The following is a 72,089-nucleotide window of genomic DNA, read 5'->3' as shown; positions in this document are numbered from 1 at the left end:
GACATGAAGGTCAGTAAATACGGAAAAAGTCAAGAACATTGAAAGTTTCTTCAAATGCAGTCGCAAAAACCATCAAGTGCTATAATGAAACTGTCTCTCATTAGGACTGCCACAGAAATGGAAGACCCAGAGTTACCTCTGCTGAAGAGGATAAGTTCATTAGAGTTACCAGCCTCAAAAATTGCAGCCCAAATAAATGCTTCACAGAGTTCAAGTAACAGACACATCTCAACATCAACTGTTCAGAGGAGACTGTGTGAATCAGGTCTTCATGGTCGAATTGCTGCAAAGATACCACTACTAAAGGACACCAATAAGAAGAGACTTGCTTGGGCTAAGAAACACGAGCAATGGACATTAGACCGGTGGAAATCCAAATTGGAGATGTTTGGTTCCCACCACTGTGTCTTTGTGGGACGAGGTGTGGGTGAATGGATGATCTCTGCACGTGTGGCTCCCACTGTAAAGCATGGAGGAGGAGGTGTTATGGTTCACACTTCACCAGCATGCCTACCTCAGCATTCTGCAGCAATACGCCATCCCATCTGGTTTGGGCTTAGTGGGACTATCATTTGTTTTTCAACAGGACAATGACCCAACACACCTCCAGGCTGTTTAAGGGCTATTTTACTAAACAGGAGAGTGATGGAGTGCTGCATCAGATGATCTGGCCTCCACAATCCCCCGACCTCAACCAAAGATGGTGCTCAGCATATGTGGGAACTCCTTCAAGACTGTTGGAAAAGCATTCAAGGTGAAGCTGGTTGAGAGAATGAAAAGCGTGTGCAAAGCCCTCATCAAGGTAAAGGGTGGCTGTTTGAAGAATCTTAAACATAAAATATATTTTGATTTGTTTACCACTTTTTTGGTTACTACATGATTCCATATGTGTTATTTAATAGTTTTGATGTCTTCACTATTATTCTACAATGTGGAAAATAGTGAAAATAAAGTTAACCCTTGAATGAGTAGGTGTTCTAAAATTTTTGACCGGTGGTGTACGTACATTTGCCTATTTCAGAAATGCTAGCCGAGTCTACACTCTCAGAAACAAAGGCTTAGATTTGTTCCTAAAGGGCTACAACTGCTTGTCACTGGGGTGGTACCCTGTAAGTTCCTCCTTTGTACTTAGTTAGAGGTACTGTACATAATTGTACCCCAGATAGTACATTTTCCCACAGGTACAAAAGCATGCTTTTTTGCCTTTATATTGTACCATGACAGTGACAAAGACATTTGTTAATTATAAGAGGCAAAAATGTACCTCTACCATAGACCACTTAAACTGGTACAACACATCCACTCACAAGTGGCCAAAAAATAACTAACTAACTATCTTAAAGCCATGCCTCCAATAAGCCATGTCTCCAATATAATTTCCCAGTGTACCTTGCCTTTTCGAGTTAATTGTAGAGTTACCACCTATGACTATATTTATTAGTGGAAGATACTGCACATGGTTGTTGAATTCATTCATTTTCAGTCTTGTGGCCTTCACCAAGTGAGTTTCTAGGCTTATATTATCATTATCATTCAAATTGAACTCTTTCTGACATTACGTATCTCATAAGGCCTTATTTTGTGGCCTAGTTTTTCCCTAATACATTGGCCTGAAACAGGCCACTTTAGACTTGAAAAATTCCGGTAACTAAACCAAAATTCCAGAATTTCAAAAAATCCTGGTTGAAGGGCAATTTCGTTGCAGATTTGAATTAGGGCCTATAGCAGGTTATCTGTGTTGTTGGGTGGTTCTTGGCTGTTCACAGGTCTTGGTGTGCCTCCCCACTGACTTCCTGGTGCCCCCTACTGACTTGGTGATGGAATGGGGGATGCTGGGAGGGGTGAAAGTGGTTCGAAGGGTCTGGGTGGGTCTGGGCTGAGGCTGACTGGTTTTCTGCTGTGAGGGATCAGGGGCAGGAAGGGCTAAGGGTCGTGGATCTGGATCGATATAGAGCAGGGGGGAGGACCCCCATAGCAAAGGGCCTCAATACTTATGTAAATAAGGTATTTTTTGAAAAAACAAAATACAAACATTTTTTATTTAATCAAATTTTGAATAAGACTGTAACATAACAAAATGTGGAAAAAGGGAAGGGGTTTGAATACTTTCCGAATGCACTGTATATACATACATTTATAAATATGTATCTAATTAGTCAAACCATTAATCAACCATTAACAAATGCCTCATAAATAGTCTTATAAGTTGACAATAAATTATTTTACAACTGGTTTATAAGTACATTAGTCGTACATTATTAATAATTTACAAATTGTGAACATACTATGATCAAACACCTTATTAATGATCTTAAATCATTCATAAATAATTGTAAATAATGTTTATAAATGAGTGAAGGACTATTTAGAGTTTGCTTATTAACATTCACAAATGTTTAAAGATTTATATTCACGAGCACAAGTACAAAGAAATGCCTTTCATGCAAGTTATTTCCCGACAGTGCCGTAATCAATATCCATAGTACTATAAAACAAAGTAAAGTCGAACAAAAACACGTAAGAAATAGAAATAAGAAGAACATGAGAAAGTAAGTAAGCTATACACAGGGTTAGTTCCACAGTCTTAGAAAAAAAGGTGCAAAGGTTTCTTCAGTTTTGGCGACGAGTATGAAGCGAGGGCCAACCAACGAGAGCGTACAGGTCGCAATGGTGGGTAGTGTATGGGGCTTTGGTGACAAAACGGATGGCACTGTGATAGACTGCATCCAGTTTGTTGAGTAGAGTGTTGGAGGCTATTTTATAGATGACATCACTGAAGTCGAGGATCGGTAGGATGGTCAGTTTTACAAGGGTATGTTTGTTGCGAAATAGGAAGCCGATTCTAGATGTAATTTTGGATTGGAGATGCTTATTGTGAGTCTGGAAGGAGAGTTTACAGTCTAGCCAGATACCTAGGTATTTGTAGTTGTTCACATATTCTAAGTCAGAACCGTCCAGAGTAGTGATGCTGGACAGGCGGGCAGGTGTGGGCAGTGATCGGTTGAATAGCATGCATTTAGTTTTACTTGCATTTAAAAGCAGTTGGAGGCCACAGAAGGAGAGTTGTATGGCATTGAAGCTCATCTGGAGGTTAGTTAACACAGTGTCCAAAGAGGGGCCAGAAGTATACAGAATGGTGTCGTCTGCGTAGAGGTGGATCAGAGAATCACCAGCAGCAAGAGCAACATCATTGATGTATACAGAGAAGAGAGTCGGCCCGAGAATTGAACCTTGTGGGACACCCATAGAGACTACCAGAGGTCCGGACAACAGGCCCTCCGATTTGACACACTGAAGTAGTTGGTAAACCAGGCGAGGCAATCATTTGAGAAACCAAGGCTGTCGAGTCTGCCAATAAGAATGTGGTGATTGACAGAGTCGAAAGCCTTGGCCAGGTCGATGAATACGGCTGCACAGTAATGTCTCTTATCGATGGCGGTTATGATGTCATTTAGGACCTTGAGCGTGGCTGAGGTGCACCCATGACCAGCTCTGAAACCAGATTGCATAGCAGAGAAGGTACGGTGGGATTCTAAATGGTCGGTAATCTGTTTGTTAACTTGGCTTTCGAAGACCTTAGAAAGACAGGGTAGGATAGATATACTGTAGGTCTGTAGCAGTTTGGGTCTAGAGTGTCACCCCCTTTGAAGAGGGGGATGACCGCGGCAGCTTTCCAATCTTTGGGGATCTCAGACGAATCTGGACCGATACAAATCAGCCGGGCTAGACAATCTGGACCCCCTCTTTCTAAAATTATCTGCCGAAATTGTTGCAACCCCTATTACTACGAAAGAGAGGTTGAACAGGCTAGTAATAGGGGTTGCAACAATTTCGGCAGATAATTTTAGAAAGAGGGGGTCCAGATTGTCTAGCCCGGCTGATTTGTATCGGTCCAGATTTTGCAGCTCTTTCAGAACATCAGCTATCTGGATTAGGGTAAAAGAGAAATGGTGGGGGCTTTGGTGGGTTGCTGTGGAGGGTGCCGGGCAGTTGACCGGGGTAGGGGTAGCCAGGTGGAAAGCAAGGCCAGCCGTAGAGAAATGCTTATTGAAATTCTAAATTATAGTGGATTTATCAGTGGTAACAGTGTTTCCTAGCCTCAGAGCAGTGGGCAGCTGGGAGGAGGTGCTCTTATTCTCCATGGACTTTACAGTGTCCCAGAACTTTTTTGAGTTAGTACTACAGGATGCAAATTTCTGTTTGAAAAAGATAGCCTTAGCTTTTCTAACTGCCTGTGTATATTTGTTCCTAACTTCCCTGAAAAGTTGCATATCACGGGGGCTATTCGATGCTAATGCAAAACGCCACAGGATGTTTTTGTGCTGGTCAAGGGCAGACAGGTCTGGAGTGAACCAAGGACTATATCTATTCCTAGTTCTAAATCTTTTGAGTGGGGAATGCTTATTTAAGATGGTGAGGAAGGCAGTTTTAAAGAATAGCCTGGCATCATCTACTGACAGGATGAGGTCAATGTCATTCCAGGATACCCTGGCCAGGTCGATTAGAAAGGCCTGCTCGCAGAAGTGTTTTAGGGAGCGTTTGACAGTGATGAGGGGTGGTCGTTTGGTCGCAGACACATTACGAATGCAGGCAATGAGGCAGTGATCGCTGAGATCTTGATTGAAAACAGCAGAGGTGTATTATGAGTTAGTTAGGATGACATCTATGAGGGTGCCCGTGTTTACGGATTTGGGGTTGTACCTGGTAGGTTCATTGATCATTTGTGTGAGATTGAGGACATCAAGCTTAGATTGTAGGATGGCTGGGGTGTTAAGCATGTCCCAGTTTAGGTCACCTAGTAGCATGAGCTCAGAAGATAGATGTGGGGCAATCAATTCACATATGGTATCGAGGGCACAGCTGGGGCAGAGGGAGGTCTATAGCAAGCGGCAACAGTGAGAGACTTGTTTCTGGAAAGGTGCATTTTTAGAAGTAGAAGCTTGAGTTGTTTGGGTACAGACTTGGATAGTAATACAGAACTCTGCAGGCTATCTTCGCAGTAGATTGCAACACCGCCCCCTTTGGCAGTTCTATCTTGGCGGAAAATGTTATAGTTAGCGATGGAGAATTCAGGATTTTTGGTGGTTTTCCTAAGCCAGGATTCAGACATGGCTAAGACATCCGGGTTGGCAGAGTGTGCTAAAGCAGTGAGTAAAACAAACTTAGGGAGTAGGCTTCTAATGTTAACGTGCATGAAACCAAGGCCTTTACGGTTACAGAAGTCAACAAAGAGCACCTGGGGAGTGGGAGTGGAGCTTGGCACGGCAGGACCTGGATTAACCTCCACATCACCCAGAGGAACAGAGGAGAAGTAGGATAAGGGTACGGCTAAAGGCTATACAAACTGGCCGTCTAGCACATTTTGAACAGAGAGTAAAAGGAGCAGGTTTCTGGGCACGATAGCATATATTCAAGGCATAGTGTACAGACAAAGGTAAGGTAGGATGTGAATACATTGGAGGTAAAACTAGGCATTGAGTAATGATGAGAGAGAGATATAGTCTCTAGAGACGTTTAAACCAGGTGATGTCATCGCATATGTAGAAGGTGGAACAACATGGTTGGTTAAGGCATATTGAGCAGGGCTAGAGGCCCTACAGTGAAATAAGACAGTAATCACTAACCAGGACAGTAATGGACGAGACATATTGATATTAGAGAGGCATGTGTAGCCAAGTGAACATATGGGTCCAGTGATTGGTTGGGCTGACTGGGGACACGGCGATTCAGACAGTTAGCAGGCCGATGCTAACAAGCTAACAGTTAGTAGGCCGGGGCTAAACAAGCTAGCAGTTAGCAGACCGGGTTAGCAAGCAAGCAGTTGGCAGACCGGGGCTAGCAGTTAGCAGACCGGGGCAGGCAAGCTAGCAGACCGGGGCTAGCAAGTTAGCCTTTGGGGGACGTCGCGATGGGGGTAAGTCTGTTTTTGCCTCTTCGTGCGGTGACGTCGATAGACCAGTCGTGGAATTAGTAGCTCTAGATAGCTAGCAGGCCGGTTAGCAGAATGGGCCTTCAGCGGACGTCGTGCCTGAGGGGCCTGTTGGAATTCTCGGGCAGATTATGTCGGTATTCCAGTCGTAGAGGGTCGGCGGGGTTCCGTGCCCCGTATCGGCAGTAGAAGGGGTCCAGGTATTGTAGCCCAGGAGTGGGCTTCGGTGGTAGCACAGGAGCCCTGGCCGAGCTAGCTTTAGGCTAATTGGTGCTTGCTCCGGGATGGAAACGCCAGCCAGTAGTCACCCGGGATTGCGGTTAGCTAGTTGCGAAGATCCAGATGAAATGTTCAGAGTTTGCGATAGGAATCCGGGGATATGGGGAAAAAAATATATAAAATATTAATAGGTCCGTTATGCTCTGGTTTGAGTCACGTTGTTTGAACTGGCGAGAGCTTTCCGAGCTAAAGGTTAGCTGATGACCGCTAGCAATGGTTTGCTGACTGATAGCTGGTAGGTAGTTAGCTGGCTAGCTTCAGTTGAGGGATTCCAGATCTGAAGTAAATAGAAATACTTTAGAAACCCCCCCCAAAAAAACAGATCCACGCCACATTGGGTGAGGCGGGTTGCATGAGAGTATTTAGAAGTTGAGGTTTAGAAAAATATTTTAAAAAGATATGCGAAGAAAAATATGTAAAAAGATATATACAAGGGACACGACAGGACAAAGACGTCTGACTGCTACGATGGCATAAAACTCTTAAAATAAACTTGTTGTATTGTGTTGAAGAATTTAATTTTAATGATAGTGTTTGGCTAGGATCCCACTTGAAATGAAAATTCATGAATGCAACAACCATGTCTCTGTCACTAACACATACAGTACAGTTTAGTTCAGTAGAGTACATTAGAGCCAAGTAGGGCACAATAAAGTTCGTTAACTGTATTATAACACATCATTGTTGAATACTCGTTTCTGATTGGCTAGAAGGGTAATCTAGAATGGTCATAAAACTCACTTAGATAATACCTTTGATGATACAATAGAAGCAATAAATGGTTATAACATCTATAGAAAAGACAGAAATGCCCATAGGGGTGGTGCTGCGGTTCAAATGGTGCTGCGGTTTAAAAACCTCTACGCAGACGACACCATTATGTATACTTCTGGCCCTTCTTTGGACACTGTGTTAACTAACCTCCAGACGAGCTTCAATGTCAGTAGATGATGCCAGGCTATTCTTTAAAACTGCCTTCCTCACCATCTTAAATAAGCATTCCCCACTCAAAAGATTTAGAACTAGAAATAGATATAGTCCTTGGTTCACTCCAGACCTGTCTGCCCTTGACCAGCACAAAAACATCCTGTGGCGTTTTGCATTAGCATCGAATAGCCCCCGTGATATGCAACTTTTCAGGGAAGTTAGGAACAAATATACACAGGCAGTTAGAAAAGCTAAGGCTATCTTTTTCAAACAGAAATTTGCATCCTGTAGTACTAACTCAAAAAAGTTCTGGGACACTGTAAAGTCCATGGAGAATAAGAGCACCTCCTCCCAGCTGCCCACTGCTCTGAGGCTAGGAAACACTGTCGCGGTCATCCCCCTCTTCAAAGGGGGTGACACTCTAGACCCAAACTGCTACAGACCTACAGTATATCTATCCTACCCTGTCTTTCTAAGGTCTTCGAAAGCCAAGTTAACAAACAGATTACCGACCATTTAGAATCCCACCGTACCTTCTCTGCTATGCAATCTGGTTTCAGAGCTGGTCATGGGTGCACCTCAGCCACGCTCAAGGTCCTAAATGACATCATAACCGCCATCGATAAGAGACATTACTGTGCAGCCGTATTCATCGACCTGGCCAAGGCTTTCGACTCTGTCAATCACCACATTCTTATTGGCAGACTCGACAGCCTTGGTTTCTCAAATGATTGCCTCGCCTGGTTTACCAACTACTTCAGTGTGTCAAATCGGAGGGCCTGTTGTCCGGACCTCTGGTAGTCTCTATGGGTGTCCCACAAGGTTCAATTCTCGGGCCGACTCTCTTCTCTGTATACATCAATGATGTTGCTCTTGCTGCTGGTGATTCTCTGATCCACCTCTACGCAGACGACACCATTCTGTATACTTCTGGCCCCTCTTTGGACACTGTGTTAACTAACCTCCAGATGAGCTTCAATGCCATACAACTCTCCTTCTGTGGCCTCCAACTGCTTTTAAATGCAAGTACAACTAAATGCATGCTATTCAACCGATCACTGCCCACACCTGCCCGCCTGTCCAGCATCACTACTCTGGATGGTTCTGACTTAGAATATGTGAACAACTACAAATACCTAGGTATCTGGCTAGACTGTAAACTCTCCTTCCAGACTCACAATAAGCATCTCCAATCCAAAATTACATCTAGAATCGGCTTCCTATTTCGCAACAAAGCATCCTTCACTCATGCTGCCAAACATACCCTTGTAAAACTGACCATCCTACCGATCCTCGACTTCAGTGATGTCATCTATAAAATAGCCTCCAACACTCTACTTAACAAATTGGATGCAGTTTATCACAGTGCCATCCGTTTTGTCACCAAAGCCCCATATATTACCCACCACTGCGACCTGTACGGTCTCGTTGGCTGGCCATCGCTTCATACTCGTCGCCAAACCCACTGGCTACAGGTCATCTACAAGTCTCTGCTAGGTAAAGCCCCGCCTTATTTCAGCTCACTGGTCACCATAGCAGCACCCACCTGTAGCATGCGCTCCAGCAGGTATATCTCACTGGTCACCCCCAAAGCCAATTCCTCTTTTGGCCGCCTTTCCTTCCAGTTCTCTGCTGCCAATGACTGGAACGAACTGCAAAAATCTCTGAAGCTGGAGACTCTTCTCTCCCTCACTAGCTTTAAGCACCAGCTGTCAGAGCAGCTCACAGATCACTGCACCTGTACATAGCCCATCTGTAAACAGCCCATCCAACTACCTCATCCCCATACTGTATTTATTTATTTATCTTGCTCCTTTGCACCCCAGTATCTCTACTTGCACATTCATCTTCTGCACATCTACCATTCCAGTGTTTAATTGCTATATTCTAATTACTTCGCCACCATGGCCTATTTATTGCCTTACCTCCCTTATCTTACCTCATTTCCACTCACTGTATATAGATTTTTCCTTTTTCTACTGTATTATTGACTGTATGTTTGTTTATTCCATGTGTAAACTCTGTGTTGTTGTATGTGTCGAACTGCTGTGCTTTATCTTGGCCAGGTTGCAGTTGTAAATAAGAACTTGTTCTCATCTAGCCTGCCTGGTTAAATAAAGGTGAAATAAAAAAATAATGAAACAATTCATTCAGAGTCATATTCCTGTAAAGCTTAGAGAGGATCTCATGTCAAATGCTGTTGAAGTAATATGGCTACAGGATCACTTGCCTCACTTAAAGCCCATTCTTATGGGAAGCTGCTATAGACAACCAAGTGCTAACAGTCAATAGCTGGATAATATGTGTGAAATTCTTGATAATGTATGTGATATCAACAGAGGTATATTTTCTGGGAGACCTAAATATTGACTGGCTTTCATCAAGCTGCCCACTTAAGAAAAAGCTTCAAACTGTAACCAGTGCCTGCAACCTGGTTCAGGTTATCAGTCAACCTACCAGGGTGTTAAAAAACAGCACAGGAAAGAAATCATCCACATGTATTGATCACATCTTTACTAATTCTGCAGAAATCTGCTCTGAAGAAGAATCCACATCCATCAGATGTAGTGATCATAATATAGTAGCCACATCTAGGAAAACCAAAGTTCCAAAGGCTGGGCCTAATATAGTGTATAAGAGATCAAACAATACGTTTTGTAGTGATTCCTATGTTGAAGATATAAAGAATATTTGCTGGTCTGTGGTCTGTAATGAGGAACAACCAGTCAAGGCACTTGACACATTTATGAAATTGCCTATTCCAGTTACTAATAAGCATGCACCCATTAAGACAATTACAGTAAAAATGGTTAAATCCCTATTGATTGATGAGGAATTGAAACATTTTATGTTTGAGAGGGATGAGGCAAAAGGAATGGCAAATAAATCTGGCAGCACAGCCGATTGACAAACATACTGTGAATTGAGATATCATGTGTCTAAATTTAACAAAAAGAATAAGAAAATGTACTATGAAATTAAGATAAATTATATAAAGATAGTAAAAAGCTTTGGTGCAACTTAAATTACATTTTGGGCAAAAAGGTGAACTCGGCTCCATCATTCATTGAATCAGGTGGCTCATTCATCACAAAACCTACTGATATTACCAACTACTTTAATTATTTTTTCATTGGCAAGATTAACAAATTTAGGTATTACATGTCAACAACAAATTCTGAACGTACACATCCATGCATAACTGACCAAATTATTAAAGGCAAGAATTGTCATTTTGAATTCCGTATAAGTGAGTGTGAAAGAGGTTAAATAATTATTGATATCTATCAATAATTACAAGACACCTAAGTCTGACAACTTGGATGGAAAATTTATGAGAATGATAGCGGACAATATTGCCACCTCCTCAATCTATGCTTACAGGAAATTGTGTGCCCTCAGGCCTGGAGGGAAACAAAAGTCATTCTGCAAAAAAATAATAGCAATGCACCCTTTACTGGCTCAAACAGTGTTCTTTATTGGAAGCCTTTCCAACATAATACAGGTAGAGTCAGGCATTCCCCAGGGCAGCTGTATAGGCACCTTACTTTTTTCAGTCTTTACTAATGACCTGCCACTGGCTTTGAGTAAATCCTGTGTGTCTATGTATGTTGATGACTCAACACTATACATGTCAGCTACCACAGCAAGTTAAATCACTGTGACACTTAAAACCTCTTACATCTAGACGTTCCGCTAGCGGAACACCTGCTCCAATATCCAATGATAGGCGTGGTGCGAAATACAAACTCCTCGAAAATCCGAAAACTTCCATTTTTCAAACATATGACTATTTTACACCATTTTAAAGACAAGACTCTCCTTTATCTAACCACACTGTCCGATTTCAAAAAGGCTTTACAACGAAAGCAAAACATTAGATTATGTCAGCAGAGTACCCAGCCAGAAATAATCAGACACCCATTTTTCAAGCTAGCATATAATGTCACAAAAAACAAAACCACAGCTAAATGCAGCACTAACCTTTGATGATCTTCATCAGATGACACTCCTAGGACATTATGTTATACAATACATGCATGTTTTGTTCAATCAAGTTCATATTTATATCAAAAAACAGCTTTTTAAATTAGCATGTGACGTTCAGAACTAGCATTCCCACCGAACACTTCCGATGAATTTACTAAATTATTCACGATAAACGTTCACAAAAAACATAACAATTATTTTAAGAATTATAGATACAGAACTCCTTTATGCAATCGCGGTGTCCGATTTTAAAATAGCTTTTCGGTGAAAGCACATTTTGCAATATTCTGAGTAGATAGCCCGGCCATCATGGCTAGCTATTTTCACACCCATCAAGTTTGGTACTCACCAAACTCAGATTTACTATAAGAAAAATTGGATTACCTTTGCCATTCTTCGTCAGAATGCACTCCCAGGACTTCTACTTCAATAACAAATGTTGGTTTGGTTCCAAATAATCCATAGTTATATCCAAATAGCGGCGTTTTGTTGTGCGTTCAAGACACTATCCGAAGGGTAAAGAAGGGTGACGCGCCCGGCGCATTTCGTGACAAAAAAATTCAAAATATTCCATTACCGTACTTCGAAGCATGTCAAACGCTGTTTAAAATCAATTTTTATGCAATTTTTCTCGTAAAAAAGCGATAATATTCCGACCGGGAGTCGTTGTTTTCGTTCAAAGACTGAAAATAAAAACATGGAGTCGTCTCGTCCACGCGCGCCAGGCTCATTGTTCTCAGATCGACCACTTACCAAATGCGCTACTGTTTTTCAGCCATGGCCTGCAAAGTCATCATTCAACGCTCTGGCGCCTTCTGAGAGCCTATGGGAGCGTTAGAAAATGTCACGTTACAGCAGAGATCCCCTGTTTTGGATAGAGATGATCAAGAAGGCCAAGAAATGGTCAGAGAGGGCGCTTCCTGTTTGGAATCTTCTCAGGTTTTGGCCTGCCAAATGAGTTCTGTTATACTCACAGACACCATTCAAACAGTTTTAGAAACTTTGGTGTGTTTTCTATCCAAAGCTAATAATTATATGCATATTCTAGTTTCTGGGCAGGAGTAATAATCAGATTAAATCGGGTACGTTTTTTATCCGGCCGTGAAAATACTGCCCCCTATCCATAACAAGCTAACAAAGTGCTGCAGTCAGTTTCAGAATGGGTGGCAAGAAATAAGTTATATTTCTTAAACTAACAACATTGTATTTGGGACAAATCATTCACTAAACCTTAAACCTCAACTAAATATTGTAATGAATAATGTGGAAATTGATCAAGTTGAGGAGACTAAACTGCTTGGTGTAACCCTTGTAAACTGTCATGGTCAAAACATATTGATGCAAAGGTAGCTAAGATGGGGATAGGTCTCTCCATAATAAAGCACTGCTCTGATTTCTTGATACCGCTATCAATGCAACAAGTCCTATAGGCACTAGTTTTGTTGCACCTGGACTACCATTCAGTCATATGGTCAAGTGACACTTTTTTTTGGTGTGCCAGGACCATTCCAACATTTTCAGACCACTAAACAACTATTGATTTAGAAGCACAGAGTTACTGCAAGTCGCAAAGAAAACAGGAGCTGCCTCCACTATTCCAGCACCATTTCATTTTCAGTATTTCAACATCATCAAATCACCTCTGCTTAGTCTAATACAGTGACAACTAAAAGATACCAAAAACACACATGGTCTCTTTTTAGTTTTCTTGAGTAAAGCAGCTCCAAAATACAGGTGTTTCAGCATAGCTCAGTGCTTTCTGTGGTGGTGGGGAGAGCCAGCAGAAAATAGGAGCATAGCGCCGTGATTTGCTCAGTGTTCTTTGGGTCCTGCCATAGAGTTATATTACAAGTGACCTTCCAAGAAGGCTCAAGGTCATTGGCCATTGATAAAATTACGTCAAATCACGTTATGTACAGTAGCTTTGATTGAACTGATCATGTCAACATCTTACTTTCAAAGTCTTAGCTAGCAGTCATCATCATGAATCAAGTTGTCAAATCTACTGGCAAATCCTTTTTTATCCTTGTCATATGAAGAGAAATAATGAAGAGAAATTATTGATAAAACGTATCTGTGCTCATCGGCCATTGGACATAAAGATTACACAACAAGTTGGAAATCGCAAATTCAACAATGAGTCATTTGGAAGGAATCAGTGGCTAACTGCAAGCATTGCAAAGCAACCACTAACGTTAGTCTGTTTGATGACAAAATTTGCCCACAAAGGACCGCAGCACCACCTTCACAAGGTGAGTCCAAAAATGCCTTGTATGCTGCTGCATAAAATATTAATATGCAAGGGAGATATGTATACTCTAGCTAAGAAAGCAATACTAAGTGTATGTTGTGTAGTAAGTAGCCTATGTGCCTCACCCTAATAATTTGGTCTATTTTCACCAATGCGGTATTGTAAACACATCGTTCGTGGCCCGGTGTGTGCTTGTTTGCAAACTTTTTTTGTACAGCTTTGACAGTGCTACTGATAGTAGTGGTGGCGCTTGGCTTGCACGTGCAAATTCAGCACACACAACATTCTGTAATAGAATTGTGTTATTTGACCTGTTAAATTAAAAGCTTATTTACCGCATCAAATAGTGTTATATGACGTATATCTTTTTTGACACGCAAAGACCCAAACAGCGTTCAATGTGCCTCACCCTAATAATTTGGTCTATTTTCACCTCTTAATTTCGCCTACTGTTCTAACTTGGTGGTGCACATGTAGCCTATAACCTGTTTTAGAGAAATTCAATCATTGAATATTGTAAGAGCTTTCATTGTCTGTTTATATGCCCCCTTTATTTATCCTACGGTTCTGACTTGTTGTACAGGGAGTACACTGTAAGAACTGCCCATGTTCTCAATTCAGTCGCTGTACATTTGAAAAGTGCTGAAAAAATAGTTATATTGACGACGTCCGTCGTCCTCGCTCTGTCTTAATCGAAATTACGGATTGCCTCTTATCCGCTTGTCGTTCCCTTATGCCATAGTTTGTACATCTCAATTGTCAGTAGAAACCACATTTGTTTAAGCAAGTCAACCATATCAGCTATGTTTTTTTTAAAGGCAGTAAATGAGGCTGAATGAACTGTGCCAGACAAGGCTGCGCTGAACGTTGTAGCAGTGGTAAGATGTTGGGACTCTGCTGTTGGGACAGCTTTATGTAGGCCCTAACAATTTGTGGGCACCGTTTGTCACCGTTAAAGTGCAATCACACATCTTTTGTTTGTTTGCCCCACCAACGTGTACATGCTAAAATCGCCACTGAGCTTTATCCAATTGGTAATCTATTTATTTACTCAAAGTAGTTTCCATGGAGATTGTCTTGAAGACCAATACCCCCTTCTGTCTAACTGGCTGCCAGAGAATATGGGAAACTTTCAGTAACAAGCAGCATGTAAAAAAAACTATAAAATATATTTGTTTAACACTTTTTTGGTTACTACATGATTCCATGTGTGTTATTTCATACTTTTGATGTCTTCACTATTATTTTACAGTGTAGAAAATAGTAAAAATAAAGAAAATCCCTTGAATGAGTAGGTGTATCCAAACTTTTGACTGGTACTCTATAATTAAGCGTTAAGGCCCAAAAGGGTGTGGTATTTTGCCAATATACCACAGCGAAGGTATATTGTTACAGTGAGAGGATTGGAAAAGGTGGTTGTTTGTCTATGACTGTAGAGTATTGGCTATATTGTTGGCTATACCTTCGCTGTGGTATATTGACAAATACCTTCGCTGTGGTATATTGGCAAAATACCACACCCTTTTGGGCCTTAACGCTTAATTATAGAGTACCAGTCAAAAGTTTGGATACACCTACTCATTCAAGGGATTTTCTTTATTTTTACTATTTTCTACACTGTAAAATAATAGTGAAGACATCAAAAGTATGAAATAACACACATGGAATCATGTAGTAACCAAAAATATTTTATAGTTTTTTTTACATGCTGCTTGTTACTGAAAGTTTCCCATATTCTCTGGCAGCCAGTTAGACAGAAGGGGGTATTGGTCTTCAAGACAATCTCCATGGAAACGGCTTTTTAACAGTGTTTAGATGTGTTTAGTTAATTCAACGGATAACAGATAATTCTGTACCTGGTTGGCCAGACGCCCGGACCTTGTTTGTTTTGTGCCTGTTCCTCTGGAAGTCGAGAGGCCGACACAAGAGTGTTCTGAAGTAGTGAAGGTGAGCCGCTTCAACAGCCGCTCGCACCCAGCCTCTCTCCACCCGTCCATCTGGCAAGAGACCCGGAAAGAAGACTTGACAAAACGACACTATAGGACGACACATTAATACTGTTAGCGTAAGGCGGTCGAAGTCGTCCAGGAGAGAATGGATAACAACTTCATTTTTTGTTTACCTTTTTGTGTAACTCGATAAGGTGTTTGACAGTGTAGAAAGACTTGGCTAAAACGGACTTGAGGGAAGTTCGGAAGATCGTGGTGAAAGGAATTGAATTGGTCAAAAACTTTCGGTTATAATTGGTCATAGTGGTCTTTCCCCGGGTAGTTGTTTGGTGGGGCTTTCCACTCCAGACTAAACCATGTCGTTACCAGCCATGGGTACGGACCGGGAGAGTCTCTGCTCGCTCTTTCACGCTTGTGATGTGGATAATTCTGGACGGATTGAAAAAGACGAGTTTGTCCAAATCTGCTCAGAGCTCCTTGTCCCGCCGACGGAGAGAGAGCACATATTCTCTAAACTGGACACCGACAGAGACGGGACAATCAATCTAGCGGAGTTCATTAGCGGCTTCCACCGGATCTCTGAGCAAGTTTACTGCGGGGACATGGAGAGCAAGAGCTGGGGAGTCTCCTCTCAGGCCTGGGAAGATTTCCAGACCCGACTAGGGGACCATGCCCGGTTCATACCCAGGTCAAGTATGGATCACATTACGAAACAATCGTACCGGCTAATTAATACACTTTTGATTTACATAATGTCCAAACGTCGTAGGAATGCATGCGTAAAACAGTTTCAATGTACATTTTAAGTGTAACCAATAGGCTACAGGTTCTCCCCTTATAATAGATTCACTATATATATATATATATATATATATATATATATATATATATATATATATTCAAACTGTTGGGCTATTCTGGGCTCAACATTTCTCCCACTTGTATTAGCCAGATGTGGTTTACACCTCTATGTGTATGTACGTGCATTCGTGTGTGTTACTCAGGTCAGTCTAGCTTTTGGATGAAATATACCAAATATCTCTAAGCGCACCAATAGAAACCCTTGCTGCAACCTAACCCTGAAAGAATGAGCGAGAGAAAGAGAAAGGAAAGAAGGAAAGGAACGTATCAGTATCCTGTGACAGGTTTTGAAATGAGGTTCCATTGAGTAGTTGTCCTGGCAGCCCTCTAGGGCTGGCATGGGACTGAGCTGCGCCCTGACACGCTACCATGGAGGGGACATTGATTAACACAGTGATTCCATGTTCCCCATCATGTCTTAAATAGAACTCATTATTTTGGTTTGATCACCAGCTTCACCAGCTGTAGAAAGTCACCCATTGGAACTAACATCTTAGCTTGTTTCTTTGAAAAAGGGCCACTCCTGGGGCACTCCATTAGTGATGGTTTTCCGGTGCTGTGGATCAAATGTTCTCATTATTGTGTGATACAACAGTCATGTCTGTACTCAGTAGGCCTACATCCACCCAGGGCTCAGATCCAGAGACCAAGGTCATCATACTATTTTCTATTCCCCTGCCCATAGAAGTGCCATGGGTGGAGTAGAGCAGGGATCAGTAATGCTACCACTCCTAAATAGTTCTAGTGTAAGAATATATTCGAAGCAGGTAACTAGATGTGTTATTACAGAACAGAGGAGTGAGGTTAGCTAAAGCAGAAACTCAGGCAACCAGGCTAGGGTAGAGCTGGAGGCCTGGGGATATAGCCAATACTCTACAGTCATAGACAAACAACCACCTTTTCCAATCCTCTCACTGTAACATATTATGTTTATTGGTTTTTGATAGTGTCATTATTAGTACTAACAAAAGTATTTTGCATTTCTTAACTTTAAACATTACATTGAAGAAGGTGTTCCCTCTGTAAATCCTGGATTTTAAGACCTGGGCGTGTACTAGTGACACTGCCTGTTTTGACAGTGCTGTTGACTGTAGGACAGTGAGTCTATATGCTCAGGGATTATAATCTGGTCACCTTGTTGAAGACACACACTTTAGATACCTCTACCCATCTGACCCAGTTGAATGAGCCATGAATGAGTTTCTTAATTAGGCATAGATTAACATGTAAAATAGCTCTACAAGAAACAACATTTAAATGTAAATCTAAGTACCTGAATAGATATCAGGTAAATACTGTAGCCTACATAGGTATACAGATTAGAGGTCGACCGATTAATCGGAATGGCCGATTAATCGGAATGGCCGATTAATTGGGGCCGATTTCACGTTTTCATAATAGTCGGTAATCGGCATTTTTGGCCACCGATCATGGCCGATTACATTGCACTCCACGAGGAGACTGCGTGGCTACCTGTTATGCGAGTGCAGCAAGGAACCAAGGTAAGGTGTTAGCTAGCATTAAACGTATTTTATAAAAAACAATCAATCTTCACATAATCACTAGTTAACTACACATGGTTGATGATATTACTAGTTTATCTAACGTGTCCTGCGTTGCATATAATCAATGCGGTGCCTGTTAATTTCTCATTGAATCACAGCCTACTTCGCCAAACGGGGGATTTAACAAGCGCATTCGTGAAAAAAGCACTGTCGTTACAGCACTGTCGTTACCATAAACATCAGCGCCTTTCTTAAAATCGATACACAAGTATATCTTTTTAAACCTGCATATTTAGTTAATATTGCCTGCTAACATGAATTTCTTTTAACTAGGGAAATTGTGTCACTTATCTTGCGTTCTGTGCAACAGAGTCAGGGTATATGCAGCAGTTTGGGCCGCCTGGCTCGTTGCGAACTGTGTGAAGACTATTTCTTCCTAACAAAGACAGCCGACTTCGCCAAACGGGGAATGATTTAACAAAAGCGCATTTGCGAAAAAACCACAATCGTTGCACGAATGTACCTAACCATAAACATCAATGCCTTTCTTAAAATCAATACACAGAAATATATTTTTTTAAACCTGCATATTTAGTTAAAAGAAATTCATGTTAGCAGGCAATATTAAACTAGGGAAATTGTGTCTCTTCTCTTGCGTTCATTGCACACAGAGTCAGGGTATATGCAACAGTTTGGGCCGCCTGGCTCGTTGCAAACTAATTTGCCAGAATTTTACGTAATTATGACATAACATTGAAGGTTGTGCAATGTAACAGCAATGTTTAGACTTATGGATGCCACCCGTTAGATAAAATACGGAACAGTTCCGTATTTCACTGAAATAATAAACGTTTTGTTTTCTTAATGATAGTTTCCGGATTTGACCATATTGTGTGTGTTATTATATTATAATTAAGTATATGATTTGATAGAGCAGTCTGACTGAGCGGTGGTAGGCAGCAGCAGCATCGTAAGCGTTCATTCAAATAGCACTTTACTGCGTTTGCCAGCAGCTCTTAGCAATGCTTCAAGCATTGCGCTGTTTTTGACTTCAAGCCTATCAACTCCCGAGATTAGGTTGGCAATACTAAAGTACCGATTAGAACATCCAATAGTCAAAGGTATATGAAATACAAATGGTATAGAGAGAAATAGTCCTATAATAACTACAACCTAAAACCTCTTACCTGGGAATATTGAAGACTCATGTTGAATGGAACCACCAGCTTTCATATGTTCTCATGTTCTGAGCAAGGAACTTAAACGTTAGCTTTTTTACATGGCTGTCACGGCTGTCTAGGACCAGTGGAGATGTGGAATCAGGAGCAGGAGACAGAGGGCCGGAGCAACTGTGTTTTAATAATAATAGTAACACGCAATAGCCGTAGGGCACCAGGCGCGTGGCGAAGTCTGCCAGGGGAAAACACCTTCCCAAAATAAGCGCACTGGGAAAAAAAGCGCACGGGGCGCAGCCCGGCAATATAATAGACAATAACAGTTCACAATCGCAACTGTCCTGAGTGGACAATAAACAATCCCGCACGAGAACCCCAACTGAAAATACACACTAAATAACCCCCCACTAATGACAAACACAAAACAGGTGCGAGATAGATAGACAAAACCAAAAGACACAGAAACAACGATCGGTGGCAGCTAATAGGCCGGCGACGACGACCGCCGAGCGCCGCCCGACCGAGGAGGGTCGCCACCTTCGTTAGATACTGTGACAATGGCACATATTGCACTTTTACTTTCTTCTCCAACAGTTTGTTTTTGCATTATTAAAACCAAATTGAACATGTTTCATTATTTATTTGAGACGAAATAGATTTTTTTGATGTATTATATTAAGTTAAATAAAAGTGTTTATTGTTCATTGTTCATTCAGTATTGTTGTAATTGTCATTATTACAAATATATATATATATATATATATATATAAAAATCGTCCGATTAATCGGTATCGGCTTTTTTTTGGTCTTCCATTAATCGGCATCGGCGTAGAAAAATCATAATCGGTTGACCTCTAATACAGATGAACAGGTGTCTTTCAACCCCCTAAGTGTAATACCTACCTTTTCTCCAGTTTAATAAATAGCCTAGATACCTGGACCCAGCCCATAATGAGTAAGCTACTATTTCAAAGTACAACACTTTCAACACTGTTGAAATGGAACGATATTGTTGCAGCAGCATAATGATAACGTCAGAACATTGCCAAAGTGTTGCATTGATGTTACTGTGCCATAAAAGTGTTGATAGTAAAAAAAGATGGCGATGCAATGGATCCTGACCAATTTTGCTATTTTGTGTGTTTTTTTACGCTGATTAAATTCCTTTAAACAGGTTAACATTCGCAAGGCTGCGGGGCCAAACGGAATACCAGGACCCGTACTGAGAGCATGCGCCGACCAACTGTCTTCACTGACGTTTTTAACCTATCCCTGACCTGGTAATATCAACTTGTGTCAAGCAGACCACTATCATCCCCGTGCCCTAGAACGCCTGCCTTCATAGCTATGAAATGCTTGGAAAGGCTGGCTCACATCAACACCATTCCAGACACCCTGGACCCACTCCAATTCGCATACCGCCCCATCAGATCCACAGATGATGCCATCTCTATTGCACTCCACACTGCCCGCACTCACCTGGACAAAAGGAATACCTATTTAAGAATGCCGTTCATTGACTACAGTTCAGCATTCAACACCATAGTCTGCTCCAAGCTAATCACCAAGCTCAGAGACCCTGGGACTGAATATCTCCCTCTGCAACTGGATCCTGGGCTTCCTGACGGGCCTCCCCAGGCAGTGAGGGTAGGCAACAACACACCCGCCACACTGACCATCAACACATGGGCCCTTCAAGGGTCTGTGCTTAGTCCTCTACTGCTGTACTCCCTGTAAATCCATGACTTCCTGGCCACGCACAACTCCAACACCATCATCAAGTTTTGCTGATGACACGATGGTGGTCGGACTGATCACAGACAATGATGAGGCTATAGGGAGGAGGTCAGAGACCTGGCAGTGTGGTGCCAGGACAACAACCTCTTCCTCAACGTCAGCAAGACAAAGAAGCTGTTCGTGGACTATAGGAAATGGAGGGCCAGCACGTCCCCATCCACATCGATGGGGCTGTAGTGGAGCAGGTCGAGAGCTTCAAGTTCCTCTGTGTCCACATCACTAAGGAATTAATGTGGTCTACACCCACACAGTTGTGAAGAAGGCACAACAGCATCTCTTCCCCCTCAGAAGGCTGAAAAGATTTGGCATGGACTCTCAGATCCTCCAAAAGCTCTAATGCTGCACCATTGAGAGCCTCTTGACTGGCTGCATCACCGCTTCGTACGGCAACTGCAAGGCATCTGACTGCAAGGCACTAGAGAGGGTGCTGAGTACGGCCCAGTACATCACTGGGGCTGAGCTCCCTGCCATCCAGGACCTCTATACCAGGCGGTGTCAGAGGAAAGCTAATAAAATGATCAAAGACTCCAGCCACCCAAGCCAGAGACTGTTCTCTCTGCTACAACACAGCAAGCAGTACCAGTGCACCAAGTCTGGGACCAACAGGACCCTGAACAGCTTCTACCCCCAAGCCATAAGACATCTAAACATGGCAGCTATATAGCTAATCAAATTAGCTACCCGGACTACCTGCATTGACCCTTTTTTTGCACTGACTCTATGCACACACACTTGATTCTACCCACACACTCACAAATACTTACACTGACACCCCAACAAACATATACACACACACATTACATACGCCCACAAACGCATAACATGTGCAGACATGCATACTGACGCCACACACATACTTTCACCACATATACTGCTGCTACTGTCTATTATTTATCCTGTTGCCTAGTCACTTTACCCCTAACAACAGAATATGTACAGTACCAGTCAAAAGTTTAGACACACCTAATTATTCTACATTGTAGAATTATAGTGAATACATCAAAACTATAAAATAACTCATATGAAATCATGTAGTAACAAAAAATGTGTTAAAGAAATCTAAATATATTTTATATTTGAGATTCTTCAATGTAGCCACCCTTTGCCTCTCAACCAACTTCATGAAGTAGTCACCTGGAATGCATTTCAATTAAGAGGTTTGCCTTGTTAAAAGTTAATTTGTGGAATTTCTTTCTTTCTTAATGTGTTTGAGCCAATCACTTGTGTTGTGACAATGTAAGGTAAAATACCAAGTCCATATTATGTCAAGAATAGCTCAAATAAGAAAAGAGAAAGGACAGTCCATCATTACTTTAAGACATGAAGGTCAGTCAATCAGAACATTTCAAGAACTTTTAAAGTTTCTTCAAGTGCAGTCGCAAAAACCATCAAGCACTATGGTGAAACTGGCTCTCATGAGGACCGGCACAGCAAAGGAAGACCCCGAGTTACCTCTGCTGCAAAGGATAAGTTCATTAGAGTTACCAACCTCAGAAATTACAGCCCAAATAAATGCTTCACAGGATTCAAGTAACAGACACATCTCAACATCAACTGTTCAGAGGAGACTGCGTGAATCAGGTCTTCATGGTCGAATTGCTGCAAAGAAACCACTACTAAAAGACACCAATAAGAAGAAGACTTGCTTGGGCCAAGAAACACAAGCAATGGACATTAGACCAGTGGAAATCTGTCCTTTGGTCTGATGAGTCCAAATTTGAGATTTTTGGTTCCGTCCACTGTGTCTTTGTGAGACTCAGAGTAGGTGAACGGATGATCTCCGCATGCGTGGTTCCCACCGTGAAGCATGGAGAAGGTGTGATGGTGTGGGGGTGCTTTGCTGGTGACATTGTCTGTGATTTATTTTGATTTCAAGGCACACTCAACCAGCATGGCTACCACAGCATTCTTAGTAGGACTATCATTTGTTTTTCAACAGGACAATGACCCAACACACCTCCAGGCTGTGTAAGGGCTATTTGATCAAGAATGAGAGTGATGGAGTGCTGCATCAGATGACCTGGCCTCCACAATCACCTGACTACAACCCAATTGAGATGGTTTGGGATGAGTTGGACCGCAGAGTGAAGAAAAAGCAGCCAACAAGTTCTCAGCATATGTGGGAACTCCTTCATGACTGTTGGAAAAGCATTCCAGGTGAAGCTGGTTGAGAAAATGCCAAGAGTGTGAAAGGCTACTAGGCAAAGGGTGGCTTCATGGAAGAATCTCAAATGTAAAATATATTTTGATTTATTTAACATGATTCCATATGTGTTACTTCATAGTTTTGATGTCTTCACTATTATTCTACAATGTAGAAATTAGTCAATATAAAGACAAATTATTGAATGAGTAGGTGTGTCAACTTTTGACTGGTACTGGACATAGCTACCTCAATTATCTCGTACACCTGCACATTGACTCACTACTGGTACTCCCTGTATATAGCCATGTTATTATGACTCAATATTGTTATTCGTTATTCACTGTATTTATTCCTTGTGTCACTATTTCTGTTTTTTTATCTACTACCTGCGTTGACTCTTTTTTGAAGGGTCTCTTTTTAAACTATCTTGCACCGATTCAATGCACACACACTGGTCTCTACCCCCCACACACATACTTACACTGACACCCTAACACACACACACACACACACACACACACACACACACACACTGCATATGTCCACACACACATAACATGCGCACATATGCATATTGATGCCACACATACATTCTCACACACACTCCATAGGCCATACACCACATATGCTACTGCTTCACATACGCTGCTGCTACAGATCAGTCTATTATCTATTCTGTCTATTATTTGCTTTACCCCTACCTATATGTACATAGCTACCTCAATTACCTCGTACTCCTGCACATCGATATTGGTACTCCCTGTATATAGCCATGTTTTTTTTACTCTTTATTGTTATTTGTTATTTGCTGTGTATTTATTCCATGTCATTTAAAAAAAAAAATGCTGCATTGTTGGAAAAGTAAGCATTTCACCGTTAGTCTTCACCTGGCTGTTGTTTCATGAAGCATGTTACAAATATAATGTAGCTGTTCTGTTCCAAATATACTGTAGCTGTTCCAAATGTGTTTTAGATGAAAGGCCTTATGCTGTTGTAAGTAACTTGTATTAACATTCCCCTGTCTGTCTGTCTGTCTGTCTGTCTGTCTGTCTGTCTGTCTGTCTGTCTGTCTGTCTGTCTGTCTGTCTGTCTGTCTGTCTGTCTGTCTGTCTGTCTGTCTGTCTGTCTGTCTGTCTGTCTGTCTGTCTGTCTGTCTGTCTGTCTGTCTGTCTGTCTGTCTGTCTGTCTGTCTGTCTGTCTGTCTGTCTGTCTGTCTGTCTGTCTGTCTGTCTGTCTGCCTGCCTGCCTGCCTGCCTGCCTGCCTGCCTGCCTGCCTGCCTGCCTGCCTGCCTGCCTGCCTGCCTGCCTGCCTGCCTGCCTGCCTGCCTGCCTGCCTGCCTGCCTGTGTTGTGTCTGTAGGAATGAGCAGGCAGCCACGCTGTACCAGAACATCAGTATGACAGAGCCCAGGATGGTGCCTCAGTATGAGAGAGTCATTATGAGCTTCACCAGAGAGATCAAGCAGCACAATGCTGAGATGGAGAACCTGGCCCTGGCTGTGAAACGGTACTAAACACACACACACACACACACACACACACACGCACACACGCTCACACACTCACCGACAACCTCAGTTTACTTAAAACCCACATACTGTACATACACTGTACACATGCAGACATTCTATCATACTGTACATGTCCTCAAATACAAATGGGAAGTTTGATATTTTAAGTAGAAATTGTGCACCAATACTGAATTTTGTAAAGCCTGTTATATTAAATGAAGTGCTCTTTAATCTAGACCACATGGATAATTCAATAAATCAAATTTTTATATGAATAAAGGCTTGCTAAAGTGCCATAATTCTGCATTTTGACATGTCCCTCTATCAACCCTGTGTTATTATAGGAAGATTTTTTTAACCCACTTAATGCCCAAATTTCCATCGTTGTAAAGTCCTAGTTATTTTGTTGCTTTGACGAAGTAATTTCTGAAGATTATTATTTAACTGAGCAGGTCGAGCATAACACGACAACCCTGTTACCCATAGATAGACAGGCTAGAAATACATTTATAAAAATAATGATACAATAATGCATTCAATTGCCTCTTCCTGTTGCACACAACAAGCTTCCATTCCCCCTGTCACAAGGGGATTTATGGCTGATTTAAGTAGAAATAATCAACTCAGTCACAATCAACCCTGTTACTTTATTTGGCACTTAATAGGCATTTAATATAGTATTTTTATTTATTGAACCTTTTTCGGTGATAAAAAATAAAAAATCAATGAAGTTAGGTGAAATCCAACGTTTATTTGACCAAGTTACACTTCTCAAAAGGCACCGAAATGGTGGAACGACCCAAATACACACACACACACCAACACAGATTTAATAAATTCAGTTACAGTATTATGTTTTCTTTCTGCTTAGAGCCCATGACCAAGCCGCCATGCAGCTCAGTGAGATGGAGGAGGAGATGGATCAACGCATCCATGCAGCTGAGAACAACACACAGCAACAGGTGACACACACACACACACACACACACACACTTCCATGATTGTCAATTCTAACTTTAGAAATGATGTCCATGTTGTCATGCGGTCTGGGCAGGTTGTGTTCCTACAGGGTTTAGCCACTGATAAGAAGGGTGGAGCTCATCTCTTCACTCATGCCAAATAGAGAGGACTTGTGATCAGATTACTCATTAAACCTCAAACACTCCTCAGCTGTGTTAACGTCTGATATGTCAAGCTGTTATCATATCTAGATTTGTTATAGTGAATTTATTTATAATAATTTGTTAAAAGTAACTCCAGTGGGATGTTGACGGAAAACGTCCGGTTTCCATACTTCCATGGAACACTCCTATTCCTGGAATCTCTCATTCCTCTACTCCGGGAACAGTCTTATCTCCCCCTGTGTGTGTGTGTGTGTGTGTAGTTATGTACATTATGTAAGTGTGCTACATCAGCTCTGTTTGTTGTGCAGCTGCTGTATGCTTAGTCTAAAAAAAGCACCCACACCTAGACTCACCCACACCTAGACTCCTCCTCCTGTTTGTTGTGATGCTGAGTTTGCCGAATGTCAGATGTACGTAAACACATGGACAAATCCCAGTGTTGTGTGTTGTGGAAAGGTTGTTGTTTAGTTGTTTCAAGCTAACGTTAGCGAACATAAGTTGGACATTCTGTGGGCTCTAAAGTGCCAGCAGGTCACTCGCATTTGCTTGTGAAATAAATTAAGTGCAAATACGTAAAGCAACTGGTCGCATTTGTGCGAGTGGGATATACATTTAATTATGCGTCTCATTAGTTGTATTTTCCATGTAACATTACAAGGATCACGCAACCTGATAACTGTAATTATGATCCATATCACAAAAGGCATTACAAAAGTATAATAAAAAATAAATAAAAACATATTGGCATTAAAAGTGAGTCGGGAGTTTACAAGACTGCACGATGAAGAATGAATGAGTGTCCGGTATCAGCTATAGAGGCAATGCTTCTAAAATGCCTTTGCACTAGATTTGAGATTTTATTCATTTCGAAAATCTGAAATGATGTATGTGCTGCAAAGAAATCCAATAGGCACTTTTACATAGGCTGAAACACCGGACTCTTCTAACGAACAGCGTACAGATTCCCTTTGCGGTAGTCTACTTAAGCTTCGTGTAGCCAGTTTGCGGTCTGTGTCAATGCAATCATTTGTTTTTGTTTTTATGCTATTATGGATAACATGTTAATTTGATACTGATGCTCCCCTTCAAACATTTGTTCTTCTTATCATATCAGAGTAAAAATTTTTTTTTTTATCGTGGATTAGACGTTTGTACATTCTGTACCTAAACAAATAACTTGTTATTATTTGTTTAATAACATTTTTTTTAAACTCAAAGAATAAAGGCCCTTTGTGTGACTTTTACCATATGTGTAAATGGAATGCTGTCAAGAAAGAAAGTATACCAACCCTTTATAGACTAGACTTGACTCACAAACTGCGTGTGCACAAGCATGCGGGGAAAAGAAAACCCCAATTTGGTGGTCCGCACGCGTCTGGTACTCTAAAAAGTTGGACAGGGTTAGCAGGTCTGCTCATGTTCCTTGATACACCCTGGCCCCCTCCACCTGTCACCCAAACTGCCCCAAAATAGCAGCTCAAACAGCTCAAACTCTTATCAGTGGAACATAGAGGAGTGATATAAAAGAAGTACAAACAAACACAAGCATACACATGCACACACACAGAAAAACACACAACCGCATTCACACACACAGAAACACGCATGCGCATACGCTGTGCCATTTGATTTGGACAGTAGTTGGTCTTTTGACAGTAGCTGTATCTGTATATTTGTAACCGATGTGAAATGGCTAGTTAGTTAGCGGTGGTGCGCGCTAATAGCGTTTCAATCAGTGACGTCACTCGCTCTGAGACCTGAAGTGGTTGTTCCCCTTGCTTTGCAAGGGCCGCGGCTTTTGTGGCGCGATGGGTAACGATGCTTCGTGGGTGTCAGTTGTTGATGTGTGCAAGGGTCCCTGGTTCGAGCCCAGTTTGGGGCGAAGAGAGGGACGGAACCTACACTGTTACATATTGACAGTGTGTGAACATTCGATGATGAAGTAAGACTATAATTGTGTCTTGTATCCTTGTGGAGGCCATAAGAGATGGCATGATGCTACATCATGTTCTATTCTGTTATCTGTAGGAGGCCAAGAAGACTGAGGCAGCTCTGAGTGAGCTGAAGAGACACTATGAGTCTGAGGTGTGTGAACTGCAGCACAAGCTCCAGAAGATGCAGCTGGTGAGTTTACCATTCGACTATCCCTGTTCTCTCCTCTCTGCACAGGCCATACAAACGCTTCACACCGCGTGGCCGCTGCCACTCCAACCTGGTGGTCCCAGCGCGCACGACCCACGTGGAGTTCCAGGTCTCCGGCAGCCTCTGGAACTGCCGGTCTGCAGCCAACAAGGCTGAGTTCATCTCAGCCTATGCTACCCTCCAGTCCCTAGACTTCCTGGCGCTGACGGAAACATGGATTACCACAGATAACACTGCTACTCCTACTGCTCTCTCTTCGTCTGCCCACGTGTTCTCGCATACCCCTAGAGCATCGAGCCAGCGGGGTGGTGGCACTGGAATCCTCATCTCTCCCAAGTGGACATTCTCTCTTTCTCCCCTGACCCATCTGTCTATCTCCTCATTTGAATTCCATGCTGTCACAGTTACCAGCCCTTTCAAGCTTAACATCCTTATCATTTATCGCCCTCCAGGTTCCCTTGGAGAGTTCATCAATGAGCTTGACGCCTTGATAAGTTCCTTTCCTGAGGATGGCTCACCTCTCACAGTTCTGGGTGACTTTAACCTCCCCACGTCTACCTTTGACTCATTCCTCTCTGCCTCCTTCTTTCCACTCCTCTCCTCTTTTGACCTCACCCTCTCACCTTCCCCCCTACTCACAAGGCAGGCAATACGCTTGACCTCATCTTTACTAGATGCTGTTCTTCCACTAATCTCATTGCAACTCCCCTCCAAATCTCCGACCACTACCTTGTATCCTTTTCCCTCTTGCTCTCATCCAACACTTCTCACTCTGCCCCTACTCGGATGGTATTGCGCCGTCCCAACCTTCGCTCTCTCTCTCCCGCTACTCTCTCCTCTTCCATCCTATCATCTCTTCCCTCTGCTCAAACCTTCTCCAACCTATCTCCTGATTCTGCCTCCTCAACCCTCCTCTCCTCCCTTTCTGCATCCTTTGATTTTCTCTGTCCCCTATCCTCCAGGCCGGCTCGGTCCTCCCCTCCTGCTCCGTGGCTCGACGACTCACTACGAGCTCACAGAACAGGGCTCCGGGCAGCCGAGCGGAAATGGAGGAAAACTCGCCTCCCTGCGGACCTGGCATCCTTTCACTCACTCCTCTCTACATTCTCCTCTTCTGTCTCTGCTGCTAAAGCCACTTTCTACCACTCTAAATTCCAAGCATCTGCCTCTAACCCTAGGAAGCTCTTTGCTACCTTCTCCTCCCTCCTGAATCCTCCTCCCCCTCCCCCTCCTCCCTCTCTGCGGATGACTTCGTCAACCATTTTGAAAAGAAGGTTGACGATATCCGATCCTCGTTTGCTAAGTCAAATCGCGAGATGAAATCTCGCGTCTTGTGACGGCCGGCCGCCCAACAACCTGCCCACTTGACCCTATCCCCTCCTCTCTTCTCCAGACCATTTCCGGAGACCTTCTCCCCTTCCTCACCTCGCTCATCAACTCATCCTTGACCGCTGGCTACGTCCCTTCTGTCTTCAAGAGAGCGAGAGTTGCACCCCTTCTGAAAAAACCTACACTCGATCCCTCCGATGTCAACAACTACAGACCAGTATCCCTTCTTTCTTTTCTCTCCAAAACTCTTGAACGTGCCGTCCTTGGCCAGCTCTCCTGCTATCTCTCTCAGAATGACCTTCTTGATCCTAATCAGTCAGGTTTCAAGACTGGGCATTCAACTGAGACTGCTCTTCTCTGTGTCACGGAGGCTCTCTGCACTGCTAAAGCTAACTCTCTCTCCTCTGCTCTCATACTTCTAGACCTATCTGCTGCCTTTGATACTGTGAACCATCAGATCCTCCTCTCCACCCTCTCCGAGTTGGGCATCTCCGGCGCGGCCCACGCTTGGATTGCGTCCTACCTGACAGGTCGCTCCTACCAGGTGGCGTGGCGAGAATCTGTCTCCGCACCATGCGCTCTCACCACTGGTGTCCCCCAGGGCTCTGTTCTAGGCCCTCTCCTATTCTCGCTATACACCAAGTCACTTGGCTCTGTCATATCCTCACATGGTCTCTCCTATCATTGCTATGCAGACGACACACAATTAATCTTCTCCTTTCCCCCTTCTGATAACAAGGCGGCGAATCGCATCTCTGCATGTCTGTCAGACATATCAGTGTGGATGACGGATCACCAGCTCAAGCTGAACCTCGGCAAGACGGAGCTGCTCTTCCTCCCGGGGAAGGACTGCCCGTTCCATGATCTCGCCATCACGGTTGACAACTCCCTTGTGTCCTCCTCCCAGAGTGCTAAGAACCTTGGCGTGATCCATGGACAACACCCTGTCGTTCTCCACTAACATCAAGGCGGTGACCCGATCCTGTAGGTTCATGCTCTACAACATTCGCAGAGTACGACCCTGCCTCACACAGGAAGCGGCGCAGGTCCTAATCCAGGCACTTGTCATCTCCCGTCTGGATTACTGCAACTCGCTGTTGGCTGGGCTCCCTGCCTGTGCCATTAAACCCCTACAACTCATCCAGAACGCCGCAGCCCGTCTGGTGTTCAACCTTCCCAAGTTCTCTCACGTCACCCCGCTCCTCCGCTCTCTCCACTGGCTTCCAGTTGAAGCTCGCATCCGCTACAAGACCATGGTGATTGCCTACGGAGCTGTGAAGGGAACGGCACCTCCATACCTTCAGGCTCTGATCAGGCCCTACACCCAAACAAGGGCACTGCGTTCATCCACCACTGGCCTGCTGGCCCCCCTACCTCTGAGGAAGCACAGTTCCCGCTCAGCCCAGTCAAAACTGTTGGCTGCTCTGGCACCCCAATGGTGGAACAAGCTCCCTCACGACACCAGGACAGCGGAGTCAATCACCACCTTCCGGAGACACCTGAAACCCCACCTCTTTAAGGAATACCTAGGATAGGATAAAGTAATCCTTCTAACCCCCCCCCCCTTAAAATATTTAGATGCACTATTGTAAAGTGGTTGTTCCACTGGATATCATAAGGTGAATGCACCATTTTGTAAGTCGCTCTGCTAAATGACTTAAATGTAATGTAAATGTAAATGACTATTCATCACTTATACTGTTCCACCTAGTACACGCTAAAGATATCCTTTATATTTTAGGTGGTGTGAAATAAATATAAACTTTTCCAATAAAGTCTGAAACTTGATACACAGTTTGGGGCCAAGTTTCATGCTGTTAATCAAATCAAATCAAATGTATTTATATAGCCCTTCTTACATCAGCTGATATCTCAAAGTGCTGTACAGAAACCCAGCCTAAAACCCCAAACAGCAAGCAATGCAGGTGTAGAAGCACGGTGGCTAGGAAAAACTCCCTAGAAAGGCCAAAACCTAGGAAGAAACCTAGAGAGGAACCAGGCTATGAGGGGTGGCCAGTCCTCTTCTGGCTGTGCCGGGTGGAGATTATAACAGCACATGGCCAAGATGTTCAAATGTTCATAAATGACCAGCATGGTCAAATAATAATAATCATAGTAGTTGTCGAGGGTGCAACAAGTCAGTAACACAAGAGTAAGTGTCAGTTGGCTTTTTCATAGCCGATCATTGAGAGTATCTCTACCGCTCCTGCTGTCTCTAGAGAGTTGAAAACAGCAGGTCTGGGACAGGTAGCACGTCCGGTGAACAGGTCAGGGTTCCAGCAGGTCTGGGACAGCAGGTCTGGGACAGGTAGCACGTCCGGTGAACAGGTCAGGGTTCCATAGCCGCAGGCAGAACAGTTGGAACTGGAGCAGCAGCACGGCCAGGTGGACTGGGGACAGCAAGGAGTCATCAATGAAAAAGTGAACAATTAACCGATAATGTAGCACCTATTGCCTGGACTACTAGTCTAGCCAATCACTCCTGTTCACCCACTCAGCGTGTTGGTTCATTGGTTCATGAACATGTGAGACATCCAATCAAGATTAACTCAATCACAATTGAATGAAATCCATCTATGCCGCTATCTGTGCCATTGAAGATTGTGATTCACTGACAGCAGGCAGCGATGTGTGTTAAAGGTGTCTACTTCCTCCTCAGATTGAAGACCAGTACAAGAACATCAACATGAAAGATGAGTCTTCAACCCTGAAGAGAAAGATCAACGAACTGACTCTGGTGAGATGGGTCTTCCTGCTAGTCCTATATCACTCTGTACACATCCTTTAACTCTCTTCCATTTCCTGATCAAGACAATTGAGCTGAATCATTCTGGCTCTGACCATGCTGTCGCCTGTCGCTAAACCCTTCTCTCGCTTCTCTCTCTCTCTCTTTACCCTCTATCTCTCTTTACCTCTCTCTCTCTCTTTTCCTTTACCTCGCTCTCTCTCTTTCTTTACCTTTACTTCCCTCTCTCAATCGCTTTCTTTACCTTTACCTCCCTCGCTTTCACTTTACCTCTCTCTCTCTCTTTCTTTTACCTCCCTCTCTCTCTTTCTTTACCTCTCTCTCTGTCTCTCTCTCTCTTTACCTCTCTCTTTCTTTACCTTTACTTCCCTCTCACACTCTCTTTCTTTACCTTTACCTCCCTCTCTTTCACTTTACCTTTACCTCTCTCTCTCTCTTTCTTTACCTCCCTCTCTCTACCTCTCTCCGTCTCTCTCTCTTTACCTCTCTCTCTCTCTCTCTCTCTCTCTCTCTCTTTACCTTTACCTCTCTCTCTCTTTCTTTACCTTTACCCCTCTCTCCCTCTTTCTTATCTCTCTCTTTCTTTACCTTTACCTCTCTCTCTCTTTCTTTACCTTTACCTCTCTCTCTTTCTTTACCTTTACCTCTTTCTTTACCATTACCTCTCTCTCTTTCTTTACATCTCTCTCTTTACCTTTACCTCTCTCTCTCTTTACCTTTACCTCTCTCTCTCTCTTTACCTTTACCTCTCTCTCTCTCTTTACCTCTCTCTCTCGCTTTTCCTTTACCTCTCTCTCTCTTTCTTTACCTTTCCCTCTCTCTCTCGCTTTTCCTTTACCTCTCTCTCTCTCTTTACCTTTACCTCTCTCTCTCTCTCTCTCTCTCTTTCTTTACCTCTACCTCTCTCTCTTTCTTTACCTTTACTTCCCTCTCTCAATCGCTTTCTTTACCTTTACCTCCCTCGCTTTCACTTTACCTTTACCTCTCTCTCTCTCTCTCTCTCTTTCTTTTACCTCCCTCTCTCTCTTTCTTTACCTCTCTCTGTCTCTCTCTTTACCTCTCTTTCTTTACCTTTACCTCCCTCTCTTTCACTTTACCTTTACCTCTCTCTCTCTCTCTCTTTCTTTACCTCCCTCTCTCTACCTCGCTCTGTCTCTCTCTCTTTACCTCTCTCTTTCTCTCTCTCTCTTTACCTTTACCTCTCTCTCTCTCTTTCTTTACCTTTACCCCTCTCTCCCTCTTTCTTATCTCTCTCTTTCTTTACCTTTACCTCTCTCTCTCTTTCTTTACCTTTACCTCTCTCTCTCTTTACCTTTACCTCTCTCTCTCTCTCTTTACCTCTCTCTCCCTTTACCTCTCTCTCTACCTCTCCACCTCTCTCTCTCTACCGCTCTCTCTACCTCTCTCTCTCTTTACAATTCAATTCAATTCGCTTTATTGGCATGACGTAACAATGTACATATTGCCAAAGCTTATTTGGGATATTTACAATATAAAAAAAAAAAAATGAGAATCAAAATTGTCGACGGGACAACAGTAACAACAATAACCAAGGGTCAGAATAACCATACATTCAACAATAACAATAGCCATACAGTAGAGTACATGTGTAGGTTTATTGGTCTGTCAGACACTGTCCCTCAACTTATGGCAGGCAGCAATGTAGTGCGCTGCCAACACACAGCTCTCTGCGTCCTCCCCCAACAGGACGGGTAGCCTATCCTCATCAGAGAGGTCTTTGAAACCTTGAATAAGGGTTTCAAATTTGGGGAAATGACACTCTCTAATTGTTTTATATTTTTGACATTTTGTCAGGAAATGCAGCTCCGTCTCAGGTTCTGCTGTGGTGCAGTGGTTGCACAGCCTTTCCTCTACAGGGAGCCAGGTTTTCCTGTGTCTACCCTTCTCAATGGCAAGGCTGTGCTCACTGAGCCTGTACTTTGTCAAGGTTTTTCTAAGGTTTTGATCAGTAACCATGGTCAAATATTTAGCCATGGTGTACTGTCGATTTAGGGCCAGATAGCACTGCATTTTGCTTTGTGTTTGTGCTTTTGTTTCCCAATAAGCGATGTAGTTTTGTTTTGACTGCGTTGTAATTTGGTTTATTCTGATTGATTGGATGTTCTGGTCCTGAGGCTTCAGTGTGTTAGTAGAACAGGTTTGTGAACTCAGCCCCAGGACCAGCTGGATGAGGGGACTCTTTTCTTTGCTCAGCTCTTGGCATTGCAGGGCTTGGTAATGATATGAGAGGGGGTCACTATATTTTAGATGTTTCCAAAACTGAATTGCTCTTTTTTGAGTTTTTATTATTAGTGGATATTGGCCTAATTCTGCCCTGCATGCATTGTTTGTAGTTTTCCTCTGGACACGTAGGATAATCTTACAGAACTCTGCATGCAGGGTTTCAATGGGGTGTTTGTCCCATTTGATGAAATCTTGTTTTGCAAGTGGACCCCACACCTCGCTGCCATAAAGTGCAATTGGTTCAAAGACATATTCAATTAGTTTTAGCCAAATTATAATAGGTATTTCAATTTGAATTTGCTTTTTAATGACGTAGAATGCCCTGCGTGCTTTCTCTCTCAGTTCATTCACTGCCTCATTAAGGTGTCCAGTTGAGCTTATTTTTAAACCTAAGTAATTGTAGTGTGTACAGTACTCTATATATTTTGTACCAATTGAGAACTTTGGTCTAATTCCCTGAGATCTGGATCTTCTCTGGAAAATCATTATTTTAGTCTTTTTGGGGTTTACTGCCAGGGCCCAGGTCTGGCAGTACTGCTCTAGCAGGTCCAGGCTCTGCTGTAGGCCATGTGCTGTGGGTGACAGCAGGCATAGGTCATCTGCGAAGAGTAGGCATTTAACTTCTGAATTGTGGAGACTAACACCAGGGGCTGAGGATTTTTCTTGAATAGTGGCCAATTCGTTAATGTAAATATTGAAGAGTGCAGGGCTCAGATTACAACCCTGACGAAGGCCCCACCCCTGGTTAAAGAATTCTGTTCTTTTCTTACCAATTTTAATGCTGCACGTATTGCCAGTATACATTTATTTAATTATGTCATATGTTTTACCCCCTACACCACTTTCAATAACTTTGTAGAACAGTCCTGTATGCCAAATAGAATCAAATGCTTTTTGGAAGTCGATAAAGCAAGCATATATTTTGGTATTATTTTGGTGGACATGTTTATCTATCAGGGTGTGTAAGGTGTAAATATGATCAGTTGTGCGATGTTTTGGTATAAATCCAATTTGGCTTTTACTCAAGACATTGTGCTTATTAAGGAAGTTTAGAACTCTTACATTGATGATACTACAGAAAACCTTCCCCAGGTTACTGTTCACACAAATGCCTCTGTAATTGTTAGGGTCAAATTTGTCTCCGGTCTTAAAGATTGGGGTTATGAGTCCATGATTCCAGATGTCAGGGAAATAGCCTACACTCAGGATCAAATTAAACAGTTTTAATATAGCCAATTGAAATTTTGCACTAGTAAGTTTGAGCATCTCATTTAGGATGCCATCAGGTCCGCATGCTTTTTTAAATTTGAGAGCCTGAAGTTTCATATAGAGCTCCTGGTCAGTAATTGGGGAGTCCAATGGATTTTGATTGTCCTTTATAGCTTTTTCTAATCCATTCAACTTCTCATGAATTTGGCGTTGTTCTGCGTTTGTGTCAATTTGAACGGTGTTGTAGAGTGTTTTGAAATGGGTTGTCCATATGTCACCATTTTGTATCGCTAATTCCTCTTGTTTAGATTTTTTTAGTTTTTTCCAATTTTGCCAGAAGTTGTTTGTGTTTATGGACTCCTCAATTAGTGTCAGCTGCTTGCTGTTGTACTGTGCTTTTTTGGTTCTGAGTGTACGTTTACATCTCTCTCCCTTTACTTCTCTCTCTCTCCTTTACCTCTCTCCCTTTACCTCTCTCTCTCTCTCTCTATCCCTTTACCTCTCTCTCTCTCTCTCTCTCTCTCTCTCTCTCTGTCTCTCTCTCTCTCTCTATCCCTTTACCTCTCCCTCTCCCTTTACCTCTCTCTCCCTCTCCCTTTACCTCTCTCTCTCTCTCTCTCTCTCTCTCTCTCTCTCTCTCTCTCTCTCTCTCTCTCTCTCTCTCTCTCTCTCTCTCTCTCTCTCTCTCTCTCTCTCTCACTCCCTCTCTCCCCAGGAAAACCAGCGGTTGAAGCAGGAGTTGATGCAGTCTCAAACTAACATAGCCTTCCTTCAGAGTGAACTGGCCTCTCTGAAGAGTGATCTGACAGACCACAGCATCAACTCTGAGCGGTGAGAAACACACACACACACAGACACACACACACACACACACACACACACACACACACACACACACACACACACACACACACACACACACACACACACACACACACAGTTACTGTATCATGGGTGTTGGACACCCATTGTGTATGAGGCACAATAGTCTGTCCAATCTCTTGTAAAATGCCTTACAAATGTCTTCATGTATTACACAATCAGTGTTGAACTGTTAGTAAATCATACACATACATTACTGTTCAAAAGTTTGGGGTCACTTAGAAATGTCCTTGTTTTTGAAAGAAAAGGAAATTTTTTGTCCATTAAAATAACATCAAATTGATCAGAAATACAGTGTAGACATTGTTAATGTTGTAAATGACTATTGTAGCTGGAAACGGCTGATTTTTAATGGAATATCCACATAGGCGTACAGAGGCCCATTATCAGCAACCATCACTCCTGTGTTCCAATGTCACATTGTGTTAGCTAATCCAAGTTTATCATTTTAAAAGGCTAATTGATCATTAGAAAACCCTTTTGCAATTATGTTAGCACAGCTGAAAACTGTTGTGGTCATTAAAGAAGCAGTAAAACTGGGCTTCTTTAGACTCGTTGAGTATCTGGAGCGTCAGCATTTGTGGGTTTGATTACAGGCTTAAAATGGCCAGAAACAAATAACTTTCTTCTGAAACTCATCAGTCTATTCTTGTTCTGAGAAATGACGGCTATTCCATGCGAGAAATTGCCAAGAAACTGAAGATCTCGTACAACGCTGTGTACTACTCCCTTCACAGAACAGCGCAAACTGGCTCTAACCAGAATAGAAAGAGGAGTGGGAGGCCCCAGAGCACAACTGAGCAAGAGGACAAGTACAATAGAGTGTCTAGTTTGAGAAACAGACGCCTCACAAGTCCTCAACTGGCAGCTTCATTAAATAGTTCCCGCAAAACATCAGTCTCAATGTCAACAGTGAAGAGGCGACTCCGGGATGCTGGCCTTCTAGGCAGAGTTCCTCTGTCCAGTGTCTGTGTTCTTTTGCCCATCTTAATCTCATCTTTTTATTGGCCAGTCTGAGCTATGTCTTTTTCTTTGCAACACTGTCTAGAAGGACAGCATCCCGGAGTCGCCTCTTCACTGTTGACATTGAGACTGATGCTGATAATGGGCCTCTGTACTCCTATGTAGATATTCCATAAAGAATCTGCCGTTTCCAGCTACAATGGTAATTTACAACATTAACAATGTCTACACTGTGTTTTTGATAAATTTGATGTTATTTTAACGGACAAAAAATGTGCTTTTCTTTAAAAAACAAGGACATTTCTAAGTGACCCCAAACTTTTGAACGGTAGTGTATGTCATGCTGTAACGTAATCTAGTGATGTCATTAGGGCTCCCGAGTGGCGTAGAGGTCTAAGGCACTGCATCTCAGTGCTAGATGCGTCACTACAGACCCTGGTTTGATTCCAGGCTGTGTCATAACCGGCAGTGATTAGGAGTCCCATAGGGCGGTGCACAATTGGCCCAGCATCGTCCGGGTTAGGGTTTGGCCGGGGTAGGCCATCATTGTAAATAAGAATTTGTTCTTAACTGACTTGCCTAGTTAAATAAAATAAAATAAAAGTAATAATCTAATATCTACTAGATGTATTACTATTTATGAAAAGATCAATCTGATTTTTCTACAGTGTCATATTGAGAATCCCAATGTACACTGAGACGCACAACACACAGACACAAAGCCAAAACACACACGTGAGCACACATACGCACACTGAGCCTGTGACACCTCATCCCAGCCTGAGCTGTGGGTTCGCCTTGAGCCATCCAGTCACTCAATCAGTCAGGCAGTAGAGGCCCCAGCCCCAGGCCAGTGTGACTGTGTGACTGCCTCCCTGCCTGTGTGCTTGGCTGCTCCCTCACCTGGGGTGGTAACATGTTTCCAGGGTTGTAACAGGATATCCTAGTGTGACCTCACACTCAGTCTCACAATCTGGTTACCTGGCAACCAGCCTCACACTTCGCCTTTGAACTTGTTCCAGTCAAACTAAGTTTGTGTTGTGAATGTGCCGATTCTTTGAGACTGTTGAAGTGTCTGCTTTTGTCTGCATTATTAGAATGTACATTCTCCTGTTTTTGGAGAATTCATGTATGTGTTTTGAGAGTGTGTGTAGTATGTGTTATTGTAGTTTATGTAGTATGTGTTATTGTAGTATGTGTTATTGTAGTTTATGTAGTATGTGTTTTTAAGGGGGGATTTGTAGTATGTGTTATTATAGTTTATGTAGTATGTGTTATGAGTGTTTATGAAAGTGTATGTATTAGTTGTGAATGACTGTGTTTGTATGTGCAGGGATGAGGCGATGATGAGAGAGTTCTCTGATGAGAGGGAGAACCTGGAGCGACAGATAGAGATCCTACAGTAAGTCTGGCCAATCATAGTGCTTGTCTGACACATAAACAGGAACGCTGACAAACGTTCACCTGACCCACAAACAGGAATACTTCAAGACTCACAACTTGATGTTACACCGAGTTGCCTGTAAACTGAGGAACATGAAGTTGTAAGCCTTGGGAGTTTTGTGAGTCTTAAGGAGTTTCTGTTTTTGAAAACCTCAAAAGTCATTTTCCTGAGAAGACCTGCCAACGGCTCTTTTGATCACCTCTTCCCGTTCTTATCCTCTTCTCTCTCCTCTGTTTCTCTCCCTCTCCCCTCTCTCCTCCTCTGTTTCTCTCCCTCTCCCATCTCTCCTCCTCTGTTTCTCTCCCTCCTCTCTCCTCTGCTTCTCTCCCTCCTCTGTTCCCCTCTATAGAACAGCCAACAGGAAGCTCCATGACAGTAACGACGGGCTGCGCAGTTCCCTGGAGAACACCCTCAGCAAGAGCATTAAGGTGAGGTAGACAATCACATAGCCATGGTAACACCAGCACGCTCTCTCTCTTGCTCTCTCCCTGCCTCTTATCTTTGTTCTTCTGTCCCTCTTTCAATCACCTCCCTATCCCACACCCCTTTTATCCTCCTCTTCCCATCACTCCCTCTCTCTCTTTCTCTCTGATCTCTCTGCTTTTAACATCAGTGTTGAATCTCTAATGCCAGTCCTAAGGGCTTGTCTGTTGGAGGAATCAACTGAACCATGTTTGAGGCAATGACAGACAACAACAAAAACAACAGCATATTTCAGTCTTGACCCCTAACTCACTCTCCTCATAACTTCCACTCTGTCTCACATAACAATAATTCCTATACTCATACATAGGGTTCAGTACATACAGCTCAGTGCACACACACACACACACACACACACACACACAGTGACCCAAACAGTTGTGACAGTGATGTTGTGGTTGTGTTTCAGCGTGGTAGCAGTGCTTCCCCAGCCAGCACCATTAGCAGGAGGAGCAAGAGTATCTGTTACTCATCTCCATACCACGACAGGTAACATTTACATTTTAGTCATTTAGCAGATGCTCTTATCCAGAGCGACTTATACATTTCATAATTTTTTTTCTCCATACTGGTCCCCCGTGGGAATCAAACCCACAACCTTGGCATTGCAAACAACATGCTTTACCAACTGAGCCACACAGGCTGGACTAGCAACAGCCTGCTGGTGTGTTTGTGCAGACAGAATCCAGTACATACACTCTAATACAGGTACACACTGCACACGTACATGTGTATGCTCAAACTCAAGTTTATGTACAATTATTCTCAGGTGGAAGATTAGCACTGGACATGTGCGTGTTTGAATTGTATACGCATAGCCATCCATACTGGACACAAAACAGCACAGTCTATGTCTAGCTTGGTTGTTGGAGCTAGCTTAGTGGGACAGTGGTTCCTCCTTTAAAAGTTGTGTCATACTGCAGCACAACTTGCGGGCTGCTGCAGAATTCTCTGGCACGTTATTTAATTGTCAGCCATTTTTTTCTGTTAACGCAAGTCAGTGCTAGTTTGACCACCAGAGGGCATCTTTGAGAAGCATTTGATAGTCTTCCATATTGGTATTACCAGAGAATTTAAAACCTTTTTGGTAATAACATTGTATATGGGATTGATTTTAGGAAATTTGGCTTAATTCATTTGATTAATATTATGGTGTTTCTATTCCGAGAAAAACAGAACCCTCAGGGTTTCCGTTACCACTGGTCAAAAATTGTAAGTAGGCCTAATAAAAAAAAATCCTACTTCTATTAGTCTGTTAAGCCTCATAGCCTACCTCAGCCAGTTAAGTTATGTTATATTGGTCTAGGCTCCGAAGAAATAGACTCCAATTAATTAATGTTGTTTGTAAAGGCAAATTAAAATGAAGATTATTGTTGAAATGAATTGCTCGACTGGTGTAGGTTTTCTCCATCTGTTGGTGTGCAACACTTGCATAACAAGTTAGCTATATTGTCGGCACAAGCCACTGTTCACATCCTATTGATTGCGCTGCAGTTGCCGCCAGTAGTTTTTTAAATTGAACCTTTGTTTAACTAGGCAAGTCAGGTAAAAACAAATTCTTATTTAGAATCACGGCCTACACCGGATGACGCTGAGCCAATTGTGCGCCACCCTATGGCACTCCCAATCACGGTCGGATGTGATACAGCCTGTATTCGAACCAGGGACTGTAGTAATGCCTCTTCCAATGTGCCACTCGGGACCCATGAGCCATGACCAATATATATAACCGTGTGTAGGTACAGTTGAAGTCGGAAGTTTACATTCACCTTAGCCAAATACGTTTAAACTCAGTTTTTCACAATTCCTGACATTTAATCCTAGTAAAAATTCCCTGTCTTAGGTCAGTTAGGATCACCACTTTATTTTAAGAATGTGAAATGTCAGAATAATAGTAGAGAGAATTATTTATTATAGCTTTTATTTCTTTCATCACATTCCCAGTGGGTCAGAAGTTTACATACACTCAATTAGTATTTGGTAGCATTGCCTTTAAATAGTTTAACTTGGGTCAAACGTTTCGGGTAGCCTTCCATAAGCTTCCCACAATAAGTTGGGTGAATTTTGGCCCATTCCGCCTGACAGAGCTGGAAGACCCATTTGCGAGCAAGCTTTAACTTCCTGACTGATGTCTTGAGATGTTGCTTCAATATATCCATGTAATTTTCCTTCCTTCTTCGGCTTGCAAGCCTCCCCCTTTTCCTCCAAACATAACGATGGTCATTATAGCCAAGCAGTTCTATTTTTGTTTCATCAGACGAGAGGACATTTCTCCAAAAAGTACGATCTTTGTCCCCATGTGCAGTTGCAAACCGTAGTCTGGCTTTTTTTATGGCGGTTTTGGAGAAGTGGCTTCTTCCTTGCTGAGCGGCCTTTCAGGTTATGTCTATATAGGACTTGTTTTACTGTGGATATAGATACTTTTGTACCTGTTTCCTCCAGCATCTTCACAAGATCCTTTGCTGTTGTTCTGGGATTGATTTGCACTTTTCACACCAAAGTACGTTTATCTCTAGTATACAGAACGCGTCTCCTTCCTGTGCGGTATGACGGCTGCGTGGTCCCATGGTGTTTATACTTGCGTACTATTGTTTGTACAGATGAACGTGGTACCTTCAGGTGTTTGGAAATTGCTCCCAAGGATGAACCAGACTTGTGGAGTTTTTTTTTCTGAGGTCTTACCTGATTTCTTTTGATTTTCCCATGATGTCAAGCAAACTCCACTGCGTTTGAAGGTAGGCCTTGAAATACATCCACAGGTACACCTCCAATTGACTCAAATGATGTCAATTATTTGAAGCCTCTAAAGCCATGACATCCTTTTCTGGAATTTTCCAATCTGTTTAAAGGCACAGTCAACTTAGTGTATGTAAACTTCTGACCCACTGGAATTGTGATTAAGTGAATTAATCTGTCTGTAAACAATTGTTGGAAAAATGACTTGTGTCATGCACAAAGTAGATGTCCTAACCGACTTGCCAAAACTATAGTTTGTTAACAAGAAATTTGTGGAGTGGTTGAAAAATGAGTTTTAATGACTCCAAAGTTAGTGTATGTAAACTTCGGACTTCAACTGTAGATATGTGTGTAGGTACATTTGAAGTCGAAAGTTTACATACACTTACCAGCGACGGGTGGCATAATGTCAAATTTGTCATTGGAACCACTCGATATGATTGGTCATATAAAAACCTTGGGACCCAGATGCATAATGAGTGCTCTAACTCCCCCCTGCGGTGGTCTGGAGCAATGAAGCCGTGATTCTGGGTACCTCTTAAGTCCCGCGGTGTAAGCTCGCAACTTTTAAAGGAGGAACCACTGTAGCGAGAAAGGTTTCTGTTTCGAGTAGACTGTGTGGATGTTGTGACTGACAGGGATGCCTCTGTCTGTCTATACTGTCCCAGGTTCTACCAGGCGGGTGTGGATGGTGTGGATGCGGACGGAGACCTGCTGGGCCTTTGTGGAGGTGAAGGTGGTAGGAGTTCTCTGGGGTGTCGGCGGCCCAGTCTGGACACCCTAGCCCTGGCTCTGTGTGACCCGGCCATGCAGCACAAACGCAGCTGCGAGGTAGACAGCCTGCCCGAGAGCTGCCTAGACAGCGGCATGTCCACGCTGCGTGGCTCCAACAATGGATATGACTCTGAGCAGGAGGTGAAAGGGCACGAGGAGGAACAGAGGGTGGCCAGGAACACAGACAGCCTGGCGGGGGACCACTCTGACAACGACGTAAGACACATAAACATACAGTACTACACATATACACACACTACACCATACACACACACACATAGACTATGCCATAGTACACACATACATGTACGCACTATATGCACACACACAGACACATGCTTATTACACACACAGACACACAAACACACACACACTTTACAGTAATGCACAACACACACACAAAAAGACATTATACACATCGTCATCCACTTGTACTACGTACATTTATTGTTACTGATAACGCTCATTATGTATTGATGTTAATGTGATAGGGTTAATGTGTCAGGTTGCAGAGATGCGGGATGAGATGGTGTTTGGATCAGACAGTGATTCTGTCCTGGACTGGAAACCTTTGGAGTCAGTCAGCCGGACCAGTTCTGGAGCGTCCACACGCAAAGCCCTCTCTGCCATCACCAATGAGGTACAGGACAGAGGGCAGTGGTGTGAGAAGAGAGGAGAGTGTAAATCCTGGATTGTAGAACTAAATTAAAAGCTCATTTTGGAGCTTTAAAACCGTTTTAAAAAGAAACAGACACTTGGCGGAATTACTTGGTTAGCAGGCAGACGTAGTAGAAAACACTTGAGTGTAAATGGTTGACTTAGTTCAGGAGAACCTGTTGATTGTTGACTATGCATGACAAGTGCATCATTCCAGTATTATAACATGGTCCAGTACAATACAGTCAAGGTGTGCCTTTAACCTCTTTCACTTTCTTTCTTTCTTTCTCTCTCGCTCCCTCTCGCGCTCTCTCTTCCTCTCACGCGCTCTCTCGCGCTCTCTCTGTGTCTCCCTTCCCCCTCTCTCTCTCTCTCTCTCTCTCTCTCTCTCTCTCTCTCTGTGTGTATAGGGTAAAGAGAAGGAGTCAGCTGACCTGGGCTATATGACATCAGAGAAGGCCTACAGGGTGGTGTTGGCGGGCGATGCAGCGGTGGGCAAGTCTAGCTTCCTGCTCCGCCTCTGCAAGAATGAGTTCCGAGGAAACACCAGCGCCACCCTGGGTGGGTGTGTCAGCGCACCTGTGTTAGCTCTCACCTGCTTACAGTATCATTCTATCCACACATTACTTTTGACTGTAAATGGTGAACAAGGAGTTAGTCTAGTTGGACCGCTCGGGCTCGGTTAAGCACGCTTTCACACTACTCTCCCCAACACAGCTTGGCTTGTTAATTCTCCAGGGCTCTATCCCACGGTGCTGATGTTGTGTGCATGCCTGGGACAGATATAGAATATATATTTAGATGGTAATGGGATTGTCTTTTGGAGTAGTGTGTTTGAACATCCTCTTGTGTTGATCCTCAGGGGTGGACTTTCAGATGAAGACTCTAGTAGTGGATGGAGAGCCCACCCTACTACAGTTGTGGGACACAGCAGGCCAGGAGAGGTGTGTGTTTGTGTGTGTATGTGTGTGGACACATTTTGCTATATTTGAGTACCAAAAGTCCTCACGAGAATAGTAAACCAACAAATATTCAGAGAAGTGAGGACATTTTGCCGGTCCTCACTTGTAGAAAGGCTAGTTTAGGGGTTCGGTTTAGTGTTAGGGTAGATTTAGGGTTAGAGTCAGGGTCAGGGGTTAGTGGTCCTCAGGGGTGGACTTTCAGATGAAGACTCTAGTAGTGGATGGAGAGCCCACGCTACTACAGCTATGGGACACAGCAGGCCAGGAGAGCTGTGCGTGTGTTTGCATGCATGCGTGTGTGTTAGTGAACATGTCTATTTCAGCCTATCTATGTAGTGGTGCTGTGTTAACCTCTATCCCTGTGTGTGTGTGTCCTAGGTTCCGCAGCATAGCGAAGTCCTACTTCAGACGAGCCGACGGGGTCCTCCTGCTGTATGATGTCACCTGTGAAAAGAGCTTTCTCAACGTGAGAGAATGGGTGGACATGATTGAGGTAGTAATAATTGATATAATACATTTTTATATCCAATTGATATGACACTTTTCCAAGATGCTCAAAGGACTTCACATTTTTTATTTAACTAGGCATGTCAGTTAAAAACAAAATCTTATTTACAATGGCGGTCTACCGGGGAACAGGGGTTAACTGCCTTGGTCAGGGGCAGAATGACAGATTTTTACCTCGTCAGCTCGGGGATTCGATCCAGCAACCTTTCGGTTATTGGGCCAACGCTCTGACCACAAGGCTACCTGCCGCCCCACACTGTAAGGTTAAAACTCACCTCATCCACCACCAATGTGTAGCACACATCTGGGTGATGCCACGGGATGTAAACATTTTGGGAGGAGAATGACTGTGAGAAAGTCGGTTTGGGTGACTTTTAAAATTACATCCTACTCCAAAATGAATGAGTATAAACATTTAAAATATATGGCAAATAGAAATCAAACTGGATGGACATCAGAAGTAGAGGAAGGCCAGGACTAAAAACAAACAAAATATTACTATTGTAAAATAGATTGTGTCTGTAAAATGTGTATACTATGTATAAGCTGGAAGTAGAAGCCTAAGTGTTATTGTTTATTAGTTTACTCCAATTAAGGGGAGGGGTGATAGGGTTTGCAGGGGAATAATAAAGGAAGGTATATTAAAAAAAAAGTGTGTATGTGTATATATGTATGTACATATGAGGGTATGTGTATGTATTTATGTATATATATATATTTACCCAAAAAATATATGGGGGATTGGAAATGATGCAGACAATTACATTGATGGAAGCAACAATCTATCCGCAATATTAAAGCTGATCCACCCTCTAAAAAAAAATTACATTTAAAATGTAATTTCCACCTACAGAAATGAACCCAATATAACAATAGTCCATATTATCAGGCAGGTGTGCTATTTGGCAATCATTATTATCACCTGGTGTAGCCCACCTGATGCAGCACAGTGGCTATAAATAATTAGGCTGAGGGTTGTCGATTTACCCCATTGGGCTAATCATTAACCAGATCACAAACTCTAAAGTCTAAACATTAGGCTATCTTGTTGTTAATTATAGCAACATCCCACTGGGCAAAAACTGGTTGAAGCAACGTTGCGTCCATGTCATTTCAATAAAAAAATCGATGACGTTGAATCAACGTGAAAACGTCATTGGATTTGCAAAAAGTCATCAAAGTAAGGGAATTTTTACCTAAATCCAAAGACAAGGAGAAATGTTTTTGATTTCACATTGAATTCACGTTAGTTGACAACTCAACCAAATGTAACTCAAAACTACACGTGCCTGGTGGAATACTGAAGACTTCAATGTCCCCACAAAAGTTTTTCCACAAGCACAACCAAGGATCATGTACCTTGAATATAATGTAATCTTTCCCGTTACACCTGACCCGTGTTACACGTAGCCCTGTTCTGCCCTATGCATTCAACTCCATTGGTGCCCGCACGCGCATAAACCATGCAATTTCTTTCACACAGAATGCGACAGGCTGAACGATTGAATATATTAAAGCTGATCCACCCTCTAAAAAAAACACCGGGACCCGGCCCAATTTAACCCCTGCGTACACAAGTGTGTTGGACTGATTCATAGTGGGTGTGTAAAGACTAAAGAGATATGTTTTATCCACTGCTTTGAAACCTTTTCATTGTAGCCTAGTAGATCTTGAATCATTTGACAGTATTTCTAACAGGTGATAAAGCTATAAGTGTTATTGCTGTGTTGCATCATTGCAGTGTTGAGTTGTGTGATAAGTTTGCATCCCAAATCGCACCCTATAGTGCACCACTTTTGACCAGAGCCATATGGGCCCTGGTCAAAAGTACTGCACAATAATGGGAATAGGGTGCCATTTGGGACGCAATCAGTTTTGAGTTTTGGATAGCAGTGTTGTTGTGTTTGTTTGTGTTGTTGGCCTGTGTTTTAACCTGCTGTCCATCTGTGTTCAGGACGTGTCCCAGGATGACATTCCCATCATGCTAGTTGGAAATAAGTGTGACCTGAGAGAGCAAGCGCTACAGGACAGTGTCACCTGTGTCCCCACCAGCTTCGGAGAGAAGCTGGCCATGGTGAGACCACACAACCCCAACGTCTTACTTAAACCTTTACATTAGTTACATTTACATTTGTCATTTAGCAGATTATCTTATCCAGAGGGATTTACAGTCACGTCTAGTTGTACCCTAGAATATAGCCTGGTCAGGTCAATGTATGGAACTTCGGCCTGATTTGAGAGTTGCGTTGTTTGTTTCCTACCAGACGTATAACGCCCTCTTCTGTGAGACTAGTGCTAAAGACGGATCTAATGTCATAGAGGCCGTGCTGCATCTGGCCAGGTAAGAAATAGAGGTCGGCCGATTAATCGGAATGGCCGATTAATTAGGGCCGATTTCAAGTTTTCATAACAATCGGTAATCGGTATTTCTCTCTTGCCGATATCTTTTTTTTATTACATTTTTGACATTTTTTTTTATTGTATTTTTTAAATATTTTTTAACTAGGCAAGTCACTTAAGAACACCTTATTTTCAATGACGGCCTAGGAACGGTGGGTTAACTGCCTTGTTCAGGGGCAGAACGACAGATTTTTACCTTGTCAGCTTGGGGATTCAATCTTGCAACCTTACGGTTAACTAGTCCAACGCTCTAACCACCTGCTTTACATTGCACTCCACGAGGAGCCTGCCTGTTACGCGAATGCAGTAAGAAGCCAAGGTAAGTTGCTAGCTAGCATTAAACTTATCTTATAAAAACAATCAATCAATCAATCATAATCACTAGTTAACTACACATGGTTGATGATATTACTAGTTTATCTAGCCTGTCCTGCGTTGCATATAATCGATGCGGTGCGCATTCGCGAAAAAGGACTGTCGTTGCTCCAACGTGTACCTAACATCAATGTCTTTCTTAAAATCAATACACAAGTATTTTATTTTTAAACCTGCATATTTAGTTAATATTGCCTGCTAACATGAATTTATTTTAACTAGGGGAAATGTGTCACCTCTGCAACAGAGTCAGGGTATATGCAGCAGTTTGGGTCGCCTGGCTCGTTGCGAACTGTGTGAATACTATTTCTTCCTAACAGACAGCCAACTTTGCCAAACGGGGGATGATTTAACAAAAGCGCATTTGTGAAAAAAGCACAATCGTTGCACGACTGTACCTAACCATAAACATCAATGCCTTTCTTAAAATCAATACACAGAAGTATAGATTTTTAAACCTGCATATTTAGCTAAAAGAAATCCAGGTTAGCAGGCAATATTAACCAGGTGAAATTGTGTCAGTTCTCTTGCGTTCATTGCATGCAGAGTCAGGGTATATGCAACAGTTTGGGCCGCCTGGCTCGTTGCGAACTAATTTGCCAGAATTGTACGTAATTATGACATAACATTGAAGGTTGTGCAATGTAACAGGAATATTTAGACTTAGGGATGCCACCCGTTAGATAAAATACGGAACGGTTACGTATTTCACAGAAAAAATAAGCGTTTTGTTTTCGAGATGATAGTTTCCGTATTCGACCATATTGATGATCTAAGGCTCGTATTTCTGTGTGTTTATTATATTATAATTAAGTCTATGATTTGATATTTGATAGAGCAGTCTGACTGAGTGGTGGTAGGCACCAGCAGGCTCGTAAGCATTCATTCAAACAGCACTTTCGTGCGTTTTGCCAGCAGCTCTTCGCAATTCTTCAAGCATTGCGCTGTTTATGACTTCAAGCCTATCAACTCCCAAGATTAGGCTGGTGTAACCGATGTGAAATGGCTAGCTAGTTAGCTAATAGCGTTTCAAATGTCACTCCCTCTGAGACTTGGAGTAGTTGTTCCCCTTGCTCTGCATGGGTAACGCTGCTTCGAGGGTGGCTGTTGTCGATGTGTTCCTGGTTTGAGCCCAGGAAGGAGCGAGGAGAGGAACGGAAGCTATACATATACACTGGCAATACTAAAGTGCCTATAAGAACATCCAATAGTCAAAGGTATATGAAATACAAATCGTATTGAGAGAAATAGTCCTATAATTCCTATAATAACTACAACCTAAAACTTCTTACCTGGGAATATTGAAGACTCATGTTAAAAGGAACCACCAGCTGTCACGTCCTGACCAGTAATAAGATTATTTGCTATTGTAGTTTGGTCAGGACGTGGCAGAGGGTATTTTGTTTATGTGTTTCGGGGTGATGGTTTATGTAGTGGGGCGTTTGATTTATTATTTCCGGGTTTTTTGGTCACTGCTATAAGTTAGTCTATTTCTATGTTCTTTCTAGTTAGTCTGTTTCTATGTGTAGTTAATTGGGGTGTGGACTCTCAATTGAAGGCAGGGGTTGTCTAGTTGCCTTTGATTGAGAATCCTATATATTAGGGTGTGTTTGTGATTTGTGGGAGGTTGTTTCTTGTTTTGCGTGTGTGAGCCTGACAAGACTGTTTTGTTGTTCGTGAGTTCTTCGTTATTTTGTTATTTTGGTGTTTTCTTGGTTTAAAATAAAATACAAGATGAGCATCCACATTCCTGTTGCGTTTTGGTCCTCCATTCCCGACGACAACCGTTACACCAGCTTTCATATGTTCTCATGTTCTGAGCAAGGAACTTAAGCGTTAGCTTTTTTACATGGCACATATTGCAGATTTACTTTCTTCTCCAACACTTTGTTTTTGCATTATTTAAACCATATTGAACATGTTTCATTATTTATTTGAGGCTAAATTGATAGTATTTATGTATTATATTAAGTTAAAATAAGTGTTCATTCAGTATTGTTGTAATTGTCATTATTACAAATAAATAAAAAAGAGTCTGATTAATTGGCATCGGCTTTTTTGGCCCTCCAATAATCGGTATCGGTATCGGCGTTGAAAAAGCATAATCGGTCGACCTCTAGTAAGAAATACCGGATCCTAGACATCTCTGTTTTCTCTCTCTGCTAAGTGATCTTTACCTGTAAATGTGTTGCTCCTTAGAGTACTCTCTGATCTGACTGAGTTGGATACTTTTTCATATTTTTTTACAGGGCCAAAATGTAGAACAACATGTAAAGTTTTGCTGGCCTCTAGTGTGCAAGAGTGTTCTGTACTCTAATTAAGCAATAAGGCACGAGGGGTGTGGTATATGGCCAGTATACCACGGCTAAGGGCTGTTCTTACGTATGACGCATCGGAGTGCCTGGACACAGCCCTTAGCCGTGGTATATTTGCCATATTCCACAAACCCCCGAGGTGCCTTATTGATATTATAAACTGGTTACCAATGTAATTAGAGCAGTAAAATCTATGTTTTGTCATACCCATGGTATACGGTCTGATATACCACAGCTGTCAACCAATCAGTATTCAGGGCTCGAACCACCCAGTTTATTATGCCCATAAGCAATAAGCACCTCGGGGGTTTGTGGGTTCCGAGTTGCGTCGTGCCTAACAACAGCCTTCAGCCATGGTATATTGGCCATATACCACACCTCTCAGACCTTATTGCTTAATTATACTAATGCCAATACAGTGGAGGTATGCCTTTAACTCTCTCTATTCTTCTTCTCTTTTGTTCTCGTTCTCCTCCTCCTTCTCCTCCCCCGTCCCCCCATTAGAGAGGTGACCAAGCAGGTTCATAGGGATGAGAACCAGGAGTCTGTGACTAACCTATACAGAAGTCCCAACAAGAAGATGCCCACTGTCACCTGCTGCACAGGATAAGAAACCACACAGGAACACTACTAGAGTAACCAAAACTCAGCACCAGAGCAACCACAGCAACAGAACACCACAATACTAGAACACTGTCAGCAAAGACAGAACAAGAGAAAAATGAGACTTCAGAAGAACAGAACACAGGAGAATCCAGTCAGAACACTTGAGTACCATAGCACTAGAATATCAGAACAGCTGATTTTCTCATATGAGATCAACTGTGCTTGTTTTAAGCTGTGTGTGCATGCGTGCACGATTATGCAATTATATGTTTGTATGAGTGCATGTGTGCTTGTGTAATGCATGTGTATTTTGCTTTACTATTGAGTCCTTTGACCTCATTCACATCATGGTTAATCGTGAAGTCTAATCTCCTATGCTGTTGATTGTCTTCTTATGAAGCCTCTGTGTCGAAGCCATGGTCATTTGTATTTCAGATAGCTATTGTATATATCAATGTACAGGTAGTGTCTGAAAAGTACCATGTACTGGCAAATGATATTCTCAACAAGTCACTAGAAAGCTTGGGATAGCAGCAATTTACATTTTTAAGTTAACTATGACATATGTGATGAGGAGAGACAAATGCACGTGATAGGTGGCGAACAGGAGGGTGGGGAAATGTTATTTTTACAATGGAAGAATTATCTTATTAGCAAGCTTTTTATTGCTAAGGGATAAGGCGGAGGGAGGAGCTACAGTTTAGTAGACATAAAAATAGAATTTCATTCTAGTTCTGTGATAGTAGACACAGTAGTGTCAGAAACATCTTCCATGTACAACATTTGTGATAAAGAGTAACAACTGCATGTCAAGGAAGGAGTATCATGATTGTCAGTTGAATTCTGATTGTAGGAGCCAAGAGCAACATCTGGAGAGAATGATGTGATTGGATGACCGTGGGAGGAGCAAAATGTCAAATGTATGAATGTGGTGTGTGCTTGTAGGCATGTTTTATTTCTGTGTGTTTATTGTAAAATATTGTTATTAATATATTATGTAATGTTAGACTTGCCATTTGGACCTCTCCTGGGTCACTAATGATGTCACTGTGAGCCCACACCTGTCTGTCTGAGCCCTGTGTGTGGTCATACTCAAAGTGCTTTACTATTAAACTGTAGCATGAACAAAACCCAACGTGATATGACTTCCCTTATCCAGGCAGAGTCTGAACATAATATTTCATGCTGAATATATATATATATATATTTCATGTTGAGGGCATGGAATATAAAATAAGTTATAATTTATCTGGAGAGTAATCTCCTAATACCAAGGCAAATACATTTAACTAATTTAGCTGATGCTCTTATCCAGAGCGACTTACAGTAGTGAATGCATACATTTCACACATTTATTTTTATTTATTTTTCTGTGCTGGCCCCCCGTGGGAATCGAACCCACAACCCTGGTGTTGCAAACACCATGCTCTACCAACTGAGCTACAGGGAAGCCATGTACCCTACTCTTGCTCAGTCGCACACACGCATACACAAACACACACCACAAATGTCCACAGAGAGTCACTGACTGGGGAAAAGAAATTCAACAATCAGATAACTTCTTAAATTTGATTTGTTAGGACACCCGTGTCACCCATGTTCCCTGAGCATTTTTACGAGGAGCTGCAGCATGTGCCAGCATTTATTCAGGCCATTTGTGTCTGGAAGTCCGGCACAGAGGCCAGCCTCACCTCCCATTAGTTTAAATTTTCATGAGTATGATGAGGCGAGCGTAGTCATCTGTCAAACAACGTGGGGTGGGGCAGGCAGGCAGGCATGGGATAATTAAATAATCACAAATGTGTAGCAGGCAAGGTTATTGTTTGGAATGGATTCATTAATTCGACGTGGGCGGAACAGAAGCGTGTCCTAAGTGGAAATCAACAAGGTATTTTTTTATATTCACAGAGCTGAGTCCCACGACGTCACCGTTGGATGGGTTTCAGCCCTGGGTTTGAACCCTGGCACTTGTTTGCATATCCAAGGATTTATAAGACACTGGTAATAACTTTATAACAACCTCTGTCTTGGATGGTGTTGTTCTCCCTGTGACGGAGTGCTTAGAGTGGGTTGAACGAGGGTGATGATGGCCTTCACGACTCTGGATCTCTCACACTGAAGAACTGTTATCAACCCCCCTTCAGCTCTCAGCAGGGCTTCTGAAGAGATTGTCCTTGTATGAATCTCTAATACACATAACACTCAACCATACCGTATAGAACAAGCACACACAAATTCCAAACTCACATGTGCACACACATACACCATTCACAGTCTGACAGGTAGTATTTAGGCTACTCACACGTCTTTAATGAACATTGTCTAGCACTACCACATCAACATAGGATCAAAACCCCTTAAACCTATAATATTACCATAAACACATCAGCAATCCAACTAAATCAGAGCTCCGTCTTTGGGGCTGGGTTGCTGGGGGTCATAAGGTTGCCATCTGGAGAGGTCAGAGGTCGTTGGAGAGGCCATCAGACTGTGTGGAACTCCACACCTCTAACTATTCTCCCCCAAGGCTGTCCTGCCTGGGGTATCAATCACATTATGACAATGTTATCATCATAGATTATTAAACCATGTCACATAATCTGTGGGACATACTGTTTTTAGACATTTTTTAAAAATCTATTATTAACTAGAGATACGCAAACGTAAACCTAGGCCTGTTTTAAGTTAATTTATCTCACATTATGACCTAGGTGAATAATAGTGAAAACTCTTTGTCCATCTGACATAACTCTTTGATTTCAAATGTCAGATTATATTATATTTCATGTCATGTCTGGAGGGGTAAGAATGCCCAGCTGTACAGGTCACGGGATTCATATGAGTAATGACCCAGAGGAAGGCTCTGTGCTGGTACAAATTATGTTTAATAATACTATATGTGACTCACAACCTGGATTCTGGCTCTTTATGTAGCAACATTTTAACATCAGTTTTTTTTACATTGGATAAAAGTAGAGGCTCAGAGCTACAAAATGGTATGTCATACACTGCATTTGAGGAAACAATGGGGAATTAATAATGTTTTGAAAGTTGATAAACTCATGTAAACTCATTTTTGAGAAAACCGTTTTTCAATGTTTTAGTACTACTATTGGAGAGCCCTTCTTTGTCTACACCCATTCAGCATTGTTCACACCTTTTTAATAGGCTGACCACACCGCTCGTGTCGCGTACGTGAGCGTTGAAAAATATATTTAGAAATCTACGTTATTCAATTATTGCACCCACACTGTTCGCGCGCGCCAACGAGCGTCTGCGTTGCCAAGGGCTAAAATAGAAGTCAGTTCTATTTCTGACACAGATCGCGCTGCAAGTCCTGCCTCTCCCATCTCCTCATTGGTTTATAGAAGCAGGTACCCACGTGCCATCTCCTCATTGGTTATACCCACATGGGTGATTGAAAGACGAACTGTTGCCGGTTGTCGTGGTAAAACTATGAAAGTTTCGATGACAATCACCATATAAGTTAAAAGATGAAAAAGCCTGGAAGGAGGAGAGATGACTAGAAACGATTCGGTTGACCGTTTTTATGTGTGGATTAATTGTCGGAGTAGAGGACCTTGTGCATTTCAGGTAAAATAACAAGTCAATGTTTATATCCCAGGACAAATTAGCTAGCAACAGCAAGCTAGCTAAATAGGACAAATTAGCTAGCAAGTGCAAGCTAACTAGCTAAATTGCCATAAATGTTTAATGCTTTTCGACCTGTCCCCAAATTAATGTAATTGGTTCAGAGTTTGTTTTGATATTTTAACCTGCGTGTTGTGATTGCGTTTGGTATGGGGGGGACAAAATATATTTATACACGATAGCGCACGATGGTGCACGCGCACAGCCGGTTTGGGTTCCGTGTTAGCCCCACCCATCTCTTTAAGGGTTGATCCGTGCATTCTGTACTAACTTACCAGCTACTTCTAGAGAGAACAGCTCACTGAACATTACTCACCCTAGCAGAGCTGATTAGGCTGTTATGTTATCCAGAACGTTGGTGACTGCAACTGTGCTGTCAGATTGTCCATTTGTCCATTGTCCATAAACACGTTTCGCGTTCAGAGCACACAGTGGAAGCTCTGGCCAATAAGTAGGGTTGTTCCGAAAGCTCTGACCTCACAACAACAGTCAAGCACCCAAGCTAACTGGCTAACATTGGCTAGCTACTTCCAGACACATAATGAGAGAACACCCCACTCTGACCATTTTACTCCCCCTAGCAGAGCTGGTTAGGCTTTTTTCATGTTATCCAGAGCGTTGGTGTCTATAACTATGCTGCTGGCAACAATTGAATTACGCTTTGTTACTGACATTTACTGACACCGGATATATACAACAGGTGTTGAGCATTTAAAAATTAATCAGTTATTATGCGACCTGGCACACTAAGACAAGAGTCTTTTGCTAAGAAATGTAGCTAGATAGCTAGCTAGGTAAACAATGAATCCCAACATATGACGTAATGTTAGTTAGGGAGCCAGCCAGCTAACGTTAGCTATCTAGCTAACAGTACACTAACTTGAAATGAAAATACTTTGAGTGGAGTCTTTTAAGATATTTAGCTAGCTAGCTAAACAATGGACCATAATCACAGCTCATGACGTTACTACCCTACATGAATCTGCAGGTAGCTAACCAACCAGGTTCTATGGCTATAACTAGTTAAGCAAATGTGTCTGAGATACGAAGAATAACATCATACACATAAAGTTAGTTAGCGACCCAGCCAGCTAGGGTTGCCAACTGTCCCGTATTAGCTGGGATGTCCCTTATATTTAGGGTTGGCAACTGTCTCGAATTAGCCGGGATGTTCCTTATATTGGGCTAAATTGGTTTGTCCCATACGGGACCTCCCTTGTCCCGTAAATTCATCCAATCACAGTATAGCGTAAGTCATTTCTGTTGTTGTTCGGTCGGTTTGGCATATCAAGGAAATATTGATAAACCTAGGGTAACCATACGTCCTCTTTTTCCCGGACATGTCCTCTTTTTGGGCCAAAAAAATGCGTCCGGCCGGGATTTCTAAATCGCCCAAAATGTCCGGGATTCGGGTTTTGCTTTCTACAGTCGCCATTCATTGTGTGCGTTTTGGGGGTTTTGCATTGCTTTGACCTTTCTCTTTAGGTCCCGCCTTCTCACACGCCACCATTTGTGGGTCATGTAGGCCTACGCAAACATTGGTCAAACTGCATCTCAACCATTACCCTCACCATGGCAACAGCCAAGAGACAGAGCAGCAGCTTGCTTGTCAACAGTAGCACATGGCTCCAGAACAGCATAAAAATGCCCAAACGCAAATGTAAATTCACAGACAATTTACAGAGAAAATTCCCGTGTTTTCGTCTTGGTCGGGATCCGTGTGAAGCAGAATGCATGACCTGCAAAGCTGGCACGTAAGGTGCTAGCGACCTAGAAGCCCACATAAGCTCCGCAAAACACAAAATTGCAACTAAAGGAGAGAGTTCGTCAGATAAATGAACTGACTATTTTGTGAGAGCAGGTAAAACAGAAGATGCTGTTACTGCTGCGGAGGGAGTTTTTGCATTCCACAACACAAAGAGATGAGTTCAGTGAAATTTACCTCTGGCACATGCACTCACTCAGGTGTGTTTCATTCACACATTCAGGAGATGGAAAGGGAGAGTAATTAAATTGTGGAAGTGAAGAACCTTTTCAACAAAGTCCACACCATGCTTCTTGAACGCAAGACCAATAACTTCATGTCCCTTAAAGTTAAGGGACTATTGGCACAAAAGCACAAGGATGGACTTGGTAAGAATTGTGACCATTTCAGTGCTCAAGTACAGGGTCTGTACAGTTCATGCCTGGAGTATCTGGAGAAATGGATGGCACCCATGGAGGAGTTCTCCTCTTTCATGTGGATGGATCTGAGTGAGACACCTGACTGGAATGACATAGAAGCCTGTATAAAACACCTGGAAGAAAAGGAGGTGCCAATTAATGATGCAAAGTGCTTTGATCAGGTCACCAACCTGAAGAAATTCACCAAAGGTGTAACAGTGATGGAGAGTTCAGTAATCTACAAGCACACAAGAAGTGGACCAAATATTTTGAAAGGTCCAAAAGCATAGATTTTCATTCAGAGCTACTGAAGATTGCACAGTTTTTCTTTGCTATTCCTTCTCACAATGCAAATGTAGAGAGAGTTTTTTTCACTGATGCAAAGCCAGTGGACAAAGGAAAGGAATCACTTGTCTGTTGAGTCACTGAAGGGGCTTCTGTGTATACAATACAACTTTACATTTACATTTACATTTACGTAATTTAGCAGACTCTCTTATCCAGAGCGACTTACAAATTGGTGCATTGACCTTATGATATCCAGTGGAACAACCACTTTACAAAAGTACATCTATATCTTTTTTTGGGGGGGAGGGTGGGGGGGGGGTTAGAAGGATTACTTAATCCTATCCCAGGTATTCCTTAAAGAGGTGGGGTTTCAGGTGTCTCCGGAATGTGGTGATTGACTCCGCTGTCCTGGCGTCGTGAGGGAGCTTGTTCCACCATTGGGGTGCCAGAGCAGCGAACAGTTTTGACTGGGCTGAGTGGGAACTGTGCTTCCGCAGAGGTAGCGTGGCCAGCAGGCCAGAGGTGGATGAACGCAGTGCCCTTCTTTGGGTGTAGGGACTGATCAGAGCCTGAAGGTACGGAGGTGCCGTTCCCCTCACAGCTCCGTAGGCAAAACACCATGGTCTTGTAGCAGATGCGAGCTTCAACTGGAAGCCAGTGGAGTGTGCGGAGGAGTGGGGTGACGTGAGAGAACTTGGGAAGGTTGAACACCAGACGGGCTGCGGCGTTCTGGATGAGTTGTAGGGGTTTAATGGCACAGGCAGGGAGCCCCGCCAACAGCGAGTTGCAGTAATCCAGACGGGAGATGACAAGTGCCTGGATTAGGACCTGCGCCGCTTCCTGTGTGAGGCAGGGTCGTACTCTGCGAATGTTGTAGAGCATGAACCTACAGGATCGGGTCACCGCCTTGATGTTAGCGGAGAATGACAGGGTGTTGTCCAGGGTCACGCCAAGGCTCTTAGCACTCTGGGTGGAGGACACAATGGAGTCAACCGTGATGGCGAAATCATGGAACGGGCAGTCCTTCCCCGGGAGGAAGAGCAGCTCCGTCTTGTCGAGGTTCAGCTTGAGGTGGTGATCCGTCATCCACACTGATATGTCTGCCAGACATGCAGAGATGCGATTCGCCACCTGGTTGTCAGAAGGGGGAAAGGAGAAGATTAATTGTGTTTTGTCTGCGTAGCAATGATAGGAGAGACCATGTGAGGATATGACAGAGCCAAGTGACTTGGTGTATAGCGAGAATAGGAGAGGGCCTAGAACTGAGCCCTGGGGGACACCAGTGGTGAGAGCACATGGTGCGGAGACGGATTCTCACCACGCCACCTAGTAGGAGCGACCTGTCAGGTAGGACGCAATCCAAGAGTGAGCCGCGCCGGAGATGCCCAACTCGGAGAGGGTGGAGAGGAGGATCTGATGGTTCACAGTATCAATGGCAGCAGATAGGTCTAGAAGGATGAGAGCAGAGGAGAGAGAGTTAACTTTAGCAGTGCGGAGAGCCTCCGTGACACAGAGAAGAGCAGTCTCAGTTGAATGACCAGTCTTGAAACCTGACTGATTTGGATCAAGAAGGTCATTCTGAGAGAGATAGCAAGAGAGCTGGCCAAGGACAACACGCTCAAGAGTTTTGGAGAGAAAAGAAAGAAGGGATACTGGTCTGTAGTTGTTAAACTCTGAGGGATCGAGTGTAGGTTTTTTGAGAAAGGGTGCAACTCTCGCTCTCTTGAAGACAGAAGGGACGTAGCCAGCGGTCAAGGAAGAGTTGATGACTAGGTGAGGTAAGGGAGAAGGTCTCCGGAAATGGTCTGGAGAAGAGAGGAGGGGATAGGGTCAAGCGGGCAGGTTGTTGGGCGGCCGGCCGTCACAAGTCGCAAGAATTCATCTGGAGAGAGAGGGGAGAAAGAGGTCAAAGCATAGGGTAGGGCAATGTGAGCAGGACCAGCGGTGTTGTTTGACTTAACAAACGAGGATCGGATGTCGTCAATCTTCATTTCAAAATGGTTGACAAAGTCATCCGCAGAGAGGGAGGGGGGGAGGGGGAGGAGGATTCAGGAGGGAGGAGAAGGTGGCAAAGAGCTTCCTAGGGTTAGAGGCAGATGCTTGGAATTTAGAGTGGTAGAAAGTGGCTTTAGCAGCAGAAACAGAGGAAGAAAATTTAGAGAGGAGGGAGTGAAAAGATGCCAGGTCCGCAGGGAGGCTAGTTTTCCTCCATTTCCGCTCGGCTGCTCGGAGCCCTGTTCTGTGAGCTCGCAATGAGTCGTCAAGCCACGGCGCAGGAGGGGAGGACCGAGCCGGCCGGGAGGTTAGGGGACATAGAGAGTCAAAGGATGCAGAAAGAGAGGAGAGGAGGGTTGAGGAATAAGAATCAGGAGATTGGTTGGAGAAGGATTGAGCGGAGGGAAGAGATGATAGGATGGAAGAGAAGAGAGTAGCAGGAGAGAGAGAGCGAAGGTTGCGACGGCGCAATACCATCTGAGTAGGGGCAGAGTGAGTAGTTTTGGAGGAGAACGAGAGGGAAAAGGATACAAGGTAGTGGTCGGAGACTTGAAGGGGAGTTGCAGTGAGATTAGTAGAAGAACAGCATCTAGTAAAGATGAGGTCAAGCGTATTGCCTGCCTTGTGAGTAGGGGGGGACGGTGAGAGGGTGAGGTCAAAAGAGGAGAGGAGTGGAAAGAAGGAGGCAGAGAGAAATTAGTCAAAGGTAGACGTAGGGAGGTTAAAGTCACCCAGAATTGTGAGGGGTGAGCCATCCTCAGGAAAGGAACTTATCAAGGCGTCATGCTCATTGATGAACTCTCCAAGGGAACCTGGAGGGCGATAAATGATAAGGATGTTAACTCTTACATCTAGACGTTCCGCTAGCGGAACACCTGCTCCAATATCCAATGATAGGCGTGGCGCGAATTACAAATTCCTCAAAAATACAAAAACTTCAATTTTTCAAACATATGACTATTTCACAGCATTTTAAAGACAAGACTCTCCTTTATCTAACCACACTGTCCGATTTCAAAAAGGCTTTACAGCGAAAGCAAAACATTAGATTATGTCAGCAGAGTACCAAGCCAGAAATAATCAGACACCCATTTTTCAAGCTAGCATATAATGTCAAAAAAACCCAGAAGACAGCTAAATGCAGCACTAACCTTTGATGATCTTCATCAGATGACAACCCTAGGACATTATGTTATACAATACATGCATGTTTTGTTCAATCAAGTTCATATTTATATAAAAAAACAGCTTTTTACATTAGCATGTGACGTTCAGAACTAGCATACCCCCCGCAAACTTCCGGGGAATTTGCTAACAATTTACTAAATTACTCACGATAAACGTTCACAAAAAGCATAACAATTATTTTAAGAATTATAGATACAGAACTCCTCTATGCACTCGATATGTCCGATTTTAAAATAGCTTTTTGGTGAAAGCACATTTTGCAATATTCTAAGTACATAGCCCAGCCATCACGGGCTAGCTATTTAGACACCCGGCAAGTTTAGCCTTCACCAAAATCAGATTTACTATTATAAAAGTTTGATTACCTTTTGTTGTCTTCGTCAGAATGCACTCCCAGGACTGCTACTTCAATAACAAATGTTGGTTTGGTCCAAAATAATCCATCGTTATATCCGAATAGCGGCGTTTTGTTTGTGCGTCCCAGACAGTATCCGAAATGGTAAATCAGGGTCGCGCGCATGGCGCAATTCGTGACAAAAAAATTCTAAATATTCCATTACCGTACTTCGAAGCATGTCAACCGCTGTTTAAAATCAATTTTTATGCAATTTATCTCGTAAAAAAGCGATAATATTCCGACCGGGAATCTCCTTTTCTGCAAACAGAGGAAAAATCACAAAGACGGGGGGCGGCCAGGGCACGCGCCTAAGCCCACATTCCCTTGATCGGCCACTTGAGAAAGGCGATAATGTGTTTCAGCCTGGGGCTGGGATGACGACATTCAGGTTTTTCCCGGGCTCTGAGCGCCCATGGAAGACGTAGGAAGTGTCACGTTAGAGCAGAGATCCTTTGTAAAAGATAGAGATGGCAAAGAAGTTCAAGAAATGGTCAGACAGGCCACTTCCTGTAAAGGAATCTTTCAGGTTTTGACCTGCCATTTGAGTTCTGTTATACTCACAGACACCATTCAAACAGTTTTAGAAACTTTGGAGTGTTTTCTATCCAAAGCCAATAATTATATGCATATTCTAGTTACTGGGCAGGAGTAGTAACCAGATTAAATCGGGTACGTTTTTTATCCAGCCGTGAAAATACTGCCCCCTAGCCATAACAGGTTAAGCTTGAATGGGCTAGTGACTGTGACAGCATGGAATTCAAAGGAGGAGATAGACAGATGGGTCAAGGGAGAAAGAGAGAATGTCCACTTGGGAGAGATGAGGATTCCAGTGCCACCACCCCGCTGACCAGATGCTCTCGAGGTATGCGAGAACACATGGTCAGACAAGGAGAGAGCAGTAGGAGTAGCAGTGTTTTCTGTGGTAATCCATGTTTCTGTCAGCGCCAAGAAGTCGAGGGACTGGAGGGTAGCATAGGCTGAGATGAACTCTGCCTTGTTGGCCGCAGACCGGCAGTTCCAGAGGCTGCCGGAGACCTGGAATTCCACGTGGGTCGTGCGCACTGGGACCACCAGGTTAGAGTGGCAGCGGCCATGCGGTGTGAAGCGTTTGTGTGGCCTGTGCAGAGAGGAGAGAACAGGGATAGACAGACACATAGTTGACAGGCTACAGGAGAGGCTACGCTAATGCAAAGGAGATTGGAATGAAAATTAACTAAACAACTGGGGAAGCGAGAGAGCAGGGCCTCCCTCACTAACCATTCACTGAAACACTGAAATATAACTTTTCCAACTTCCACTTTAGAAATGATAATTGATGTGAACTACAGTGGTTCAATGTTTCCAGGAATAGGCTCAAACTTAGTTTATTCAGCTAGATAACTTGGTACAGTATTCTTCCGTGAAACCCACCCAGTGCACCATGTCCTATGACGCCGTAGCTAACTAGCATGCTAGCATCCAATAACACACGGTTAGCACCAATACTTGGTTACAACAAACTACCAATGGATCATTCGTGTCCGTGTCTAGTTCCTTTCATAACGCAGAAGTAATTAAACGTTGGCTAGCTAACACAAAGTCAGTCCTGCTAGCTACACAAGTGGACTACACAACTCGAAAGTTCAGAAAGTTAAGCTTACGTTGCAAAAATCTTATTGACTAAAAATGATACAGTACTGCTAGCTGGTAGAGTTGGCTAGCCAGCAGTGGCTGCGTTTACATGTCTTGCAAAGACTTTCATGCCTACTTGATTGGTAATCAAGGACTGTTGGGAAAGATTCGATCTTCGGGAAAGTATACCAGAGAGCATCAGGAGGACTGACATTATTTTTGACTGAAATAGTGGATTTTTTTATAACTGTTTTTTAAATGTAATTTTAACCTTTGGCCATGAAAAGAAAGGTGTTAAAAGCTAAACTATTTTTTGTTGTTGTTGTTATTATTCTATTGTTGAGGGCCAACAGTTGAATGGAAAGGATGTATTACTTTATGTATTAAAGTTCAATAACATAGTTGCATGGTTGTGAACGCATTTGTATTTACCGCCCACTGTGTCCGTCTGCCTCCCGCTCCCACTGTCCTCTTTTTTGAAAACTAAAATATGGTCACCCTAGATAAACCTGCAAAAAAAAAGACTGTGCAGCTACAACAAACAATGTGAAGCACAAAAGACGTGGGTTAAGCCCGTCAGTGGTGACTCGACGAAAGCTTTCTGTACTTTATGCAGTTGGGAATTCTCAATTGGCCATGGAGGGGAGAATGACCTAACTCAGCATGCATCCACAGAAATGCACAAGAAGGCCACGCTAGCTAAAGCTGCTAGCAATATCGGTGCATTCTTTGTGACGTCTAATGCGGAAAATGACAAAATCGCGGCAAGTGAAGCCTCGTATGTGTACCATACAGTTATACACGGACTCAGCTACAATGGCACCGACTGTCTTGTTAAGCTCAAAGGTGCTTTGTTTCATGACTCAAATGTTGTGAAGAAGATGCACTTGGGAAGAACGAAAGCTGAGATGATTGCAATTAATGTTTTAGGATCAAATACTGTGCGGGATATTTTGGATGATCTGTCCCCGACCAAAGGTGAGCCCGAGTATTTCTCAGTTGCCAGTGATGCATCAAACAAGGGAAATAGAAAAATGTTTCCAGTGTGCGTGAGATATTTCTCTGTGTCTGATGGAGTGCAGTGCAAGTTACTTGCCTTTTATGAAGACAATGATGAATCTGCAAATGGCATACATCAAGCTCTGATGAACTGTCTGGAAAGTATGAACTGGATATTAGACACATCACAACCTATGCAGCAGATAATGCCAATGTCAACTTTGGAAAACACCTCTCCGTTTACCAGTTATTGAGTAGTGCCAACAATCGCATTCTGAAAGCTAATTGCCCAGCTCACATAGCTCATAATGCCTGCAAGCACGCCTGCGATCAGCTGTCAGTGGATATTGAGCAAATTGTTTTAAAGATCTACAGCCACTTCTCAGTATCTGCTTCCCGAAGAGAGGAACTGTGTGCATTTTTTGCCTTTGTTGACATTGAATGGAGTGAAACTCTACAACATGTTTGCACATGATGGCTCTCTCTTCATCCAGCTGTCGATCGTCTCCTGCAAAGCTGGCCAGCTCTTACGTTGTACTTCAGGTCCCTTGGGGAGACATGTCCTGTGGCACTGAAGAGTATTTTTGAGTATGAAGAGAAAACGGACGCTGCTGAGATTTATCTGTGCTTTTTCCACAATGTGGGGTGTGTTTTTGACCAACTGGTAAAAATGCTGGAGGAAACAACGTTCTGCATCACAGATGTTTACGAAGAGGTCCAAAATTTCTAAATGAAGATTCTTCAGCGGAAACAGAACAGCTTTTTTGGATACCAGACCAAGCAGCTGATGGACAAACAATTTTGAGCACAAAGGTCCAAGCAGCAACAGGACTTTGTGAAGTTCTATGACACTGTCATTACATACATTGACAAGTGGTTTGATTTCTCACAAGAAAATGTACTGGTGAAACTGAAACCGATCAGCCTCTATGAGGAGCTCTCCTTCACTGACCTGGAGCAGGTGGTGGTTGCCCTCAAAATGACAGAGACAGTCAGTATGGACCAACTCTATGAAGAGTTTTGTGCTAGCTGGGAGGAAATACAGAAAGCCAGACAGGATACCACAAAATCTACCAGTGAGAAGTGGGTGGCAGTTTTCCAAAACCTAGGGAAAGCCAGCTTGATCAACATGTTCAGGATTGTCTCATTTGTCCCCAGTGTGCCAGGCTCAAATGTCTTTGTGTAGAGGATTTTTCTCTATGATGACCATTAAATGGTCAGACTCAAGAAACAGATGCAGCACAGAGGCTCTGTGACAGAGCTGATCAAAAATGAACTTCAAATATCTGTGAACTGTAACTTGTTGTGTAAGGACTTCTCTCTGGCTATGCAAAAAGACAAAGGACTGCTTGAATCAGTCAAGAGCAGCAAAAAATATCCATGGAAAAAGTAGACTTGGTGAGTGACTCATGCCCCTCTTTTCCTCTTTTGCATTTGAAATGCTTTTAGTTTTTTTGCTGTAAAGATCCAAATTGTAATTTCTTTGATAATTTCTTTTGAATTTTTTCCACATAAGTTTACATAATGATACAGATTGAGTAAAGTTATAGACTAAATAGAGTATAAAAATGTTTTGCCTTTCCAGTTGACTAAGAATATGATATACACTGTATATTCATTCACACAACACGATACCCACACCGCCGTGGCACCGAGCCCTGGCACGCCACCTTTTGTCCCTTATTTGGTAGTGAGAAAGTTGGCAACCCTACAGCCAGCTAACATTAGCTAGCTACCCAGCCAACTAACGTTAGCTAGCTAACAGTAGACTTGAAATGAAACCACTTTGTCAAAATTAGAAACGTGTAATATCTGAAAATGTAGCTAGCTAGACTATCTTACCAGTAAACATCATGGTTGGACTTGTCTCCTGCCTGATGCCATGCATGGTTGCCCTTAGTTTGACGATGTAATCCAGACTGGTGTTTTCTCCATCTCTTTAACTATCATACTCGAATTCCACTGATTTCAAAACTGGGACCTCCAGAAAGTGGAGAGCATACACATAACGTTAGCTAGCGAGCCAGCCAGCTAACGTTAGCTAGCTAACAGTACACTTTAACTTGACATTATGTTTATGCAGTTTTACTACAAAAACCGTGTTTGACACAATTACCTAGACATACTGACCAGCTCCAATAGACAGACGCGTGCTATATGGCAGAGAAATCCAAACTCATCTTTCGGTATGTCCAGCCCACTCATTATCCCAGCCAATCATGGCTAGCGGGAAGGTTGTTCTTTTTTTATGTGGCTAAACCAACTAGGCTCATGAATTTAACAATTGTATTCGTTGTCAGGAATCCCGCTTCCTGAGTCTGTTTCTGCCTGAGATGACTGTTTTTGTTTGAGTGTTGTGTTAGGTTCCTGAATGCACCTGTCTGGTTGCCAGGCAACGAGGTTAGGCGGGAGATCTATTTATTACCCGCACCGGCATCTCATCAACCTTCTGCACACCTGGTCCTGATCTTCACCTCTTCTTAAACCCTGAGCTGACATCCATTCCCTGCCGGATCGTTAGCAACGAAGAGTATGTTGTGCCAGCGTATCAGCCTCATGTTTCCTGAGATAGTTTTGTTGTTTTGTGCTTGTTACTGGTTACTCACTCCCGTTTACTCTGTCTACAGTCATCCTCCTGGAACATTCAACTCCCTTGCCTGGTCGTCGGTGGATACAGTGACTTCATTGGATCAACCCATTTACTCTCATCAACTCACCTCCGCTGCCGCTCCGTCTCCTGGATCATTCAAATTACACATCAAGACTACCAATAAATACTCACCTTCATTTTACTCACCTTGTCCTGGTCTGCTTCTGGGTTCTGTCTTAGAGAATTGTGACAGAACGATCTGGCCAAAAATGAACCCAGCGGACCTGGACTCCGTTCGCCATGCCATTACCCATCAGGGTCAGATGTTGGGACAACACAACACGGCGCTACAGGAGATCGCGCTTTCGGTTGAGAATTTTTCTAATATTCTGACGAATATCCAGGCTCAGTTCAGTTTGCCGGCGGATCATCCACCACCTGCTTCACCCCTCTCACCTGTCACTTCTGGAGAGGTTTCCTTCCGTGAGCCCAAGGTTCCGACACCAGATAAATACGAAGGGGATTTGGGAAAGTGCCGTTCGTTTCTTATGCAGTGTGGATTAGTTTTTGATCTACAGCCCTACTCTTACGCCACAGACAAGGCTAGGATAGCCTTTGTTATTGAACTGCTGCGTGGAAGAGCTCTGGAGTGGGCATCAGCCATATGGGAACAACAGGACACCTGCATGGGGTCATACCAGGAGTTCACGGCAGAGATGAGGAAACTTTTTGACCACCCTGTCCGAGGTAAGGACGCAGCTAAGCGGTTGTTCTCCCTTTTCCAAGGAGCTCGCAGTGTGGCCGATTTTGTTATTGAATTCAGGACATTGGCTGTGGAGAGTGGGTGGAATGAGCAATCACTACAAGCGTTTTTTTACCATGGCTTGTCGGAGCAACTCAAGGATGAGTTGATCTCCTATCCTGAGTCTAGGGACCTGGACAGTCTGTTAGCATTAGCTATTCAGGTGGATAATAGAGTCCGAGAGAGACAGAGGGAGAAGCAATGGGGCACGTCCAATCCTCAGCACCCGTTAAACGGCTTGGCTCGCTAAAGGTGGGAGGTCTTTTAGCAAGCCAGTTTCAACCTCTCAATAGTCCTGTTAGACCTCTTTTTCCTGCTACCCTCATGAACAAGACTGAGAGTTTAGCGATTAACACATTTATCGACTCAGGTGCAGATGGCAGCTTTATAGGTGCAGATGGCAGCTTTATAGATGCCGACTTAGTGGAACAGATGGAGCTTTCTAAGGAGAAGCTACCGGAAGCCATTGAAGCTACCACTCTGAACGGCAGTAGTCTGGCACATATCACTATGAGGACTGAACCGGTTAAGATGTTGTTGTCAGGGAATCATTCAGAGGTTATATCCTTCTTAATTTTGCCTTCGTCCCATGTTCCTCTGGTTCTTGGATACCCCTGGCTGAGAAAACACAATCCCACATTCGATTGGGTGACCGGCAAGGTAACTAGTTGGAGCACTGAATGCCATGCTAACTGTCTGAGGACGGCCTGTTCCCATTCGGTTCCCTGTAAGGTCAGTGATTCTAAGTCCCCTGAATTGTCCCTGGTTCCTGAAACATATCACGAATTGGGTGAGGTGTTCAGTAAGCAGAAGGCACTGTCGCTTCCTCCCCACCGACCGTATGATTGTGCCATTAACCTGTTTCCTGGAGCTGTCTATCCCAAGGGACGATTATACAGCATCTCTCAACCTGAACGGGAGGCTTTGGAGACCTACATAAAGGAGTCTCTAGCTGCTGGTCTCATTCGTCCCTCGTCTTCACCACTGGGGGCAGGATTGTTTTTTGTGAGTAAGAAGGATGGTTCTCTTCGACCGTGTATTGATTACCGGGGGTTGAATGATATTACGGTTAAGAACAAGTATCCCCTGCCTTTGATGAACTCTGCTTTCGATTCTTTACAGGGTGCTACGGTGTTTACTAAACTTGACCTACGCAATGCGTATCATCTGGTCCGGATCAGAGAGGGGGATGAGTGGTTGACTGGTTTCAATACACCGATGGATCATTTCAAATATCTGGTGATGCCGTTTGGATTGTCCAATGCTCCTGCAGTGTTCCAGATCATGGTTAATGACGTATTGAGAGATATGATCGGTCTGTTCATGTTCGTTTACCTAGATGACATTTAGATTTTTTCCAAGGAGCATTCCAGCCACATCCAGCATGTCAAGCAGGTTCTGCAGCGATTGCTGGAGAACCGCCTGTTTGTGAAGGCCGAGAAGTGTGACTTTCACGCCCACACTACATCCTTCCTCAGGTACATCATCTCCCGGGGAGAGATAAAGATGGACCAAGAGAAGGTTAGGGCAGTTCTGGATTGGGCCCAGCCTGATACGAGATTGCAGCTCCAGAGGTTTCTGGGGTTTGCGAATTTCTATCGACGGTTTATCCGAGACTACAGCCGTGTGGCCGCTCCATTAACCTCTTACATCTAGATGTTCCGCTAGCGGAACACCGCTCCAATATCAAATGATAGGGCGTGGCGCGAATGACAAACTCCTCAAAAATCCCGAAAACTTCCATTTTTCAAAACATATGACTATTTTACACCATTTTAAAGACAAGACTCTCCTTTATCTAACCACATTGTCCGATTTCAAAAAGGCTTTACAACGAAAACAAAACATTAGATTATGTCAGGAGAGTACCCAGTCAGAAATAATCACACACCCATTTTTCAAGCTAGCATATAATGTCACAAAAACCCAAACCACAGCTAAATGCAGCACTAACCTTTGATGATCTTCATCAGATGACACTCCTAGGACATTATGTTATAGGACATGCATGTTTTGTTCAATGTTTTGTCTGTTTCTCAAACTAGACACTCTAATGTACTTGTCCTCTTGCTCAGTTGTGCATCAGGGCCTCCCTCTCCTCTTTCTATTATGGTTAGAGCCAGTTTGCACTGTTCTGTGAAGGGAATAGTACACAGCGTTGTACGAGCGCTTCAGTTTCTTGGCAATTTCTTGCATGAAATAGCCTTTCTCAGAACAAGAATATACTGGACGATTTTCTGAAGAAAGGACTTTGTTTCTGGCCATTTTGAGCCTGTAATTGAACCCACAAATGTTGATGCTCCAGATACTCAATAGTCGAAAGAAGGTCAGTTTTATTTAATCAGCACAACAGTTTTCAGCTGTGCTAACAAAACTGCAAAAGGGTTTTCTAATGATCAATTAGCCTTTTAAAATGATAAACTTGGATTAGATAACACAATGTGCCATTGGAACACATGAGTGATGGTTGCTGATAATGGGCCTCTGTAAGCCTATGTAGATATTCCATAAAAAATCTGCCGTTTCCTGCTACAATAGTCATTTACAACAATAACAATGTCTACACTGTATTTCTGATCAATGTGATGTTATTTTAATGGACAAAAAATGTGCTTCTCATTCAAAAACAAGGACATTTCTAAGTGACCCCAAACTTTTGAATGGTACTGTATGTTTTTTGTATATATTTTTTTTATACCAAAAGGGGCTCTACAATTCTAAATCAAATAGCTAAATGATCCATATTATGACCATAGTATGACCCACAGGGGCTAGACCCACAGCACAAACAGGTGTAACTTTTGATTGGTAGAAGATAATTCTGTTCTGATTGCAGATTTGAATAGGGGAGATGTAGACCAAGATGTCATACCCTCTAACTTGTTGGGAAAGTGATCTAAGTAGCTGATTTGTGTCAAAAGTTGGATTGTTGAATTCATAGTGAATGGAATGTTGGAAGTCACGATGTCACAATGGTAGCTTTAGAAATTCCATGGAGGTGGATGAAGTTTAATAAGTTTAATAAAAGTTTTACTATTTAAAGCAAATTAGTTACATATTGTCAAAGCTACATTTAGTAAAATAATGGGTCTGATTACTTTGATGGACACCGACACTGAGTGAGCAAAACACTAAGGACTCCTTCCTAATATTGAGTTGCACACATACACAATCCATGTCTCAGTTGTCTCAAGGCTTAAAACTCCTTCTTTAACCTGTCTCCCCCCTTCATCTACACTGATTAAATTTGATTTAACAAGTGACATCAACAAGGGATCATAGTTTTTTTTACCTGGACACCAAGGAAATAGCAGGTGTCCTTAATGTTTTGTACACTCAGTGTACAGTATATCAACCTTATTACTTTGGATTGTGGGGCAGTTAGATCACAAAAATGTCTTAACTACATTTGTTGCATGTGATAACAAAGAAAAAAACATTTAGACAAAGGGATCTTCTGTCAAAAGATGGGAATAAAAGGCAGGATCATGTGGACAACACTCTTGGGAAAGCAAAGCAACTCAATAATTCATACTGTGGGTTTCACAATTTACTTTCAGTGTAAATTAAGTTGGATTTTAGTTGAATAATTATGCAACGTTTTAGGCTATTATTTGGGAAGAGAAACATGATGGTGATAACAGCTCTTTAAAATTATTTTTGTGGTAGTTGAAGAACTATGTAGAATAGATTTGTATGTAGACCTACTGATAGCTAGCTGTAGTTCAATCTAATAAATAAACTCTTTAGGCTAACAGTGATCACTGAAAAGTACATTTCCTGAAGAAAATGTGCTGTGCTTGCTAGCTTATTTTAAAGAATGTATAGTTTGAAATAAGTATAGTAGTGGTAGTGTCTGCAGTAGTAATGGTGGTGACTGGTTATATTTGAAAAAGTAGGTAGATGAAAAGATTGATTGATTGGTTGATACGATAGGATAACCTGGACATGTGAAAGTTGGTTTGGTGTCTCTAGCTTGAATGGTTCAAGAGTTGCAATTATTATTGGTGGGTATTATATGCTAATTTATGCACATTTAAGTAGGTGTAATTTATAGTGCAGACCAGAGCTAGCTATGCCCCGGACCAGAGCTGGACCAAACTAGTGCAGACCAGAGCAGTAGTTATGGTCAGTAGTTATGGTCAGTAGTTGTGTTACAGGTTATTTGGGCCCTACAGTATGGATGTGGTCAGTAGTTGTGGTCAGTAGTTGTTTAGCCAGTAGTTGTGGTCAGTAGTTGTGTTCTTGTGGTCAATAGTTGATTTGCAAGCCCCACTAATAATTAATACACGATTTAAAGTGTGGCTGCTGTCACAAGCCAGACTAATAACTAGATGGTAACTTTACAAGTAAAGTTGGGCTTGCTTTTACTCTTTAAAATTACTTTTTAGTAGTTTAAGAAGTTCAATACGTTCTATTTACTTAAGCGAAGCAGTTAAATAAAGTCACATTTTAATTTAGTAAAATAATTTGTCTGATTACTTTGATAGACTACTATATCAACCTTATTACTTTGGATTGTGGGGCAGCAGTTAGATCACATATTTTATCACAAATAAATACACTCAGACTAGCCTACTACACTTTTATCCACTCTCCTACTAGAATACCAAAGTATATGCAAACTGTAATAATAGAGTACAAGTGACAAAGAGGCATTGTTGAAGTTTCAAATACATTTAAACACAATTTTATCTCTGGGCTAAACCTCTCTGGGCTGGACGGGGATAAGTGTGAAGAGGGACCCACTGGCCTGAAAGGGGGAACCCCTTCCCTCGGATCACTTCTGCCACTTCTGACTCAAATCAAATGATCAGAGCATACATCTGAGTCCAGCTGAAAGATAACTTACTAAAGTTAGCTACCAAGCCATTTAGCGAGGGATAGACGTTTCAGTGCAACCCGTATTTGATTGTATTCACTAGGAACCAAATGGGACAAAATGGAGAGGGACACTGTCCAATAGGAACTCAAATTGGATTATTTAGCTAGGACTCATCTTGTTGTTTGCATTATGTAATGAAGTTAGATGCAAAGTGGTGCCGTGTTGTTTTTTTCTCTGCTGGAAGTCCATTCATTGCGAACATGGTGGATAAATGAAGACGTCGCACGAAGGCCTTTTACCATTGAAATAAATTGTCACAGTTCCAGTCTAGTTAAGGGGTGGCTCTCCCATATGCAACAATGTGAGAGAAGCTGGTTCTGGTCCCTGGTTGACTTGGTCCGTCAAAAAATGCAGTCCTTGTTGAAACGAGAGAAAATGAATGATGATTCTGCAACTTTTTGAAGATTTGCTTTTGTGGTGGGAGGGAGGAACATAAGGAATTAGAAAATGTTTTAGGCTATCATTTTGGGAGAGAACTACTCCGTGCATTCGGAAAGTATTCAGACCCCTTGACTTTTTCCTAATTTTGTTACCTTACAGCCTTATTCTAAAATGGATTAAATAACTAAAAATCCTCATCAATCTACACACAATACCCCATAATGACAAAGCAAAAACATTTTTGTAGAAATTTTTGAAATAAAAAACAGAAATACCTTATTTACATAAGAATTCAGACAATTTGCTATGAGACTCGAAATTGAGCTCCGGTGCATCTTGTTTCCATTGTTCATCCTTGGGATGTTTCTACAACTTGATTGGAGTCAACCTGTGGTAAATTCATTTGATTGGACATAATTTGGAAAGGCACAAACCTGTCTATATAAGGTCCCACAGTTGACAGTGCATGTCAGAACACAAATCAAGCCATGAGGTCGAAGGAATTGTTTGTGGCGCTCCGAGACAGGATTGTGTCGAGGCACAGATCTGGGGAAGGGTACCAAAAATATTCTGCAGCATTGAAGGTCCCCAAGAAGACAGTGGCCACCATCATTCTTAAATGGAAGAAGTTTGGAACCACCAAAACTCTTCCTAGAGCTGGCCGCCTGGCCAAACTGAGAAATCGGGGGAGAATGGCCTTGGTCAGGGAGGTGACCAAGAACCCGATGGTTACTCTGAAAGAGCTCCAGAGTTCCTCTTTGGAGATTAGAGAACCTTCCAGAAGGACAACCATCTCTGCTGCACTCCACCAATCAGTCCTTTACAGTAAAGTGGTCAGATGGAAGCCACTCCTCAGTAAAAGGCACATGACAGCCCGTTTGGAGTTTGCCAAATGGCACTAGATCATGAGAAACAAGATTGT

The 72,089-nt window shown here is 42.8% G+C and overlaps 1 protein-coding gene across 1 annotated transcript; it reads left to right on the top strand.

The window, feature by feature from the left end:
* Positions 1 to 15,185: 15,185 nt before the first annotated feature.
* On the top strand, positions 15,186 to 51,347 carry LOC106580191 (ras and EF-hand domain-containing protein homolog). The gene is made up of 17 exons (XM_014160988.2): positions 15,186 to 16,013; positions 24,169 to 24,315; positions 25,191 to 25,281; positions 27,472 to 27,567; positions 31,574 to 31,651; positions 35,829 to 35,944; positions 38,292 to 38,360; positions 38,752 to 38,830; positions 39,295 to 39,374; positions 42,290 to 42,611; positions 42,901 to 43,035; positions 43,463 to 43,613; positions 43,915 to 43,996; positions 44,393 to 44,507; positions 46,476 to 46,595; positions 46,786 to 46,862; positions 50,116 to 51,347. The coding sequence occupies exons 1-17, from the start codon at positions 15,682 to 15,684 to the stop codon at positions 50,219 to 50,221; spliced, it is 2,196 nt and encodes a 731-aa protein (XP_014016463.1). The 5' UTR covers positions 15,186 to 15,681; the 3' UTR covers positions 50,222 to 51,347.
* The last annotated feature ends 20,742 nt before the right edge of the window (positions 51,348 to 72,089 follow it).

Source organism: Salmo salar, chromosome ssa20 (genome assembly GCF_905237065.1).
Source record: "Salmo salar chromosome ssa20, Ssal_v3.1, whole genome shotgun sequence".
NCBI lineage: Eukaryota > Metazoa > Chordata > Actinopteri > Salmoniformes > Salmonidae > Salmo > Salmo salar.
This window is presented reverse-complemented; position numbering and strand designations above follow the sequence as displayed.

Coding starts and splice junctions, on each gene's coding strand:
- LOC106580191 (XM_014160988.2), top strand. CDS start 15,682: ATGTCGTTACCAGCCATGGGTACGGACCGGGAGAGTCTCTGCTCGCTC. Junction 35,945..38,291: donor CACAGCATCAACTCTGAGCG/GTGAGAAACACA, acceptor TTGTATGTGCAG/GGATGAGGCGATGATGAGAG. Junction 38,361..38,751: donor CGACAGATAGAGATCCTACA/GTAAGTCTGGCC, acceptor TCCCCTCTATAG/AACAGCCAACAGGAAGCTCC.